At 42.7% G+C, this 69,404-nt stretch overlaps 1 protein-coding gene across 1 annotated transcript; it reads left to right on the top strand.

Annotated features, from left to right (window-relative positions):
* Nucleotides 1-11,061: 11,061 nt before the first annotated feature.
* AKAP17A (A-kinase anchoring protein 17A) lies at nucleotides 11,062-23,287 on the top strand. Its single transcript, XM_083172539.1, has 5 exons — nucleotides 11,062-11,199; nucleotides 13,273-14,047; nucleotides 15,399-15,547; nucleotides 17,832-18,072; nucleotides 22,105-23,287. Exons 2-5 carry the CDS (start codon nucleotides 13,286-13,288, stop codon nucleotides 22,948-22,950), a joined length of 1,998 nt encoding a protein of 665 aa, XP_083028665.1. The 5' UTR covers nucleotides 11,062-11,199; nucleotides 13,273-13,285; the 3' UTR covers nucleotides 22,951-23,287.
* Nucleotides 23,288-69,404: the final 46,117 nt, after the last annotated feature.

Genomic DNA, 69,404 nt, shown 5'->3' with positions numbered 1-69,404 from the left:
CCGCGTCCCCTCGCCACGCTTCGGGCTCGATGGCTCGCTGCACTCGCCACACTTTCTATTCTCAACTCTACGCCGACGTGGATAGTGGGGGTATGAAAAGGTCGTAGGACTCGTACCGCCGCCCCTCACGGGCTCGCTGCGCTCGCCACGCTTCGGGTTCACGTTGATCGTGGGGTGGCGTTAACAATTGTGGGGGCCATTTCACACTTCAGGGTGCCTATTTGGCCTCTGTGGGCCATTTAACATTGTTTCCTATAAAAAAAATCGGGTCAATTGAGGCATTGAACAGGAAAATCGGGTAAATTTTTTACTAACGATGCCCACGATCAAAATCGTGGGCGCCGTTCTAAGTAAAGAGTACCCTAAATTTATATGATGATATATAATATTCTAAAATTATATGATGCTAAGAATATATGTGCCCAGCAATAAAAGAACAAATAAATGCTGAAAAACACAATAAAAATAGCTTAGCTCTGTATAAAATATTGCCTACACGGTCATATAATCATAAAAAACGGGAACATAAAATAGAGTTAAAAAGATATGGAAAATCGCTTAGCTGAGTGAGGAGACAGGATTAAAAGCTGCCCAACATGTTTCGTCTTAACAGACTTCCTCAGGGGGTGTGGACAAACTGGTTGGAGCTGATATTTATGGTTTGAGACAAGCTTACATCACTTCCTGTCAATCAATTTAACAATCTAGCAGCGGGTGGGTACATAATGATATTTGGGTGGCAGATCTCTATATAATCGATAAATGTACATAGTGGTCTGTCTTAAACATATAATAGTACTGATGTAATGGTAAGGTAAATGCGTTAATTGTCTCTAAATTAGTTCAATTAGCATTCGTGGGTCTGGAACAGCGGGGCGGGACGTCATATCCGCCCCACTTCCGCCCCACATCCGCCGTCACCCGGGAGACCAGTGCGCCTGCGTGTTTCTTCTTTATTGCAGTTAGCCGCGTCTGTCTTCTGACAGGTTTCCGGCTTCTCTGAGCGGCTTGTATTGATCACGTGCTGGCTCCTGTTTCGCCGCAGCGGTGTTAGGCTGTTGTTATGGCGACATCTTGTGGTTTGGGCAGATTATGGCAGTTCTCTCATGTGCATCCACTTTATATGAATTCTCATTCATAAATATACGCAATTTGAGCCATTGACATAGGAAGAAGAGGAGATACTTTTAATACATAATTAATCCAAGTAGAAACTGGATAGCAGGCATACTAGTTACAATTTAGGATAATATAGATGCATTTAGTGAAAAATAATAAATCGAAATCTCACATTCCAAGAATACGATATTTCTATTGGTTATGGTCTATGCTATTAGGGAGGGAATGCCTCCATGTCTAAGTGGGATGTTAATATGACCATGCCATAGTGGCATATTAGATGCCTATTTTAGTCAATGCGACATTGCAATAAGTATGTCCTAGTGAGGTATATTCCATGATTGCCTCCATAGATGTGTCCTTGCTCAACCTTAAGGTACAGCACCTGGTCTTCTTTGGAGGTGCCCCTTCCAAGTACTGGCCAGGCCTAACACTGCTTAGCTTCCAAGATCGGGCGTGGTTGGGCGTCCCAGTGTAGTATGGCTGTATAGTGGTGGAATATTATGGGCACTGGAGGGTCATGTAATTTTCCTCTCGATCTATCACATTAGTGCATGATTGTTTACAGGTATTCTCAGCATAACGAACCTTTTGGTACAATAGGAGTAGTCCTCACTATATCTGTGTCTAGATTTGTTTTTTTTTCCAATTTCACAAGAAGGGTGCTATTTCATAATTGTCGTTAAATCCTTCAGGGTTGAGTGTGTTCAGTTAAAAAATCCAGAACATTTCTCTACGAGAGAGCAGGTTGGACAGATCCCCCCCTCGTTCTCCAAGTGTTACATGTTCTATTCCTTTGTAAACCAATTTCTCCGGGTCGGAGTTGTGATGTTCCAAGAAATGTTGTGAAATTATGTGAGTTTGGACCCTGTTCTTTATGTTTCTCACATGTTCTTGAATCCTGGTCTTCAATGTTCTTTTGGTCTTTCTGATATATTGGGTGCCACAGGGGCATTCCAACATGTATATTACTGAGGTGGTCATACAGTTGATAAACTGTTTAATTTTGTAGTCTTTCGTCTTTTCTTTGTTTTGGAATGTTCTTCTGTTTGGATGAAGCAGTTTACAAATATTGCAGTGGCCGCACTTGAAACTCCCTACACATTTGGGCATCATATTCGAAGAGGTGTTTTCTTCTCTTAGCATGCTTGGTGCCAACATATCCTTTAGGTTTTGTGATTTTCGGTATACCACCTGTGGATGAGTAGGTAGGTGCTCCATGAGGATGCCCCAGTGTTTCCTAAGGGCCGTTTTGATGTTTTTCTCATGGCAGTTGTATGTAGTGACAAACTTAATTTCTTGTTTTTTCTGTTCTCTTCTGTTGTATTGTAAGATGGAATTTTGATCAAGTTCTTGTGCCCTTTGTTTGGCATCAGTAAGAATGTGCTCTGGATAACCCTTTTCTCTGAACCTATCTGTATAGATGTTAAGTTGTGTGTTCCTCTCCGTCTCTGTTTTGCAATTACGTGTTATCCTGTGGAACTGTGAGAATGGTATGTTATCTTTCCATTTCTTAAGATGGCTGCTTGTGTAATGTACATAGCTGTTTGTGTCCACTTTCTTGATGTAATTCTTTGTGCTGACTGATTCCCCATTCTTCATCAGGACCAAATCCAGAAACTCCACCTGTTCGCTACTGACGTTAGAGGTAAAGGCTAAATTCAGGTTGTTATTGCTAATATATCTAAGAAATTCATTAAAATAGGTTTGGGTCCCATTCCAAACGATTAAAATGTCATCTATGTACCGTTTAAAAAGAATAATATTGTCCTTAAATTGGTGATCATTGTAAATAAATTTCCTTTCCCAGTGGCCCATCAGCGATTTGGCAAAGCTGGGGGCAAAGATAGTGCCCATGGCTGTGCCGCAGATTTGTAAATAAAAACTGTCCAGGAATTTAAAATAATTATGTTTGAGAATAAATCTCATGACCTCACAGATGAACTGAATGTTGATGTCAGTTAGTGAGGAGTCTTCCTTCAGAAATTCATGACAAGCGTTATGAAAATTCAAAATAATGAATTGAATCATACTTGCCTACCTGACCCTTTCAATGAGGGAGAAAAATGCTCTGTTCCCTGGTAATGTATGATTGCCATCACCTGTGGTGAGCTAGGTAATTGATACGAAAGGTGTTTCACCACAGGTGATGGCAATCATACATTACCAGGGAAGTCCAGGAACAGATCTGATCGCAGTACAAATTTTTTTGAAAATTGGGCAAAACCATGTGCACTTCAGGTGGGGCAGATGTAACATGTGCTGAGAGAGTTAGATTTGTGTGAGTTATTTTGTTTCTGTGCAGGGTAAATACTGGCTGCATTATTTTTACACTGCAATTTATATTTCAGTTTCAACACACCCGACCCAAATGTAACTCTCTCTACACATGTTACATTTGCCCCACCTGCAGTGCACATGGGTTTGCCTATTTTCCAAACAAATTTGTACTGCAATCAGATCTGAATAATGGCCATGGAGGGGGTCAGGTAGGCAACTCTGAATTGAATGGTAATTCTGGAACATAAATGTTAAATGTTAGTATGTCAAAAGTATATGTATACCATCTATGTGTTATGTGATATATTGGTAATATATATTGTACTAAAATGTATGTTTTAAAAATTAATAAAAATTAAAACCATTAAAAAAAAAGCCACTGCATCGTGGCACTTTGTATGCAGATTTAGAGACAGCTGCACACAGAAACACAAAGTTAATTAGCATGATCTCCTAGTGCATCATAGTCACATTGCATTGCACCTAATACCCCTTTCACACTCGCAATTTTATCCCAGGTTTTTGAATGAGCATCAACCCAGGATTTAGCTCAGTGTGAAAGGGTCTTGATGAGCATCCCGGGATTTCTACCCAGGTCCTGACCTGGGTAGTTTCTGGAAACGACCCGGGATGCGGTCAGAGTGAATGGTCCCGTACCCTGGATTGGGTACACAGGACTTTTAAAAAGCTTCTAATTGGAGCTTTCTTGGGCTCACAAATGCTGATGTCATCTTTCAGAGCCCTGGGGTCCATTTCTAATGACATGCATATGTATTTGCAGGGATTTCCCAGGATCAGTGTGAATGGGGCTGTCCCGGGTCGATCCCACGTCTTAGTGCAGTGTAAAAGGGTACATTCCCAGGTAGTGTCCAGGAAGCATCCGGGAACACCCGGCTCTGCGAGTGTGAAAGGGGTATTAGATGCATTTTCATTGAAAAAGACGCAAAAAAGTCTTACTGAACTTTGTGTGCCAAGAGGGACTGTTTTGCGTGACTGCAGCAAAGATAAATGAGGACACAACTGTATAAAGGGTAAAATAGTTTAAGGATTGTGGAAAAGGAGAGTAATTTAAATTAAATCCTGGTGGAGAGTGTAGCAACTTGCACAATAGTGGTCATTCTGGTAGACTCGCAAAGCTGCGAATTACAGCTTTGCGAGTCAACTAAACGCCCGTATAAAAGGCCACCCTCTCACTCGACGATTTTACCCGCAGGCATGCAAATAGATGTTTAGCATAAACACCCATTCACGGCCTTCCCTGCAGGGCCGCAATCATTCAACGGTTGCCGACCGTTGACTCATTACAACTGGCCACCCAAATATAAGTCAGTGGGGATTGACTTATATTTGCGGCTATTTCCCCGAAGACAGGACGGGTGGCTGACGTCATGTGACGTCAGCCGCCCGCGTCATGGCTGAATTACCAGGGGTATGCCCAGCATTTTTATTTGAACACCCATGAAACGCTGGGCGTTCTCATGCTCCCTCGCAGCCACCGCTCCCGCGCTCCCATTAAGCCAGACATACAAACAACATAATTGTAGAACATCAGTTCTGCCTTCTTCCACTCACATCATATTTTTGTGACTCACCAAGATATGACATGCACATCGTATACAATTGTTTGTTTGTTTTTTTCATCTAAAGCAGCTTATCAACACTGAAACTCCACCCCAGTTTTTATTGCTGCCTAAAGGAATATAACCCATATCTCATGTTGTAGCAGTGAACAGAGGGTCACATGACATACACAATCATACAACCCCCAGCGCACTAAAGGGCACATATGGCTATGTAATATTGCAATGAGGTAAAGATGACCATCCGGTGGTGTAACAATAGTATCCAACAGTAGCGTGGTGGCTTGGGGGCAAGGGACGCTCACACGCAGGGCTCGTAAAAGTGGCTCTACTGGGCGTATTCGGTGTAAGTGACACTACTGGGGAGCACTATACTGTATGTGTAAGTGTCACTACTGTGTGCATTATGTGTAAAAGTGGCACTTCTAGGGATATTATGTTTAAGTAGCACTATTGGGGACAATATGTGTAAGCGACACTACTGGGGGCATTGGCCCTTATTCTGTTCACTCGCAAAGGCAAATTCCTTCTCAAATGGACAAAACCATGTGCACTGCAGATGTAACATGTGCAGAGAAATTTAGATTTGGGTGGGTTATTTTGTTTCTGTGCAGGGAAAATAATGACTACTTTATTTTTACACTGCAATTTAGATCTCACTTTGAAGTAAAACCCCACCCAAATCTATTTCTCTCTGCACAAGTTACATCTGCCCCACCTGCCGTGTACATGGTTTTGTCCATTTGAGAAGGAATTTGCCTTTGCAGGTAAACCAGAATAAGGGCCATTATGCGTAAGCTGCAATACTGGGAACATTATGCTTAAACTGTACTACTGGAGGCATTATTATACAGTACATGCATGTTGTTATTATGGGGGTTATTCTAGTTCACTGTTTCTGACAAAAGCCTTCTTAGATGGACAAAACCATGTGCACTGCAGGTGTGGCAGATGTAAAATGTGCAGAGAGAATTAGATTTGGGTGAGTTATTTTGTTTCTGTGCAGGGTAAATACTGGCTGCTTTATTTTTACACTGCAATATAGATCTCACTTTGAAGTAAAATCTCACCCAAATCTAATTCTCTCTGCACAAGTACCATCTGCTCCACCTGCAGTGCACATGGTTTTGTCCATCTAAGAAGGATTTTGTCAGAAACAGTGAACTAGAATAACCCCCATAATGTGTAATGGACATTACAGCATGTGGCATATTGCCTAATGGGCATTACAATATGTGGCATATAGTGTGAGGCAGGGGCGGATCGGGATGGAAAACCAGCCCGGGAAATCTGGGAAAGCAGCCCTACAAAAAGGGTGGAGACAATAAAGGGGGTGGAGTCTTTTGAGGGCCATGAGAGAGGCGGAACAGGAGCAGGCATAACGGGTATTACAGTGAGTGGCATAATGTGTAAGAGAAGATGAAAAATGTAACAAAATGTAAGGAGTATGAATCTTGATTTTTTTTTCCTGCTCCCTGTCGTGGCCAATGTCTGGATGTGAAGGTTGCAAAATTGGGGTACAGTATATGGTAGTCTTTTCCTGCAAGGTCACATCCCTTGCAGCAATGCCTCACCTACAGCATACACAAATTATTTATTGAATGACAGGGTGTATAAAACTACAGGAGATAGGAGGATAACAGAGTTTTGTGGGGTCCAATACTGATTAAAAAGCCCCATACCCAGTGGATACAGAGATGTAGCCTGACATCCTGATGCCCAATGTAAAGGTTTTACAATCCTGTAAAATTTCTACATACTACAGTATAGCTTAATGGTTTCCAGGCTTTGTTGAATTTTTTTAATATGACCCATGCCTCAAAGGAAGGTTGAAGTCCCCTGCTCTAGGAGGACCACAGTTCAAGGTCTCCTAAACGAAGAGCACTCCCACTAAATGCTGCCAACAGCAGCATGCAGCGCTACATCTGCACTTAAAAGAAAACTAATTACTACTTTCAAGCACAGATTTAAGTATGAAAACCTACAGGTAAAATGCTGCTTTTTCTGCTTTGAAAAGGCTGTGGTTAGAAAAAAAAGAAACAAACATTCAATTACAAATAAAAAAAAACATTTTTTCTATAAGCAAACCATTTTTTTTTCTAAAAAACAAAATAAACAAGTTATAATTGTGTGGGTAATGCATTAATTTACTTAGGCATGCCATAATATCTCTTGAGCTACATCCTCCAACATTTCTCCAACAAAAATGGTACAGATTAAGAAAGGGGGCCTAGCCATGGGGAAAGAAGGCAACGACAATCGTAAAGGGTCGGAATACTAAGGGGGTTATTCTAGTCCATTCTTTCTGACAAAATCCTTCTTAGATGGACAAAACCATGTGCACTGCGGGTGGGGCAGATGTAACTTGTGCAGAGAAATTTAGATTTGGGTGGGTTATTTTGTTTCTGTGCAGGGAAAATAATGACTACTTTATTTTTACACTGCAATTTAGATCTCACTTTGAAGTAAAATCCCACCCAAATCTATTTCTCTCTGCACAAGTTACATCTGCCCCACCTGCCGTGCACATGGTTTTGTCCATTTGAGAAGGAATTTGCCTTTGCAGGTGAACCAGAATAAGGGCCGTTATCCGTAAGCTGCCATACTGGGAACATTATGCTAAAACTGTACTACTGGAGGCATTATTATACAGTACATGCATGTTGTTATTATGGGGGTTATTCTAGTTCACTGTTTCTGACAAAATCCTTCTTAGATGGACAAAACCATTTGCACTGCGGGTGGGGCAGATGTAACTTGTGCAGAGAGAATTAGATTTGGGTGGGGTTTTTCTTCAAAGTGAGATCTATATTGAAGTGTAAAAATATTCAGTCAGTATTTTTCCTGCACAGAAACAAAATAACTCACCCAAATCTAATTCTCTCTGCACATGTTACATCTGCCCCCCTGCAGTGCACATGGTTTTGTCCATCTAAGAAGGATTTTGTCAGAAAGAATGAACTAGAATAAACCCCTAAGTGTGTGTCTGGCTGCGCTGATTGTTTAACACTACTCCATTAACCGGATCCAAGGAGGGAGCCATCATTACTGAGCACCACTGTTGTAGAAATCCAACTGACTGCTAATTAGAGAATTTGCAAAACAGGCAATTATCAAACTGCCCATGCGTACAGTATGTATCGCAAATGTGAAAGGGTAGCGACAGAAAAGGAGTATGGATGGTAAACGGAATACACTTGCAGTTTGACTGACAGAAATCACATTTTTGGGGTGTTTTGAACCAATTGCATACCCTCCCAACTATACCTTTTTGGCTGGTACTGCATCAGTTTTTATGGCCAGTACCGGCCAAAAATGGTTTGTACAGGGTTCCTGGGTCCCCCTTTGTGAGTTTGTGCTGATTTCTGCACTTCAGATGTTGGAGGGTATGCAATCACAGGGGTGCCCAGGCGTTTTTGTGGAGGGTGTGTGACGTAGCAATGGCAATCCTGGATTCGGAATTTAAAAAAAATGCTGAATCCTAGGATCCTGGGATTGGCCTCCCAAATTTAAAAAAAAATGCCTTGACCCCTAAAGCGGCTGCGCTGCACATTTAATTACATATGACGGGTCAAGGGGCAGGGCTTGAGGGGGGTGCGGCCAAAAAGCGGGTGGACGATGACAGTGGATGGGTGGCAGTGGCGTTGCATGCGCAGCGTGACCTCTGACTGTCCCGCTGTACAGAGCCACACACCGGGTTTGGGAACAGCCTGTGCATGAGCAGTCTACTCCATAAATTACTGGGATTGAAATCCCAGCAATTATGGGGCCAGATCCCGGGATTGGCCACCCTAGTGTGATGCACAGTTGCCTACCCTCCTGCAGGAGAATCCCTGAAATAACAGCAATCTCTCTCTCACCCTCATTAGTCTAGCAATCTCCCCCATGTCACCTAGCCCACATTACACTGTTACATTTTTGGGGAAAAAAGGAATAAGATATAGATTAATTTACATTGAATCATTACCAACATTTCCCAGCACTTTAGCAAGTATAGTAACTCTAACTAACTGCTTTGGGGCTCATCTACATTTGGATATAAGTAATTTTAAAAGATTCCTCTCAGATGTAGCAGTGCACACCCACGCTTCTAGGTGCCATGTTCACAATCTCTTTTCACAATCTCACCATATATGGTACTAGACACGCCCTTTAAGTGGAGCATGACACGCCCCCTCAATGAGGAGCTTTTAGGGTTACCACCTCATCCCTTTAATTCCGGACACATATTAATTACACAGGTTCTGTGGCTGGTTGACTTCAAGACTCCATTTCACCTGGTTTCAAACTGCCACAGAACCTGTGAACCTATGTGTCCGGAATTAAAGGGATGAGGTGGTAACCCTAGGCACTTTGCAAAAATGCTACTAACAACTGTAATCTCCCTGAAACTAGTTTTCAAAAGAAGGCAAGTATGGTGTGATGTAAGCTATGACCACTTCCACTCTGTCTCAATCGCAGGAAGCCTCAGGGGGGTATTCAATGGGTGTCGTGCTCCAGCAGCCATCTCCCGACGAGGGAGATGGCTGCGGGGCCCTATTCAATGCTCTCTTCCCCGACAGCATTGAACAGGGGTTCTCGGCAGAACGAGCCCGACATCACAAGCTGTCGGGCTCGTTCTGCCAAGAAAAGCCGGAAATAGGCGAGCTCCCGGCCGGAGCTCGTCTATTTCCGTCCTCAACTCGCGGCCACGCCCCCTTCTCGCCGCTCGGCGGCCGGGACATTGAATCCCGACTGCCGAGCTCCAGGGGAGAGGACACAGATGGCAAAATCTTTTCGATGGTTCAGGAACTGCGTATTGATCCATTTGCAATTCTGCAACAGGTGTGTTAAATATATGGGCTCGATGTATGAAAGTGTGCGAAGGTGTATCAGTGCACGTTATGTGCATTAATACCGCTTTTCCCCCATGTAAGAAGGAGCCGGGTACTGTATGCTAAATTGCAGGGACGCCCTTGTCCATATCGGCGCTGCTATCTAAATGATAGCAGGCGGATGTGGAGGGCAAATATATGAATGGTCAGCAATGCTGACTGTTCCACCCCCTGCCGCTATCCACTTTAACAGCTGCTGGGTGGCGATGCCCTATCCGCACAACAGGGATAGCGCTGTCCCTGCTGCCAGGACCGGCCTGCACTGGAGATCTCGTGTCAGTATCTAGATCTCACGCATTTCCAGTGCAGCCGGCCGGAAGGAAGGAGACAGCGCATCAGTGCGAGCTGATGCGTTGTCTCTTTAAGGGGAAATCACCGGATGGGGGAAGTTTGCACCTCCCCGATTCGGCAGTCAAGATGATGTTAATACATCTTGTGATGTCCCTACCTGCTTCGCCTCATTAATGAGGTGAAGCAGGAAGTGTTGCGCCGTTATAATACATCTGTCCCTGTGTCTGGGTGGCGTCTTTCGTGTCGCAGTCCACTGCGAATTCTCACATAAGTGCATGGTTGCCTACCTGACCTCTTCATGAGGGAGAAAATGTTCTGTTCCTGGACTTCCCTTGTAATGTATGATTGCCACCACCTGTGGTGAGCTAGTTAATTGCTGAGAAAGGTGTTTCACCGCAGGTGATGTTAATTATACATTACCTGGTAAGTTCAGGAATAGAGCATTTTCTCCTTCATGGAGAGGGTCAGGTAGGCAACCATGCATAGTGGTCAGGTCTGAATTAAGGCCTACCTGACCCGCTCCATGAGGGAGAAAATGCTCTGTTCCTGGACTTCCCTGGTAATGTATGATTGCCATCACCTGTGGTGAAACATCTTTATAAATTAACTTGTTTGAAACAGGTGATGGCAATCAGATATTAAGAGGGAAGTGCAGGAGATGACCAATATGTCCCTCCTGGAAAGGGTCATGTTGGGAGGTATGATATTACAGTTTCACTGCTTTAGTTAAACTTCTCATGAGGGACATATGACATCTATTGCCTATGCATTGAATTTGAAACAACCTTATATGCAGCATGCACGCTCGGCTTTTGCCCTCACACAACATGGCAATTCTTATTGCACGTGCTACGTCACCACGTTACCTTTGTTTACAATCACCCTTTGGAAGTACTAAATCGCTATGGAAACTACGTTTAGAGGGCAGAAACAAGGCTTCTTACCCGGAAGTGATTACCGATACTGTAGCTCCGCCTCCATCCCACAGTGCACAGCGGCTCGTTTCCTTTCCCGACCGTATGTGTCGGCGAGTTGTCTAATCACCGGTTACGGAGGTAGGTGTACGACAGCGGCAGTAGTGTATAATAGAAGCAGTCTTCGCTACGAGGCGTTGTCCGCTTATATGGAATATTCTGCTGGCTGTAAACTGTGCCGCTTCTTGCCCGGGCTCCAGACCTGCTCATTCATACACACATGCAGCACAGTGAGAATCAGTCATATTATGGTCGTGTGTATGTATGTACAGTAGACAGGTGCCGGGCACTACAAGTATGCTTGGTGATCCCATGGCACACTGCTGCCTGTTTGTGTGTCCTTACCTGGTGCTTTTTGTTTCCTATACTGTGGTGTACTCAGTGGTTAGCAGAGAGTGTTTAGGCATCTGCTGTAGAAGCCCTCCTCCATCATCATTAGCAACAGCCCTCGCTACATTCCCAACAATACCCCTATCACACCGCACCTCAGACCGGGGTTGCTGCAGGGTCAAGATGCAGTGCGAAAGCACTAAACGTTATAATTCAACCGGGGTTACATGAAGGGTTACACCCGGGTCACCCTCTGTATAATAATACCCCTTTCACACCAGAAATGCAGAGACAAACCCGGGAATTAAATTCCAGGGACAAGCAGGGACATTCCCGGGTTGGGACCCATTCACACATGCTTTTGAAGCAGGGACAACCCGGGTCGGCACCTTTCACACTGAACTCGGGATGACCCTGCATTTCTATGAGAAAAGCATTGAAAATGGCCTTTTTTAGGCTCACATTAGATTATTAATAATAAAGACTTAAAACATTTGTAGTGTTTCAGCCTTTGTTTACTTGTATAAAACAAATTAAAAGGCATATGAAAGCATCTTCCCCGCTAATGATTAATAGCTCTCTCACCACCTCATGTGTCCAAGACATGGCACACATTGCAGGCTTTCAGGGGTTAAAATGAACTTCTGGGGTCTGTGGTGCCACAGAACATGCACACTGTCTCCCTGCATGCTGTATGCTGTCTCTGGGCGTGTCTGTGAGTGTCTACTACAACAGGACTAGCACTAGCAGAGGCAACACGGGAAGCAGGGACATGTCCCTGCACCTTTCACACCAGCCAGTAACCCTGGAAAGACCGGGAGCAACCCTGCTACCTAGCAGGGTTGAATTGCCGGCAAATTAACCCGGGAATTTGTCCCTGGAACCTTTTACACCAGAGCTAGTCCCGGGTTGTTCCCGGACCCAACCCGGGAATTTAGGCTGGTGTGAAAGGGGTATTAGGCGACCTTGGTTTAGTATGAAAGTGCCGGATCTGGGATTAGCATTACAATATGGAAGCCTACAAGGGACCCAGAAGCCACAGCAAGCACAGCCAAGGGGGGTATATTTAGAAGGTGCCACATCCAATAGAAAAAAAGAGCTGTCTACTTGGTTTGCTGAGATCAGCACGGCTCCTCCATAAGGACAGGACTCATTTTAGCACTTAAGCAAACAAAATAGTTGACCTTTTTCTGTCAGTGAGGCATTGATATGCTGTGCTTCTGTGAGTGATTATATTTTACACTATTTGGGGGCTAATGCTGTAGCTTTGTGATGATGTTTTGGAAACATTTTGGAAGTACAGTAGTTATGCTGCAGTCGATAAGAAATAATACAGTCATTTGATCTAGTGCAGGGGTGGCCAAACTGGTCCTCAAGATCTACCAACGGTCCACCTTTTCCAAATCACCTAGCTGGTGCACAGCTGTAGTCATTACTAACTCACATTTGCAAACCTGCTGCATTCATTCCTACTATAGATCCACAGGCTGCCTTAAAAAACATGAACTGTTGGTAGATCTTGAGGACAGGTTTGGCCACCCCTGATCTAGTGTGTCGAATCATTTTGCTGTGATTCCTGTCATTAGAAAACGCATATATATCTATTGTGCATTTCTCTCCTGACGACGGAGCCACCGAGCTCAGAAGTGTGTGTGTGTATGTATAATTTAGGTCATCATGCACATTTGCTTGATGACCTATTTGCAGTTGTGGTGGCATACACATGTCAATCCTACAGTGTGTTTGTGCTTTTCTTCATTCTTGCAAAAATTAACCCATTGTTACTATAATATGACCATTCATACTGTATTTTGTTTTAAATAGGACCTGTAATACTATGGCAGCCGCTACCATAGTGCATGACACATCTGAAGCAGTTGAACTATGTCCGATATATGGGCTGTATCTGAAGCCCATATTAAAGATGATCATCAGTGTTGCCCTTCCTCAACTGAAGCAACCAGGAAAATCCATATCTAATTGGGAAGTAATGGAGCGTCTTAAAGGAATGGTAAATAATCACCAGTTTTCTACTTTACGGATCTCCAAAAGCACCATGGACTTCATACGCTTTGAAGGTGAAGTAGAGAACAAGAGTTTGGTTAAGGCTTTTATAGTTTCTCTAGATGGTAAGAGCATAAAGCTAAGTGGCTTTTCCGATATTTTAAAAGTCAGAGCAGCAGAGTATAAAATCGATTTTCCCACGAGACATGATTGGGACTGCTTTTTCCGCGATGCTGAAGGCATGAATGAAAATCTCCCCGGAGAGAGACCGGACACAATACATTTAGAAGGCCTTCCTTGCAAATGGTTTGCGTCAAAAGACTCTGGCTCTGAGAAGCCAAGTGAAGAAGTCCTTGTGAAGGTCTTCAGCGTATTTGGGGAGATTAGGAATGTGGACATCCCTATGCTTGATCCTTATAGAGAAGAAATGACTGGTAGGAACTTCCACACATTCAGTTTCGGTGGCCACTTGAACTTCGAAGCTTATGTGCAATACAAAGAGTATGTTGGCTTTGTGAAGGCCATGAATGCACTGCGCGGCATGAAGCTAATGCACAAAGGAGAGGATGGCAAAGCTGTGGCCTGCAACATCAAGGTGAGTTCTGTAGGGCGTTGAACATACCATAGGTAATGACTTGTTTATACCATTGCACTATTGTGCTTTGTTGGTGTTCCATTTCCCATAGGATTATGACATCTGTTGTACTAGGATCCCAAGAGGTGCAATCTTAGCTCATTTAGGATCTATAAATAAGTTACTTCCTGGAGCTGTTGAAGATGCTTAATGATTGCTTTGTATTTTATCTGTAATTTCACAATTTCAAATGAGTAGTATTTATATCGAAGACCAAGTATTTGTATTAAGTTCTAAAGCAATTATACATGTTTTTTGTATAGTTTTATTTAGTTGAACGTTTTCTAAATAGAATGTGAATTTTATAATTATCCAAAATGTTAAAATAGTATTCAGATTAAAATTTATATTTTTATATTTAAAATCTAAATCTGCTTTAAATAACAAAAAATTAGGTCTAAGCTACGTATGAATATGTACTTCTTTTAGATAACAATGAGACTGATTCTGGTCCACTCGCAAAAGCAAATGATCTCTTATGAACAAAACCATGTGCACTGCAGGTGGGGCAGATGTAATGTGCAGAGAGAGTTAGATTTGGGTGGCGTTTGTACTTCAAACTGATATCTATATTGCAGTGTAAAAATAAAGCAACCAGTGTTTACCCTGCACAGAAACAAAATAACTCAACCAAATCTAGCTCTCTCTCTGCATATGTTGCATCCACCCCACCTGCAGTGCACATGGTTTTGTCCATTGGAGAGAGAGAATCTGCTTTTGCAAGTGAACCAGAATCGGGCCCAATATGCAAAAGCCTGAGAGGTGAAAACTGTTCTGGATTTTCTGCAAGTCTGCCCATATGTTTAAAGGGCAGTCATTTTTAAAAGACTTTATAAAAAAAGTGGCAGTCATTTACCTGGGAAAACCAAGGTGTATGGGTCATAGGGTCAACTCAATGAAGGTCAACATACATTAGGTCGACACCTGAAATAGGTCGACATGGTCTTCCTATAAACATTGATTTGTTAATAGGAAGGATGACAGTCAAAAGGTAAATCTAGTGACCATATCCCAACCCAAGCCAGAGATTTGTGCACTGAATGGCATGATATTGAAGTACTGCTTTGAGCATAATATGCAAAAAAGAGACATTTTACGCACAAACTCTGCATGCACTCAAGCCAGTGTACCTTCAAGTATGCCTTTGGCGTCTGAAAGGAAATATACAGGGAACGTTCCACACACTTAGGGCCCTGGTGACATTTGAACCCATATATCCCGAAGTCATAGTAGTTTCAATAAAAGTGCTAGCAGAGCTTCATATCTGAAAGATAAAATGTTAACTTTTGACTGGAATTATTTTATTTCAAAGGTCTCTTTTGATTCCACTAAGCATTTGAGCGAGGGGTCTATTAAGAAGAGACAGCTCGAGCGTCAGAAACTCCAAGAACTGGAGCAGCGACGAGAGGAGCAAAAGAGAAAAGAGAAGGAAGCTGAGGAAAGACAAAAAGAGGATGAACGGTAAGTTGATCTCGGGTTAATTTTATATTTAGTTTTTATGTGATTAAGGTAAAACTAAGGGCAACTTTTCATAGCACACTTTGGTGTAATCTAGCAGATCTGTTTAGCTTGTGTTACGTATCCCAAAAGGATTCCAACAGCCAAAATAACAGCAGCATCTTGTCTGTCAAAATATCAACACATTCTAGTAATTCCCATATCCCCAACCTCCTCAATCCCCAGCCTAACCCTAATACCAGCAGAATGTGTCGGGATACTGCAGTCAGTATTTTGATTGCCACTAATATTGTTCAGCAGTGAGGGAGGATAATAGTGTGGCCTGGCATTCCACTTAGGCAGTGCTTTTTAAATGTAATCCTCAAACTACCCTAATGGTCCAGGGTTTAAGGCTATCCATATTTAAACACAAGAGAATAAACTAGTAACTCAATACTTTTCATTTAACCATCTTTTAGGAGTAGATGGTTTATTTATTTACAGTTTCTTATATAGCGGAGCTGATTTCGTTGCACTTTACAATTGTAGAGAGTGATAGAACAAACTGGGTACAACAGACAGACTTGGAGGTAGGAGGACCCTGCTGCAAGCTTACAATCTATAGGGATATAGGAGGGAAACACAAGGACAGGCACCACTAATAGCATAGCAGTCCCACCAAGTTGCAAGTCCAGAAGGGAAGCTATATAATACATAAGTGCCTCAGAGGGTTATGTGTGTGGTACTTAAATATGATAGGCTTGCCTGAAGAGGTGAGTTTTCAGGGAACACTTGAAGGTTTGGAGGCTAGTGGAGAGTCTTATTGTGCAGGAAACGGCATTCCATAGGGTGGGAGCAGCCCGATGAAATTCCTGTAATAGTGAATGGGAGCTGGATATATGTGCAGAAGGCAGAGGTAGATCTTGTGCAGAGCGGAGTGGTCCAGATGTGAGAGATTTTGTGATAAGTAGAGAGATATATGCGGGTGCAGTATGGTTAATAGTTTTATATGCGAGTAGAAGTCTTTTATATTTAATACAGTAAAATAGCAGACAATAAGCGTCTTGCTAGGAAGGTCAGCCTAGCAGCAGCATTTAAAATGTATTACAGTGGCGTGAGTCTGTTCTTGGGAAGACCAGTTAGGAGACTATTGCAATAATCAATGTGGGATATAATGAGTGCATGGATAAGAGATTTAGTAGTGTCTTGTGTGAGAGAGGGTCATACAGTATTTTGGATATGTTTTTTAGATGCATGTAACGTGATTTGGAGACCAGATTAAAGGATTTATTAACAGTTTTTTATATAGTGCATACATATTCTGCAGTGAATATAGGAACATTCACATCAGTCCCTGCCCCAGTGGAGCTTACAATCTATATTCCCTACCGCATGTACACGCACACAGACATTCTAGGGTTAATTTTTGTTGGAAGCTAATTAACCTACCTGTATATTTTTGGATTGTGGGAGGAAACCAGAGTACCCGGAGGAAATCCTTTATCATACGTGCAGCCTGGTCGACCTCCAACTACGATGCACAGGGGGCCGCCATTTGGGGCAATTTCTCGGGTACTTGTGTAGTTTCATGGTGCCAGCTTCGCTACGCTCGCCATGCTATCTAAAATCAACTCCATGCCAACATGGATAGTGGGGGTATGAACTATCCATGTTGGCATGGAGTTAAGTTAGTTTATTTTAGATAGTTGTGGCGAGCGTAGAAGCCGGAAGTAGCACGGCGCCATGAAACTACACAAGTACCATTTCTCGTCCCCATCCGCTGGAATCTGGTGAAATTGGGGCCCAAATCGCATAGTGTATGGGGGCCTGAAGTTGTTTAAAATTGAATTGACCCCTTAGCAGTCATAAAACATTCAAAAAACATATTCATAATATAGAAGGTGAAGTATTGCACTTTTTATTTTTTAATATAATATTAGGAAAAATTTATTTGACACTTTATATGTAAATTTTCTTTTGTGTCTGCAGTGTTTTTTAGGGGTTTACACATCTATGAATGTAGTGTGTGTGTGTGTGTGTGTGTGGAGGGGGGGGGAGGAGTTCATAGATAATTCTCATTCTGTGTATTTGATTGAAGTGCAATGATTTGACATGGTGCGTGTTTTTTTTTTTTTTTTTTTTCAGCTTTTCCTAACCGGTCACCTTGTAATATATCAATGTATCCTCACAGGACTTATCCATAACCTGTTACTATTACCATTTTCCAGCCATTATAATTGTGATGCTTTATATGATTTAGTAATTATATTTATGTAACCTTGATTTTTTTTGTAATTTTTTTTCAAAGTAAACAAAAAGAACTAGAAGAGATTGAGAAAGAGAAGAAACGCAAAGAAAAAATTAAACGGAAAGAAGAGAAGCAGCGGGAACGTGAAGCTCGCAAGAACAAGAAGAAACTGCAAAAACTGCAGGCAGAGGAGCAAAAGAGGTTACAGGAGAAAATCCGATTTGAAGAGAGAAAGTTATTACTGTCTCAGAGGAATCTGCAGTCCATCAGGTTAATTGTAGAGCTTCTAAGTAAAGTGAAGGTGAGACAATACTTTCTGTTTTGTATAACGCCATCACTGGTCATTTTTATTTACTTGAGAACAATTATTCATGAGTCTGTCCAATACTGTGTATAAATCTGCTGATTTAATATAGTTTTTCTAATAATTTGTACACACCAAAAGTTTGGACTTTTTTCAAATTTTAGGTACTTGTGGAGTATCACGGCTCCCACGACCTGCATCGTATGCAGATCGTATGCTAAAAATCGCATAGCATCGCATGTGGCATACGATGCGATGCGATGTTTTACCGATTTTTGACCATTTTTGCTCAAAAATCGTATGCCATCGAATGGCATCGTATGCCATATGTAGTGGCATACGATGTTTTACAGATTTTTGACCATTTTTGCTCAAAAATCGTATGCCATCGAATGGCATCGTATGCCATATGTAGTGGCATACGATGCGATACGATGTTTTACCGATTTTTGAGCATTTTTGCTCAAAAATCGTATGCCATGGCATAGCATCGTATGCCATATGTAGTGGCATACGATTGCATACGATGCGATACGATGTTTTACCGATTTTTGAGCATTTTAGCTCAAAAATCTTATGCGATGGCATCCGATTTTGCATTGAAATGCATCAGAATGCATTGAAATGTGTATTAAACTTGTGAAATGCCCCCAAATGCCATTTTTCATAGTGCACCACCCCCACTATCAACGTCAACCCGAAGCGTGGCGAGCGCAGCGGTACGCGTCCTACGACCTTTTCATACCCCCACTATCCACGTCGGCGTGGAGTTGAGAATAGAATAGTGTGGCGAGCGGACGCGGATACCTGTGAAGCCCGCGAGGGGACGCGTATAGCTGTGAAGGTATCCGCGTCCCCTCGCGGGGCTCGCTGCGCTCGCCACGCTTCGGGCTCGCCACACTATTCTATTCTCAACTCCACGCCGACGTGGATAGTGGGGGTATGAAAAGGTCGTAGGACGCGTACTGCCGCCCCTCGCGGGCTCGCTGCGCTCGCCACGCTTCGGGTTGACGTTGATAGTGGGGGTGATGCACTATGAAAAATGGCATTTGGGGGCATTTCACAAGTTTAATACACATTTCAATGCATTCTGATGCATTTCAATGCAAAATCGGATGCCATCGTATGGCATCCGATGCAATCGCATAAGATTTTTGAGCTAAAATGCTCAAAAATCGGTAAGACATCGTATCGCATCGTATGCCACTACATATGGCATACGATGCCATGCGATTGCATACGATTTTTGAGCAAAAATGCTCAAAAATCGGTAAAACATCGTATCGCATGCCATCGTATGCCACTACATATGCCATGCGATGGCATACGATTTTTTAGCAAAAATGGTCAAAAATCGGTAAACCATCGTATCGCATCGTATGCCACTACATATGGCATACAATGCCATACGATGGGAGCCGTGATACTCCACAAGTACCAAATTTTATAAGTGCTATATTAATAAATTAACTAGATTAATTTATGTAAATGTAAGGCTGGCACCAATGAATGCCCAATCTCTTGAGGTCCAAGGAGAACAAGTGGGCTTCCCAACATAGCCTAAAGAAAATTGAATTGAAAACAATGGTGGTGGGAAGGTTACTTTTATAAATAAGAATGGTACTTTTTTCCTAGCACGGCGCCCAATCTTTTGATCGTAGTACATCTTATACAATCGCATCGCATGCAATATAGCAGCTTGCGATGCAATGTGATTTTTAATTGTACAAGCACCCTGATGGGTCCTCCGACCTTTTCACTCCCCCACTATCCACGTCGGCATGGAGTTGATTTTAGATAGTGTGGCGTGCGTAGTACTTTACATGTATTCCGCGACCCCTCGCGGGGCTCGCCACACTTTGGGCTCGTATTCCACTATCTGAAAACACACTATCTGAAAACAACTCCACGCTCGCGTGGATAGTGGGGGTATGAAAAGGTTGGAGGACGCGTACCGCCGCCCCTCACGGGCTCAATGCGCTCGCCACTCTTCGTGTTAGCGTTGATAAATTATTTAAAAACACAGTTTAAAAGTAATACATGAATTTGAATACTTGCTTAAACATGAAATGCATTTGCCATCACCTGGCTGAGTTTATATAGTAAATGTGCTTGATGCACGCAGCTGTGGCTTTCCCTAATGTCAGGCTCCATCTGTGGTTCTGTGCATGTGTTAAACCAATTCCTGTGTGGTTAAAGTGCAATCCAATCTGGTAAACTGAGTGTTTTTACATTGCATCTGTGATTCGTAAAAGTTCCAGTACTCTATGGCATCAGGTGTCTTGTGCTGTATGGGGTATGGGCACCCAGTAAGTCAAAACACATTTGTATATAATTGGTTGTGGGTGGAAGTAAAGCATGAGGAACTTTAATCTGATAAAAGACTGTAATTCTAATAGTTTACAGAAATAGAATAGTTCAGTGGTTCCCAACCCTGGTCCTCAAGTACCCCCAACAGTGCACATTTTCCAGGTCTCCACACAGAATCACAGGCAAAATAAATTAGCTCCACCTGTGGATCTTTTAAAATTTGACTGAATGAGTGCACCTGCCGGGTGACCTGGAAAACGTACACTGTTGGGGGTACTTGAGGACCAGGGTTGGGAACCACTGGTTTGGTTAATCAGAATGGTATTCTCTGTGTTAGCCATTTGTCCCAGGGCATACAATTAATTTAAATCAATCTAGTAAAATCTTCTTGTTGAGAATGCAGTAGCAGACCAGGTTGCGCAGACAGTTGGATTGATGCGTAACTTACGTTCTATGTACCTGGTCTTTTCTAATATATACGAGAGAGAGAATCCCAGTAAGCAGCAGTCAAACAGCCTAATAATATAAGGGGTTATGGTATATTAAATCTACAATATCTAGGTTTACAGTCATTTGGTCGACCACGATTGGTCGACATGAGTTTTTCATGTTTTTTGTGTCTGTCGACATAGGTTGGTATGTACACTGTCTAAGTGTATCGCATCGCTACGCTCGCCATGCTTCGGGCACGGTTCCTCGCTGCGCTAAGCACACTATTATATTCTCCCTCCATGCCGTAGTGGATGGTAGGGTATAAAATACTGCCTGTCGGCTCAAAAAAATTATAATTAAAAACTCGTGTCGACCTTTTGATCATGACCAGTGGTAGCCAACCCTAGCCCTTGAGCTACCAACAGTTCACATTTTCCAGACTACCTGGCTGCTGCACTTATTAATCACTGACACATTTTAAAAGATCCACAGATGGAGCCAATTTAGCTCACTTGTGATTCTGTGAGGAGACCTGCAAAACATGCACTGTTGGTAGCTCTCGAGGACTAGGGTTGGCTACCCCAGCCATAGACGCTGTAGATCTAATGACTACATACTGTGCAATAGATGCTGACTTCAGATTTAGGGGTAGATTTATTAAGCTCAGTGAAGTTATAAAATGTCTGGTTTTTATCACCGTCCAGTGAGCTCCTACCTGTCATTTTTCAAACCAAGCCTGTAACTTCACAGGCAGGAGCTGATTGGCCAGTGATAAAAAACAGACATTTTATCACTTCACCAAGCTTAATGAATCTGCCCCTTAGTTCTTTAATAAAAAAAAAAGATAGGTCAGTGGTTTCCAAACTGTGTGCCGTGTCACCCTGGGGTGCTTTGAGACCCTTACAGGGGTGCCTCAGGTTGGTGTCCAGGACCAATTAAAATTAATTACAATCAACGTAATAGGCAAAACCAGTGCTTGTGGCTGCCAATCATAAAATGTGTACAGAATAGAAACATATAGTCCCCTACTACATAATTAAACCTTAAGATGAGTTATACGCACAATTTATTTAATTTTTCATCCTTAACCTTTTGGCCTATGGGTGCTGTGGATAAAATTCTGAAACTCTAGGACACCATGATTCTAAAAAGTTTGGGAACCCATGATATATGTTGATGGCTCATAATGAATTTTGTTTTTGTAGTACCCTCATTTGCTACATGAATTTTATACATAGCCCTTCATGCTTGCTTAAACAGTATTTTATGTTTTTTTTTTTTTTTAAGGCTGTGAAGATTCGGGAACAAGAGGAAAAGGAAGCCGATAGACTTCGCCTCCTCCAGTTAGAAGAGAGAAGAAAACAGCAGGAGGCAGAACTTAAGCGTGTTGAGGAGGAGAAGCAGCGTACTTTGAGCCTACACCGTAAAGAGAGAGAGTTGAGAGAAAAGCTGGTGAGTAGCCTGCTCAACAGAAACTTGTGCTCTGCACCTCCGATCAAAGCGGATCCTAAACCACAGCTGTGCTACTCCATCCAACACAGCGAAAACTTCCCTTGTGAAGCTTCAGTGAACTATGTCACCTCTACCTCAATGCAAACATTAGAGTATGAGGCACTTGCACCTCACATTCACTATGCAAATTCAGCAATTCTTCACAAGGAAAATGGTTTCTGTTTGGAAGACTCCTCGCTCCAGAAGTATAAGCAAATTACTAGCATTATCCCAGGAAAACCCCTATACTCTCTTACCAGCATTCTTGGCAATACTGTCTTGCATCACAATACAATGGATAATGATCCATGTTTGGGAGAAGTTGAAACTCTCCCAAACGAAGCTGAACTTGATTGTACTGTTGGGCAGCCTATAAGTAGGAAACACCCTGGCACTCAGGACAAAGAACACAAGCCTAAGACCAAACACAAAAGGGACTCTAGTAGAGAGACGGATGACCGCAAAAAAGTAAAGAAGTCACACAAGAAGCATTCCTCTAGAGATCACAGCCCCCGCAGAAGAAGAAGCAATAGCTCCGGAAGTAGCAAACGTAAAGGTCGAGAACTGAAGAACAAGAGCAGTCATAAAGACAAGTATCATCAAAGATCACATAGCCGAGAGCGGAATTCTTGGAGTAGCTGAAGACGCCATATTTTCTGCAGCATATTTTAAAGTGGATAAGACTTTGCATTCAGTCTACTGCGCAAGCTGTACATACAATGTTCTAGATTATTGAATGGTCCAATTCAGTTCCATTCAATTTGAACAAGAATAGTTCAATTACATTTTTGTAAAAACCTAACAAAATGGTTATTTCCTAGTGGCTTCTGTTTTAGGGACCATATAGGTTTGCAAAAAAAAAAGTTTCAGGTCTAAAGTAATAAAGTATTTATTTTTAAAATTGATTTTAACCATTTATTGTCTGGTCTGTTGTATTGCTTAGCACGTAACATGCCATTAAATGGTGCATCACAGAATATTTTTATTGTGTGAGATAGCTGTGTTTTCTTGGTTTGCAAGTATTATGAATTTGCTTTGGTCTGAGATGATGGTTTGTAGATGTAGGGGGATATTCAATCGCCGTCGAGCATCTCCCGTGGGGGAGATGCTCGACGGGCCCTATTCAATGCTGTCTTCCCCGACAGCATTGAACAGGGTTTCCTGGCAGAACGAGCCTGACATCTGTAGCTGCCGAGAACAGCCGGGAAGTGACGAGCTGCCGGCTGCATCTCGTCACTTCCCGGCCGCAACTCGCGGCCACGCCCCCTTCTCGTCCCGCTGCAGGCGGGACATTGAATACCGCCTGCATGTTCTCGGTCGAGCTGACCGAGAACGGGACTGGGTCACGGCAGGCGAGCAAGCTCGTCTGCCGTGACCCGAAGATTGAATACCCCCCCGTAGTATAGAGTAACATAAAACACAGTAATTAAAGTTTAGAGGCAACTTTAATTACCGCAGTGTTAACCATGCAGGAAAAACTCTGGATTTAATGCTGTTTAATTTTTCCACATTTACCTTGCAGTGTAAACGCACAGTTAATCCATAGATTACGTATTTAGTGCCAGAATCTATGGGTTTTCCTACACATTTCCTACACATTAAGTCCCAGGGGGTGCAATCCTCATGAATTGCACCCTATGTGGCTTAATGTGTAGGGTAGAGAGCCTTGGTTAAATGGCTCCAAGCTTAGAATTCATTGTGGGATAAAACCTGAGGCTAATTGAAGCTGTTTCTAAAGGTGCATATGTCAGCCGATATATCAGCTGTTCGATTGAACAGCTGATATATATATCTGCACCATTGGCCAGTGTGTGTGTGAGCGATATATCTGTGAGCTGCATCATTCTCAGATATATTGTGTCTTCTCTGCAACACAGCCGATGCCTGATATATCTAGAGAGAGAGCGCATCGTGCTGTGTGTATGGACGATCCGTTGACCGCCCGTACAGGCGCACCGGGAGCTGCCGGTGATTGTTCATTTGCATGCGCCCGCCCACTTGTGATGTCAGTCCCGAGGGATCGGGTAGTGTGAATGAAGTAAATACTGCCCGATCAGTCTGTAGATATATCTGCCGATTAATTGATCTGCAGCTATATCTACCAGTGTGTACCCAGTTTTAGTGTCTGCTTGCTTTAGTGTACACTTTTGAAGCCTGTACAATGCATTTTTGTGGGCTCATGGCACAAGGTGCCTCAGTTATGATGTTAGCTCTTTGTAGGACAGATGTACTAAGCCATGAAGTAATAAAATGGAGAGTGATAAACCACCAACCAATCAGCTCCTCCTGTAATTTTTCAAACCAAGCCTGTGGCATGGCAGGTAGGAGCTGATTGGTTCTCCATTTTATCACTTTTAGAGCTTAGTACATCTCCACCTGTGTGAGAGTAGGTTGAATGTTGTTTCAGTTCTCACAATGATTGTTTCAACGTGTGAAGGTCACATGTACGATTTTATAAATTAGACCTTTGTTTTATACTGTTAAAACTTGAAATGAGTAAAGCTATTAAACAAACCTAATTTTAGTGACCCCCCCCCCCTTCCATATTTTGTAACATTTATTTTTAGCCAGGTAAGTCATACCCAGCCAATGACTGGTGATTGCTAATGGTTATGGAGTTATAGTGTAATACACAGGGGTATTGAATCACTAATATTAAAAAATCTTACAATACACTTGACTTTTCATGAAATCTACTATTTACTGTATTTTGTCTATATTGCCAGTAGAGGGTGGTAGTGGTTTACTATTTAAAATGGTAAAGTAGCAGTAAAATGATAGTAACATTGAAAGACATGAAAACAGAAAACATTTTTTGGGTACAACTTGCCCTTGCCCTGGTGGAGTGATATAATCAAGAAGCATCTGCATATCTGAGCAATGATGCTTGGATACTATCACCATGTTGACATTAACATTACACTGATAAGAAAAAAAACACATATACTAACAATATAATCTTAGCTACAAAAGAACAAATATTAGATCACAACAGACTTGAATACTAAACCACAACAGACTTAGAAAGAATTAACAAACCACATTATAGAATAAATTTTCATTTAAATACTGAAAGATAAAAATTCTCATTGAGTCCTTTTGGAGCAATCACATCTAGCCTATGAATCCAACGAGACTCAAGTTGAAGTAGTTTTTTTGCACGGTCTCCACCTCTAATTGACGGTGGGGCGCAATTTATCATCCTATACCTTAAACAACTTAATGAAAGCCGATATTCTACAAAAAAACGTGTGACTGGTTGGTCGCTATGACCGCAACTCAGTGCTTGTTTTATCGCACTATGGTGTAACCCCATTCGCTCCTTACATTTTCTTTCAGATTTGCCAATGTAATTAAAATTACATGGGCAGATTATTTGGTAAACAACAAAAGATTTGCATGTAAAGTGATATTGAATATGATATTTTTTACCATTATAAGGGCGAGTGAATACGTCACCAGTCAGTAAGGGTGTGCAATAGTGCTTTCTTGTGTGTTTTTACACATATGCATTTTATAATTACAATCTAATGTTTACACTGTCCATTTTTCCTCCTCCCACTTTCTGACCAAACCTGACATGTTCCTACTGTAGACTGAGGGATTTTGGGGAAGGCATGTAGTGTAGGGCTTTTGGGGGATTAAATTATTGAGAAAGTTAGTTTTCTTTAATTTATTAAAATATGCCCTAGTATAAAGATAAGGGATTTGAATTAATTGCGCTTGTGCAGTGGCCACATGAAGATGGGAAGGTTTAAGCCCCCCCCCCACCCCCCTGAGAAAGAGAGATAAATGGCAGCATGTAAGTTCTTTTGCATGACCACCACTTCCATGGTTTCTTTCCCATCTCACCCAGTGGGCTTTTCAGATTTTTTGCACCACCGCCCATAGAGGACATCCATGCTGTCTTCACCCAATGGGTGGCAGCCTTTCAGTTATTTTACTTGGCTGCCACCCATCCGGGACTGCATTGGTTGGCTGCTGTGATGTTTAAAAAAAAAAAAAAAAAATGTGGCTGCAGCAAACCAATCAGGGGGGCTCTTTGTGTCATTGCTCTGTTCATTTGTACTTTCTAATATTAGCCAGAGCAAGGCCAGGGAGGTAGTCAGATTGGGTAGGAGAAGTGAGAAAGATCTTTTGCATGGGTGGTGGCCATGCAACAGAAAGGCCCCATCCACTGGGTGAAGATGCTGTGGAAGCAACAGAAAACACCAGCAGAAGCCCCTAGAGAGGTGGCAGCCATGCAAAAGAGCTGAAAGGCCACCACCCACCAGTTGAAGAGACGGAAAGGAATGTGTAAATGCATGCTTTCTGGAGTAATGTGTTTAAATGGCACTACTGAGTGGCATAATTTGAATAATAGAGACGTAACATTAACTGATACTAATTTGTGACATACAGTAGTCCCTAATAAAAGATAAAGTGCTACATGGGAAAGGGGCCTTGTGCAACTGGCATCCTTTATTTTGCTAGGAAGCAGAAGTTAATTTTTATTGGATTTTCAAAATAATTCCAAGATAAAAAGAAGAAAATTCAAGATAGATGACAAATGACATTAGAGTCTTGGGCAGAATACAATAGTAATACAAAATTACAAAATATATAAAAGAAACAACAGTCTTTCTTCGAGGCACCAATATGAAATATCAGTGTCAATGGAAAAAAAAAATCAGAAAAGTCTGAAAGACCTACCTATATTAATTAATATAGTAAGAATTATGTTAAAGAAACTATAAACTACACACGGGGGCGACAAGGGAAAAAAGGGGGAGGAGAGAAAGGGGGAATGATCATGAGGGGTACAGATTAGAACTGAATGGTCTAGCAATAAGAACAATAAGTCAAGTAAGATTAGAATCAGTGTAGGTATCATGTCAATTGATAGGATGGATCTAAGAGTTAATTACCAGCCGCCACCTGTTGCAGCAAGTTCCAAGAGGTATTTTCAAATAATCTCATGATATGGGTTTGGGACTGGTCATCAAAGGTATTGATGAAATAGTCCCACTTTTTATAAAATTTCTCTACGCCTGTCTCGACTCTTTCCTTCTAAATTTAACATAATAACAATAATTGGCTTTTAAAAAAAAAAAGCAATGAAATTCCATAAACATAAAACATCACAGTTTTACATGTCCAATTAAGGCTTCTAAAGCTATGTACACACAGTGCTATTCTGGCTATTCATTTTAACTATATAGTCAATATTGAATTTGAATGGAGACTTAGTCACATTGGATACCAATGCGCACCCCATTTAGTCTGTATTGAATAGAAAAATAGACTGTGCAGGCAATCTCTCCTGTACAAATCTATCTAAAGTACAGTAAAGTGCATTTCGCCAAAATCGAAAATTTTAAAATCGTCCATTAGCCAGAATCGAAACGTGTGTACAGACCATTAGACATAATCTGAAATTTCGCAAAACTTCTGAATTTTTTTTACCACTAAAACTAAAGAAAGCATTGAAATTATGATTATTAAGGCTCATGCCTTAATTGAAATGTTCCTTGTGTAATAGATATATTATACCATCACACTCTGTGGTTAACTGGAGATTGGTTTTACTCACACAATGGTGGAGCTGCTTATTACTACACAATCGTAGTCTGATGGTCTGAGCAGTTCACCCATCCCACTCTGTCACCCCAACAATCCCACTGGGTTACAAAATCCTTCTCTCTCCATACATCCATCTCATTCAGCATACACATTCAGCTCCCACCAACATCTTGTTTAACTGCTTAAACTATAATATTCTATTGTCTATGCATCTACACTTCTTCCCCTATATGCTTTATTGCTATGGTCTTCCAAAATCCCTACTGCTGTGCGTTCTCCCATTTGAGATTTTCTGTATTTCCTCATCTACACCAATCTGTTTTTCCAAGTGATATGTGGTAAGGTAAATGAAGTACATATTGACTATTATCAGAGCAACATTTATACACAAATACTGTATATGAACCTGAGAGTTCATGTGGACATTAAACAAATAGTGCTGTGATGTGCCAAAAAAGTTAGACAGGCTTGGCAGTGCCTCACCTATCATAGACTTTTTACTCCAAAATCTTAACTATAAAAATTATTGCAATGATACAAAGGAAATATTAATATTTTCTTTGTATTTTTCTTATTTTTACAGTCTTTAGACTAGTATACTAGAGTATGAGAGGAAAGGTTCTGCCTTACCTCTCATGACTGGCCTTTCCCCATCCATGCCACCCTGTCTTCCCTCATTTGTTTTGCTGCTTTCTTCCATCCCATCCGTGTTGCTCTGTTCCCCCATCCACATTGCTCTCCACCCCATCTATGCCACTGTTTTCTATCCACATATGTCACCTTGTCTCCCCTCCAATCCATGCTGTTTACTCTTTTCCCTGTCCATGCCTTTCTGCCCTCCAATCCACATCACACTCACATCTTACCTCAGACCTTCAATTGCATAGAATGCTGGAGAAGAAATAAATGTTCTTGAGATTTTACCAAGCCTATTCTTACCCCGGCCCACACAGTTCACATTTTCTAGGTCACCCGACAGGTGCACTCATTACTGACACACATTTTAAATGATCACAGATGGAGCTAAATATTTCACTTGATTCTGTGAAGGGACCTGCAAAACAAGCACTGTGTGGGGGTCCTGAGGACTGACATTGAGAACCTGTGTAATCGATGATCTTTGATTATATGTATATACAAAGGGTAAAGTGCATATCACATTTGTCAAATATTGAGTAACTGGTAAGTTTTCAGGTTTTCTCAGAATGGAGGATACTTTATATCAGAAACAGAACGAATCCACACATCTGGAATATAAGCAGGGCAATTAGAAAATAAAAGGGGTAAATACACTGTATCCGTGAAGAGTATAAAGGGAGCTAAGCGAGTTTGAATGACAGGGTTATTGTCTTTACATACCGAATACATGCAGTGCTAGAATATATTGACAAGCAAAAGCACTTCAATTGGAGGTACAAACTCAGAGGATTCTCATTGGTCTGTAAAGGTACTAATATTTTTACTTTAAGTAGTGATATTAACAATACTATAGAAAGAGGATAAAACTAAGAGGTATAATAAATAGGTTGCAGATTATTAGATAGATTAGTGTCTAGATAGTCAGTAGGGGAAAAAGAGGCGGCAAAATTGGTAAGAAAAATTATGAAAAGAAAAAACGACAAATAAAAAGACAGACCAAAAGAAATAGGGTCACCGAACAAAAGTTTCCTGAAATGGTAAAGATCTTTAACTTGAGCGACCACCTTCTATTGGAAAAGGAGCGATCAGTCCTGGAAAAAGGCTTGAAATTTTGCCCATCAATTGCAGCCAACTCCTTTGATATTTTTGTGGATGTACAAAAATTCTTACGTAAATTGACATTAAAAAAGTTTTTTTCTGGTGAAAACGGAAGAAACATCGGATGATATGTCTTTGATATCACCGTTTAAGCCTAAATCCACATTTTTCCCCGCACACCTTAAAGGTTGTTTCTTGGAGTCTTTTAGCTCCCTTGTGATGGAGGACATACAAAAGTTGAATCCTAAAAAGATCACCCATAATCTTTCCATTAAAGAAAAAAAGGGCCTAAAGAATTTGATGGAGGATAAAAATTTAGTTATAAAACCTTCAGATAAGGGGGGGGGGTCGTTCTAATGAATAAAAAGAATTATGAGGATGAGATTTTAAAGCAATTATCGGATAAAAATACTTATAAGATCATTAGAATTAATCCTACTCAAAAAATCAATAAATCGCTTAAGGAATTAATCGATAAATTCTTAAAAAAGGGAACTATTTCAGAAACAGAGTCAAAATTTCTGTATGTAGAGGAGCCCTTAATTCCAACCATTTATGTGTTACCAAAAACACATAAAGACCCCCTTAACCCCCCAGGTAGGCCCATCATTTCTGGTGTCGATTCCCCAACATCCAATTTATCCCAATTTATTGATCACCATCTACAAGGTTTGTTACTAAAAAACCCTTCCCATTTGAAGGATACCTCTGATGTGTTAAATTTCCTTGAAACTGTAGATTGGCATGAAGACTGTCTATTAATTACAGCTGATGTGTCAACTCTGTACACAATAATTGATCATCAGCAGGGCATAGAGGCAGCCAAAAAAGCTCTCTCGGAATCAAACTTGGAGGCCAATCTCCAAGAATTTCTAAGTAAAGGAATTGAATTTATACTTTATAATAACTATTTCTTATTCAAGGAGGAGTTCTATCTACAGAGGAGAGGCACCGCCATGGGCACCAGGTTCGCCCCAAGTTATGCCAACATCTTTATGGGTGTGTGGGAGACCGATTACATCTGGTCCCACCACCCATATAGGGCGAACCTGGTGACATGGCGGCGCTAGATTGATGATATTCTCTTCTTGTGGAAGGGGGATAAAACCACCCTAGATTCATTTTGTGAATACCTTAACACAAATGACCGTGGCATCAAACTAACATTTGATATTAGTGCCAGCAATGTAAATTTTCTCGATTTCTCGAATTTCATCGAAGATGGAAAAATTAGGACAAGGAATTACATTAAACCGACGGATTCCAGGTCCTATATCAATAAGAACAGTTGCCAACAACGACAATGGCTTAATACTGTTCCAAAAAATCAATTCCGCAGATTGCGGAGAAATTGCACAGATCCTAAGATTTATTTGGAGCAAGCAGAAGAAATGAAATTAAGCTTCATTAATAGTGGTTATGACAGCACAATTTTGGATCAAACCATTGCAGAGGTGGAAAAGTTAGAAAGAAAACAATTATTAATGAGCAAAAATAAGGATCAAAACAAAAATAGTGAAATAGATAAGTTTAAATGGTCCTTTACGACCGATTTTACATCTCAACATCAGGAGGCGAAGAAGATTTTTTAAAAACACTGGGGTCTCCTAAAAAAGGATCCAGTAATAGGAGACAAAATTCCAAAAGAACCCAGTTTGATTTTTAGACGTGCCCCAAACCTTAAAAACAAATTGGTACAAAGCTTATGCCCCACTTCCCCCAAAAAAGCACTAGTATCCTCAAAAGGTTTTTACAGATGTGGGGAATGTGTGGGATGTAAAAACATCCCAAATACATTTGGAATGAAAATTGAAAATATCACAATTAATGGCAAACCTTATAAAATTAAAGACTTCGTGACTTGTCACTCCTCAAATGTAATATATGCGGTAGAATGTACATGCTCAAAATTCTACATTGGTAGAACTACCCGCCCCATTAAGGTCAGGCTTGGGGAACATTTGAGAAATGTCCGGAAGGGATTAGAAGTGCATGCCTTGTCAGCACATTTTAAAACTTGCCATCAATGTGATATTAAATGTATCACAAAATTTAAGAGGATATAAGAGGAGGGGATTTTACAAAAAAGTTAGCATAAAGTGAGATGTCCTTGATTTTTAACTATAAAACTCTTATACCTAATGGTTTGAACAAGGACTTCGAAACCAAATGGTTTTTATAATTTTATATTATTTTTTATATTAAAGTTTGTATTTTATATAGTCTATACTTTGTATCTCTTGAACTGATTGCCGTTTTTGTATTTGAGGAATCCACCAATCAAAGAGTTCCATAGTGCGTAAGCATTATACCATATCAACACCTCCCATTCCGTGACAAACAAAGGCAGAGAATGTAGGAGAATACGAGTGGAACGCAAACAATCTCAGAGACTTCCGGGATACAAGCCGGAGATCGGGACATGGACCGCAAACGTCATATCCGTTTCCGGCAATATACAGGAAGCGGGAAGTTCCACATCGCTACGGCACTTTTTGAGACACAAGTCGGAGATCGTGACATGGACCGCAAACGTCATATCCGTTTCCGGTAACATACAGGAAGCGGGAAGCTTCACTACGCTACTGCATGGACAATCTTAATTTGAATCAGCTGGCGAGTGAGCGTACCGCAAACTAAGGATATGGAATAGGGATGTTTTAGATGATTTTGTTAGGCTGTTTAGAGGTTAGTTAGTCTATGTCTGGAAATAGGCTTTTTCTTTTGGTCCCCCGGAAGGGGGTATATATACCGGTGCTACAACACTGGTTCAGTCACATGCCTTGAAGAAGATACATTTAGTATCGAAACCGGTCGGCCAGTGACGCAGGAACACGGGGAGGACTTCAGGGAACTCTTCTATGACGATCAGCATTCGGGGACGCCTGTTGTTACATCTATTATGCTTTGTTGTCTACATTTCCATCTGTAGACCTAAAGTCATGGTGAGAGTCCTCTGTTAATGTCCATCGATGTTACCTGGTTTTAGATTTGCTTATTAAAACGTACTGCACCATAATTTGTTTATCTCATCCTTTGGAGTGTATTTCCATCAAATTGGGTATACGAGAGGAAGAGAATCCTGTGGTAGAGCTGAAAACTCCCCCCAAATCAAGCGCTATTGTCTGCCTTAAAAACGTAGACATGCCTTTTTGGTACGAGTTTATCATCTTACTATCCACATGTGACACCTCAATTGTAACAATATTACACTATTGTATGTTTTCTCCTTTATTTTTGGGTTATTGCACCTAACCTGAGAGAGAAAAATTCCTATTATAAGCGCTCTGGGAACACCAGACATCCATTGGTATTGTATTTGTGTGTGGAGTGGTCCTTCACTGTCTGTGTACCCTAAGCAGCTTTAAACTAGCGCACGATCTATTGGTTTTACCTGTTGTTTTTCAGATAGTCAGTAGGTCTACTCCAAAATGTCGACATGCAATAGGTTGACAGGGTCAAAATGTAGACACATGAAAAGGTTGACAAGGTTTTCTTTTTTTGTGTGTGTCATTGTCGACACGGTTGACATAGACTTTCAATTACTGTAATGCGTACCTTCGCATTGCTCATTGCACTCGCCATGCTTCGGGCACACTATTATGTTCTCCCCCCATGTCAACATGGATGGTGAAGTAAGAAGAAGCCAGTTTAAAAAAACTCATGCCAGCCCGACAGCCGTGACCCAACATTGAATACCCCCCTAAGTGTGCATGTGCAAATCCCCTGTTCAAATGCCTTCGGCGATTATCACACCCTCTGAGGCATTCACCTCCAGCATGGGAAGGAAAGGGGTGGACAGGGGGCTGGATCAGGGGAATGGCCAGCATTTTATGGGCGCCCCTGAGAAGTGTGTATTGACTTACATTTCAGAATGAAGTATTCAGAATTCATTCGACAGTCAGCGACCATCAAATGATTTTGCCTCCGTTCGGCCACATGCGAGTGGATGTGTAAGCGTACACACAGAGCCGACCCTAGCCTAAATGACGCCCTAGGCAAGATTTTGGCTGGTGCCCCCTAGCACCGCCACTAGTTCCGCCTCTGACCCTGCCCCCTTTTCCCAGCATCATCAACCCTCATCATAGCAGTCATCATTTTGGTGCTCCTACCCGCAATTTTTTAAATAGAAACAGTGCACACATTCGGTGCGCAGCCCAAACAGGAGTGTGTTCTTGCTGGGAAGGGGCATGGCCACCCAATAGTACCCCCAATTCAAATTATGCCACACAGTAGTGCCACTTTATTCACATTATATTATGCGATGGTGTCCCTTATTCACATTACATCACACAGTAGTACCACTTTACCTTATGTACATTACTCCTCACATTATTCACATTATACCCTTAGAAAAAAATCCTGAGAAAATATTGTATTTTAAGCACCTCCATGGCCACACTGCAACCCAGCACAAAGCAGTGTGTGCTGGGCAGAGGAGAAGAGCTGCAGCTGCTGCTGTCACTTAAGGGGAGGTGGCCCGGGGCCCCCACTGGGCCCTTCCATCAGACTTTGGCCTGGGTAATTTGTACCCCCTACCCCTTTCTCTCGGCACCCCTGATAATACCACACAGTAATGCCCCTTACACATGACACACATTATTAATGTCCTTATAACCATAATGCCCCTTACACATTATGCAAACCTTTATTAATGCCCTTCATACACATAATGACACACATAATGCCCCTTACACATATGTTGCACATTATTGATGCCCTTATACACATGACACACATAATGCCCATTACACATATGTTGCACATTAATAATGCCCTTATATACATGACACACATAATGCCTGTTACACATATGTCGCACATTATTAATGCATTTATACATGACACACATAATGCCCCTTACACATATGCCGAACACTATTGCACAACCAACCCACCCGCAGAGAGCATTCACACAGCCGCTAACACTGTGACCTCTGCCTCTGCTTCGATACAGATGTTTCTTCATACATCTTGCCTCATTAGGCCATGCAGCTCCTGGCCAGTTCTGCTAACGTTGGGTGTCTTTTTTGCTGAAAATTCGTCTTATTTGCATTGTTATGTGACCAGGACACACAAGGAGCTTCCGATGATTAAAATGATATGCGGCATGCCTAATTTCTGTGTGTGACTGTGGCTGTACCTGCATATGGAATGCTGTGTTACAGTGATTTTCATGAATACACTATTTCATATGCAGATACAGCCTCACTCGCACACAGAATATAGGCATGCTGCATATCATTTTAATCAGCAGAAGCTGCTGATGCCCCTAGGCATTCCAAATGCCCTAGGCAATTGCCTAGTTTGCCTATGCGTAAGTCCGGCTCTGCGTACACATTCCCTCGCATGCGGAGATTTGCGTGGCTGGGGGGTGGCATGTTTTGCCTGTTCTCTAGGCTGTGAACATACGTAGAATAGTGAACAGGTCTGAATCAGTCCTTTTATTTTCAAAGGCTGCAACGTGCTGAATTGTAAATGTTAAATTGAAGTTCAAGTTCCTGTCACATTATAATAAGACATTTAATTAAATAACACTCTTCTCAGTATAAACTAATTTACTGTTTGACTTTAATTCATCATGTGAACACTTTGTGCAAGTCTTTTTATCACATTGCTTGGATTAAGTTTACCAATTTGTTTCTATGTTGATGTTAAACAAGACAAATAATGTGCCCCATTTTAATATTCAGCGTGAAATATGATTACAGTCGGCTCTGATCTAGTTCAAATGTCTAGTATTTTTGTGGAGTGGGAATATCTGTGCCATTATGCAGAAATAATCTCATTCTGCGGCAGCTTGGTGGGTCAAATAACATGAATCGCAACATTTTAGCCCCGCCGACTGCTGTGCAATGCCTGAAATAACAGCATTGCATGGTGGGGGCATGTCTAAAATGTAGCGATTGCTCTGGCCATGCCCCTAAGCAACTATCCCCAGCCATGGCTCTGCCCCCACCCACCCCTTTTCGCTCCCGGCGGCCCAGTCCCCCTGCCTCACTGAGCCCTCTCCCGGAGAGGGCAGCCAGAAAGTAGGCAAGTATGGTTTTTCAGCCTCATTCGATGCCGATTTGATCCCTATGCGTGCTCCCGTTTAGTGTAAATCGCACAGTGTAATAAACTGTGCAGGCCTGATGTAACGTGCAGAGAGCTATATGTAGGAAATCTAAATACAATGAAGCAGAAAAAGTAGTGCAAATTTGGGAAGTGGCTAGTATGTTGATGGCCATAATGTCAACATTCATAATTTTTTGTCAGTACAGTGTCAACATTGTTGAAATGTTGACAGCTAATCTTTAGACATCTGCATAATTAAATTTTATAAAATGGTTAGGTTTAAAGTTGGGGTTACAATTAGGGTTAAGGACATACTTAGTGCTTTAATTGCAGTTAATGACATAATCCACAACATTTTTACAAAAAGAAATTGGCTTGCACTGACTTTTAGTTGCCTAAGCCTAAATGAATGAACCAACTTTTTTATTGATATCGGTATAAAATACCTCACATAAATTTGTTGGTGGTGCTCCCTAGAGTTATGGATAACCATATATTGTAAAAAGAAAAAAGATAACTCTCTTTTAAGGGGCACTAACTTGTTTACTTGAATTAATAAATGTATTTAATGTGTGTTAATAAGTGATCCAATGCGCTATCATGCACGTATGTCCCTGGACACCCAGGCACAAAAAAGAGGAAGGAAAAACACAGTATAGACAAAAAGAGAGGAAAATAGCGTGTCACAATTAAATATGATTATGAAAAGTGCCAATGCATTCCCTTACAGGGGACTAATCCGAGCTCGCACTAGTGAGCCCAAGACTGAGCGCCCTCCTTCACTTGTTCATATATGGCAGGGCTACAGTTATATAGTGATTTAACATGAAATCAGTGTAATGTCCTGTGGAAGTGTGCACTCTATATAGCCGGCATAATTGCCGGCTATTAGAGTTAGCTGTATTAGCGGTGACCATTCTCCGTTCTCACTACGCTATCATTGGTCGATGTGCATTGGTTTCCTCCCCTCTAACCTATCCTCCATTTGATAGGTTGATGGAGCGTCCCTGTGCGTGCTCCCATGGTAACGCGCCGCGCTTTTACCTTCTTACACAGGGGAAATCCTATCTATGACTAGGTCACCCCTGTATAAACTACGTGACCCAGAATCCTCTGCGCCACTAAAATTGCGTGCTCCCATGGAGACACGCCGCGCTTCTACCACCGTACGGGGGAAAAAATCCTATCTATGACATTGTCATCTCTTCTCTTCACTAAAAATGCGTGCTCCCATGGAGACACGCCGCGCTTCTACCATCATTCTTCATGAACTACGTGACCCAGAATCCTTAGCGCCACTTAATGAGATGATCGGGATTTGTTCCGCTATTTCTTGGGCTATGTTTATGCCTTCTATTGACCATTACTCAAAAATCAAGAAGGGATGTAAGGATATCTAAGTGCGTTAGCTCTTCTGTCTGTACACCTAATCTTGTTACGTACTTGGTGCTAACTCAGTTATGTCTCTGTCTGTTCCCACATGTTACGATTGTATTAAGGCTGCAATGTAGTCACCACTGTCGTCTGCTAGTGGTGTCGACCTTCATACATGGCAACTGCTGATTCCAGAATTATTTTAGGAAGAGATGGGAGGAGAAAGAGAATGAGAAGAAGAAGAAAGAGAAAGAGAAAGAAGGAGGGTATTGTGGAAGATAGAAACAGAGAGAGTGATGGATATAGTATATATATGTATGGAGAAATGTACACTGTTCATATTGATACAATTAATTGCCAGGACTCCTGGCTGTTGTTACCATCTATTGTTATTTGAAGACAAGTATCTTAGTCCTATCTCCATTCCATACTTGTGAGTTTTTTTTTATCTAAGACATATATACCTGTAAAAGTATTGTGTGATCTTAAAGTGCCAGTGACTAAAATTATATCTCTCTGAGCATAGAGGGTTTTTAGAAAAAGTTGGACATTTATTTAAGTGGGTCCAATTAGAAATAAAGTGATAAGTGAAATCTGTCTTCTATCATTTTTGATTGTTGTATGTGCCTGTAACTAAGTTACTAATCTGTGCAATACAGTATAAAACGTATAATAATAAATCTATAGTAATAGGTGAGTTTTAATCGTGTCTCTTACTATTAATGTGTTATATATTTGTTGCTAACTAATGTGTGTCAATAATTAAAAAGTGCTGAAAAGACAAAACCAAAACAAAAGTAAATTAAAGTGAAAGGTGAAATAACGGTCCTATGTGAGTCTCACAATAATGATTTAAATGTGGAGTTGGAGTGACGTGACGGCACTCACGCCGGGGTTCAGAGAAAGCGTTCCGCTCGAGGATATTGCCGGAAATGACGTTACGGCAATCATCGCCGCGTATGGAACACAGGGAGATCTTCTCTAAAAGCTTTGTTTATGCGCAGGAAACCGGAGACATGTAATGACACCCGGCCTCCTGCTGCGTCAGGGCGCCGTGGTTGTCAAGGTTACCCTGGTTGCTGGAAACAGTAACAGGAAGTCCCGCTGTCGCAGCAGGGGACTATGGGACATGTAGTCTTTTGATCTATTAATTAGAAGTCCAGCTGAGACGCGGTAAGGACTCACTATATTAAGGGCTCCAATACAGGGAAACAGTACACCTTGAAAAAGTCCTCTGAGGAGGAAGAAACGCGTTGGTGGTGGACTGTATTTGGACTCCAGGAGAGACAGTGGATCCCGGTGATTTTGCAGCACAAGTGCCCAGCTGTATTGCCTGTGTGAGAGACACTCTAAATGCATTTGGAGCTGATCTGTCAGTTCCCACAGGATCCGGTAATATTGCAATCCCTGTGTTTGTTGGATACCCATACTACGGATGTTTTAGTATTGTTTTAATTCATTATTGTGTTTTATGTGTATTGCCATTAAATGATGTGTGTTTGAATACATACTTCACTATTGCATACCATTTCTTATTTCTCCATATGTGCCGAGTGGAGTTGAAAGAGAAAATCCAGTTATATTCCAAGCGCCGGATAAGTGCCTTTCTTAATTTTTGTTCACATGGTGTTTTAGTTGGTGAAGGTCCCTGAGAAACCTTTGGTAGAAAGGTCACTTGATTGTGCAGCTGGATGCGCATTATATCTATTCTTCGCATTTTTGTTTACAATGGGATTGATGTATCTAGCTCCAGGCCTTCACATTAAAATAGGTCCCTCATCATAACACCACATGGTTGGCAATAAATCATAAGTATTAAAATTGCATTTCCCTTTTACACATTTATGCAGAGCTTGTACTGTTGTTTATTTAGGGAAACACTGGGGCTTATAATGTATGGGTTCTGCATGCGTAAATGGAAGCGGTACATCTGTCAGAACAGACTTAGGTCTACAGTCATTAGGTCGGTCCCGGAAGGTCGACTGTCCCCAAGGTCGACAGGGTTAAAGGTCGACATGGCTCAAGGTCAACATGACTTAAGGTCGACATGGGTCAAGGTCGACATGGTTTTAGGTCGACAGTCATTAGGTCGACATGAGGTTTTCACTGATTTTTTACCCGCATGTCGACACAGTCGACATGGACACAGTTGAAGTCGAACCGCAGCCCCTCGCATCGCTCGCTACGCTCGCCATGCTTCGGGCACGGTGCCTCGCTGCGCTCCGCACACTTTTTTATTCTCCCACCACGCCCTAGTGGATGGTAGGGCATGAAATACCACCTGTCGGCACATGTCGGCTCAAAAAACAGTGAAAAACTCATGTCGACCTAATGACTGTTGAACTAAAACCATGTCGACCTTGGCCCATGTCGACCTTAAGTCATGTCGACCTTGAGCCATGTCGACCTTTAACCCTGTCGACCTTGGGGACAGTCGACCTTCCGGGGTCGACCTAATGACTGTCGACCTAAGTCTGGTCTGACAGATGACCGTTTCGCCCGTAAATGGCATTGACCTTCCCTCCTTCACTTTTCATTTTAGACCATTGAACATTTTCAGCTCCTGGACCATTAGGTCCTTAATCTCACCCTGGTCACAGTTCAGGATGACAGGGATGATATGCAGATTGCACCTGGAATTTAGCTAAACTTTTTTTTATAGTAATAGTGCACCAAGCCAGAATACTGTGGTCAGGTAATTGCATACGTCCCAACTGTCGCGATTTTCGCAGGATCATCCTACTTTTTGGAACGGTCCCATGTACCTTTTGGGGCTGGCAGTGTCCCACAGTGGAGGAAGGGCAGTTGGGAGTCCGGACTGCCCGGCACTGATCTGCTGAGCACATGTGCACTTCGTCTATTCCCAGAGGCAGAGGGGCTGAGGGCATGGCCAGCAGTTCAAAGAGCCGTTGGCCATGCCCCCAAAATGGCAAAAACAGCGTGTGGCCTCATGGGGGAGCCGCAAGCATATGCCATGTGCCCTTGCAGCTAAGCCATGCCCCCAAATTTCAAGTAGGGGTCCCAAATGAACTTTTTCACAAGTTGGGTGGTATGTAATTTTATTTAGTTTTAACAATTTAAATTACATATATTTGAATGTTAACTGTTTTTTTTGGCAATGGTGATGGGGTAACAGTTTCACTTTTATACTAAATTCTAGACATCTGACTTTTTTAAGAAGTTGCAAAATAAAGAGATTCTCAAGATGTTGCACTGGATGAAATTTTTGCACAATTTCTGTAACATTTGATAGTTTCTCACCACATCACTACTGATTTCCTTATGTGTTCACATTGTGCCTAAAATGTACCAACACCCTTCCTGTTTCAGAGGTGTGGACCTGTCAGAATTTCCGAAGTAGCAACTTTTTTTTTTTCCGCATCCCTTATTTGCTGAATAAACTCTTTCTGATCTATATTTCTAAGCCGTTACAATAGTGTTTCAGCCTTGTGCTCACAGAGAAACAATTACATTTTCTTCAACTGGATACACATTGGTCAATATACAGTGTAGGATGTTCAATAAAACTGACGATATATCAGGGGTACATCAGCAGGTGTGTACCCTTGATATTTCCTTGAACTAAAATGTTCACAAACATACTGCATCTTCTCCGCATCACAGCTGAGAGCCTATATATATCTGCAGATATATTGGCACATGGTGCTATCTGTACACATGCTGAAGAGGACACAAGGATATGATATCTCAACTATGCGGGCACATGTAAATGCCTGGCTAGTAGCGTGTACCCAGAATCATACTCATTATTAAGCAGAGCACAGGTTCTTAAAGTCGGTGCTCAGGACCCCACACAGTGCATGCTTTGCAGGTCTCCCCACATAATTAAGTGAAATAATTAGCTCCATCTGTGGATCTTTCAACATGTGTCAGTCAGTAATGAGTGCACCTGTCGGGTGACCTGGAAAACGTGAACTGTGTGGCGTCCTGAGGACCGAGTTTAAGAACCACTGAAATAAAGAATAGCCATGGAACTAATTACAGCACATAGACTTTAGTATGTAACAATTGCATGGTGTTACAATGGAGCAGTGGTTCTCAAACTCGGTCCCACACAGTTCACATTTTCCGGGTCACCCGGCAGGTGCACAGATGCATTAATCTCTCATTGACACATTTTAAAAGATCCACAGGTGGAGCTAATTATTTTGCTTCGATTCTGTGAGGAGACCTGCAAAACATGCAATGTGTGGGATGCCAAGGACTGACTTTGAGAACCTGTGGAGAGGAAGGAAGGACATTTTCATTATTCATACTAATAAATATGGGTTCAGTAGCGCCTGACAATACATATGTAGATGAGTGGGTGTGGGGGGAACAAATTATAGTACAATGCAATTTAGGACAAGTACATGGTAAATAAAGACAGTTCCATCAGGGGACCGGATATGGATGCAATTATCAGGGTGGATATATTCTAAGATAACCACATGAGGGGAGAGGGCCCTGCTTGTGAGAGCTTACATTCGACAGGAAGGGGCAGACTGAGGTGAAAGCGAAGGGTTAGAAGTGAGCATAAACAGAAGGTAAGGATGAGAACTGGTTAGATTTAATGAAGAAATGGGTCTTGAGTGCCCCTTTAAAGTTTTGTAGGGAGGGCAAGAGAATTACAGAGATAAGGAGCACAACAGCCAGTAGTCATGACTATAGCACAAACTACAGTTATGCTTTTACTTCCACAAGACCAAATGAGACCATTCCTATACAGGAGTAATTAGCTGCAATAATAAGCAATGTGTTCGTATGACCGCTGCACTGTATACATCAGTATCCTGAGGACTATGCAACAGGTAGCCAGTATTCAGAAATAAATGGCAGATAGCAGCTCACAAGTTCTATCGCACAATGCTAAGTTTTAGTGGCGTAACTAGGGTGCAGGAGATGCAGCTGCTATGGGGTCCAAGCTGTTTCTAGGGCCCGTATCTCCCCATGCACCCAGACCTGACTGCACCCAAAGATCAGTGCTCCCTGTTCCTCCGCCAGAGAGAGCAGCTTCTGCGACAGCCCCCTCACCCCAGCCTGGCCCCACATTATGCCACATAATATGAGCCAAAATTCACGTTATGCCACAGAATGAGCCAAAATTCACATTATGCCACACAGAATAAGAACAATTCACATTATGCCACACAAAATAAGAACAATTCACATTATGCCATACAGAGTGAGCCCTTATTCCCATGGAGTGAACCAAAAATCACATCTTGCCACATGGAATAAACCAAAATCCCCATGAAAAAGACAAAATTCATATTATATCGTAAAGTATAAGCCAAAAGTCAAATTATATCACAGGGTATGAGTCAAACTTCACATTATGCCACACAGTATAATACAAAATTGACATTATGCCACACAGTATAAGCCAAACTTCAGGGTCAGAGAGAGTGACAGCAGGGATATAGGGAAAGAGAGAATGACAGCAGAGATATAGGGACAAGGAGAGTAAAAGCAGGGATAGGGAGAGTGACAGCAGGGTCACAAGGACAGAGAGAGTGACAGCATGGACAGAGGGAGTGACAGAAAGACAAGGAGAGTGACAGCAGGGTCCCGGTGATGTTACTGAAAAAAAATTGTTCCGTGTGTAAGCACAATGTCCTCCACCAGCAGAACCACCAATATTGCTAACTATATTGTTCACAATATCGGTCAGTTACATCACCCGCCCCCCCCTGCTCCATATATGCAGCCTCTGACAAAACTGTCAGATTGAGCTGCATGTACTACCGACACAAATGGGAGTTATTAAAGACCCACAACATCGCAAACAATATTGACCATACACAATAGACAATATTCACGCAATATCGGTAACTGTATCAATATCATCCATATCGTTACCTATTAATCGTCCAGTATGTACCAAGGGGAATTGTAGGGACAATGTGTGTGTGTGTATGTGGGGGGGGGGGGGGGCTTTACAAGAGTTTGCTAAGTTTAGTATAACTTAAGTAACTATTCTAACTAGAGAAAACTAAACAAGTTTACTGTTAAAGAGTTAATTTTAGCAAATTGATAATAAAAAGCCCAACTGACTAAAAAAAATACTAAGAAAACATACTCATTCTGGTCAATTACGGGGTTATTATAAAAACTATTATTGCCAAGCAGAAGATCTGTCACTCTTACTTTCTTTCTCAGCAAAGTGCACGCTGGTTTTCACTGCAAAACTCATGAACCACAAAGACAAATGGTTTTATTGCAACCACAAATATTGCACATACTGTAGGTCTACAGTTCATTTGTTCTGTGAACTCTGTTTCTTATAGCATAGGATGTTTTCGCTACCCCACAATATTAAGGTACCATATATTTTGTTCTGCTTTTTTCCACTTCTGCTTCGATCGATGTACAATGAGCCTAATTCTGTAAGCGCTGTCAATTCCCAAAATCAATCATTAGTGATTTTCAGCAATCTTGGCAGTACCCCTGGACTGATACCGCACACATGGCAGCACCCCCGGAAATATACGGCACACTTGGCAGCACCCCTGGAATTATACAGCACACTTGGCAGCACCCCTGGAATTATACGGCATACATGGCAGCACCCCTGGAGCATGTGTATTAAAAGAAGAAGGGCCAAGGTGGCTGTGCATTAGAATGTCATATAAAAAAAATAATGTGTAATCTATCTGTGCCTTTTGTTAATAATAAACTATAACAAATGAAAAGGGGAGAAACAAGGGGAAGGAAAAAAGGAGGGCAGAACAAAATAGATAGCTGCAAATACCGGAGGGGATGCGGCCGGAGACTTCCGGTTTCATCTTCCACAATGTGTTCCACTATGTGTTCCACTTCCGGTGGGCCGCATGTGTATACAGCTAGAAGATCCATAAAGGGTGGACGTGTTTCAGTGCTGGACATTTCCTGGCTCTGTGTTTCAAGTGCATTCCAGCTGTATAACGCATAGTAGATATACATATACTATAGTGGAAATTATTTATTTTTGATCTAATGGGTGGATAACCCTTTTTTTTTTTTTTTTTTACAAAATGAAGGTACACAGTATGGATAATTGAGCATACAAGTGGGATGTATAAAGGTGCCTTCACAAATTTTTGCGTTTAAACATTTCAGGAGTATAAAACATATTACAGGCTAACTTACGTTATGGGGGGGAGGGGAGGGAGCGAAAGAAGGGGGGGAATATGGGGGGAGAGAGAGAGCAGGGTGAAGGAGAAAAAGATGGGTCTGAGGATGGGGGGGGGGGGTCTCAAGGTCTCCCGCTGTCGGGAGAGGAGGTCGCTTGTGGGGAATCTAGTTGCCAGATGTTGAGAGGGGGGGGGGGGGGAATTCCACACATCGTGGGGACAGTCGTGTAGATAATAGGTTATTTTCTCCATGTGGGCTATATACCATATATAGTTGGTTAAGATTGGTTAAGAGTGCCTGTGGGGGTGTGACCGGGGATTTCCATTGTTTGGCAATGACTAGTTTTGCTGCGGCTAGGATATGTGATAGTAATTTATTCAGGGGGGGTCGATGTCTTGGAACGGGCGGGCTAGTAAGAAAGACCATGGATCTAGGGGAAGAGAGAGGCCTGATATAGACTTCATAAGGGAACGGACTTCTTCCCAGAAGGGGACTATCCCTGGACATGACCACCATATATGAATGAGCGTGCCCCTTTGTCTGCAATTGCGCCAGCAGTTCGGTGTAATCGTGGGGAACATCTTGGAGAGTTTTTCTGGGGTAAGGTACCATTTATAATATAGTTTATATGTAGTCTCCTTGATGCTTGTAGATATTGAGCATTTTGCAATACTCTCGTGGACATCCTCCCAACATTTCCCATCTGGTGGGGCACCCAAGTCTCGTTCCCATTCTGATTCATGGCGGATATGTGTAGGGGCAGTTGTGTCTATTAGTAGGTTATATATCTGAGAGATCATGCCCTTAGAGAGAGGGTTCGATGCACATAGTCTCTCAAAGGGGGTCATGTCACGTAGCGTCTCCGTTTGTGGAAGTGATGAGAGATAATGTCGGATTTGAAAGAATTCAAACAGAGGGGGTGCCAGTGAGGAAAATTTGTCCTTTATTTCCTCCAGGGATAGCCATGAGTTTTGGGTCGACAGGTCAGAGATAAAGCGAATCTTAGATTTAGGCCACTGCGCGAAGGATGAAGGAGAGGTTCCAGGGGGAAAAGCATGGTTGTCCCAGATGGGGGTAAGGAGAGACGGGCAGGAGGATAGTTTATATTTGTAGAGGGCATTGTCCCACAGTGAGAGGTGAAATTTAAGTGAGGGTAGGGTGCCGACGAGGGCCGGTCTATGGGATTTTGAAAGGCTCCAAAGAGAGGTGATTTGGCTCAGATGTGAAGCCAGGTAATAGTATTTAACATCGGGGAGGCCTCTGCCGCCTCTCGATCTGGGCAATTTAAGGGAGCTAAAAGCTATTCTCGGTGGTTTATTGTTCCATATGAATCTGTAGAGCGAGGTTTGGATATTTGTAAGGGTTTGGGTGGGGACTTTGATTGGTAGAGTTTGGAAGAGATAAAGGAGTTGTGGTAGGATAGTCATCTTGGTAGCTGATATCCTCCCAAACCACACGAGATGATATATGATTTCCACGTTTTGAGTTCCTGTTTGATCTTGTTCAGAAGGGGGGGGGGAATTTTCTTTATATAGGAATTCGTATTTAGAGGTTATATATATGCCAAAATATTTCATTTGCCATTTAAATTGGTAGGAGGATAATAGAGAGGCTTTTATTAGGGGGGGGGGTATGTAATAGCATGGCTTCGGATTTAGTAAAGTTTATTTTATATCCCGAAAGGGTGCCATATTCGTTGATGATTTCGTAGAGGGCTGGGAGTGAGGTCTGGGGCTGGGTTAGGGATAGTAGTACATCGTCGGCGAATAGTGATATTTTATATTGATGGGTGCCCACTTCCACCCCCCTGACCCTCTCGGAGAGTCTTATCCTAGCCGCCAAAGGTTCAATCACCATGGCAAAGACTAGGGGCGAAAGAGGGCATCCTTGTCTGGTACCATTGGAAAGTGAAAAGGGGTCAGAAAGGGTTCCGTTAGTGAGGATACGGGCGGACGGGGCTGTATATAGTGCAGAGACCGCGCTAAGAAATTCCACAGATAGTCCATATGCTCGGAGGGTCTGGAATAGGAAAGGCCATGAGATGCGATCAAACGCCTTCTCGGCGTCTAGGGAGAGGACAAGAGAGGGAGTGTGTCTGTTATTAAGGATCTGGACGAGATCGATTGCCCTCCTCGTGTTGTCCCTGGCCTGGCGGCCTGGGATGAAGCCTACTTGGTCATAGTGGATCAGGCCAGGGAGAACAGCACTAAGGCGAGAGGCAAGGATCCTAGCATAGATCTTAATATCTATAATTAGCAAAGAAATAGGCCTGTAGCTGGCACATTCAGAAGGATCTTTTCCCTCTTTATGGATTACTATTATCCTGGCCTCCAGCATCGTTTTAGGAAAGTGAGATCCGTGTAGGACAGCATTAAACACCCTTTTTATATGGGGGGTCAGGATGTGTGCGAATTTCTTGTAATAGGCAGCCGAGAAGCCATCTGGACCGGGTGCCTTTGATGGCTTTTGCTCTCCCAGGGCCTTCAATATCTCCTCGTCTGTAATGTCCTGGTTCAGTTGTGCTGAGGATTGCTCAGATAGCTTAGGGAGTTTAGCTTTTTGGAGAAATTCTGATATTGTCTCGGTCGTGGGGGTTGGGTTTGTTGAGTCATTTTGCAGGTTATAGAGGTTATGGTAAAAGTTTTGGAACTCCTGATTAATGGTGTTGGGGGAGTGGGATAAGATGCCGTTTTTAGTTTTTTTGCAGCAAGGATGTTATTTCACGAGCGTTGGGATCTGAGTCTTGAGGCTAGTAGTTTAGTATAAGTATATAGTAGTAGTAGTATAAGGTGGCCTCTTAAAACTGCTTTATGGGCCTCCCATAATGTTAAGGGAGACATATCTGGGAGGTCATTAAGTTTAAAGTATTCAAGTAGCTGGTCTCTGATCTGGGAGGAGAGCTCGGCGTTGTGTAGGAGGGAGTCGTTCATCCTCCAGGTCGATGTGGAAGGGCGGGAGGTTAGTGTGGTTATTGTTGTGGAGATGGGGCAATGGTCTGACCAGATCATAGGGTGAATTTGGGCTTCTTGTATTTTGGGCGTCAGATCTCTGCTAAGTAAAATCATGTCAATACGTGAGTAGGTTTTGTGTACAGATGAATAGAATGTGTAGTCCTTAGTTGTGGGGTTCAGTATGCGAAAGGAGTCGAATAGGAGATGGCGTTTAAGGAGGGAGTGTAGAGCTAAGGTTGCCGAGGAGGGGGCTCCTGGGTCGGGAGGTGAGGAGGAGGTGGTGCGGTCTAGCACTCTATCAAGCACTTCGTTAAAATCTCCTGCTACTATGACTGATCCCTTGGCAAACGTGGAATGAAGGGAATCAATTTCCTTGAAAAAAGAGGCTTGTTGTTGGTTAGGGGCATATATATTTACTAAGGTACATTCTGCCCCGTTAAGTTTACCTACTAATATCAGCCATCTCCCTCTCTTGTCCATGTGCAAATTTAAAAGGTTGAATGTTAGATGTGAGGCCAATAATATGGCCACACCGCGTTTTTTTTGTTTAGAGTCACACGCATGGAAAGAGAGAGGATAGGCTTTGGATTTTAGTTCAGGGTGGGAGGGATTTTTGAAGTGGGTCTCTTGGAGAAAGACTATGTCGCTTTTGGATTGCGTTTTGTAGGGGTGTTCAGTCCCTTTACATTTTGGGAGTACACTTTAAGGGCCATGGAGAAGAGTGTGAGGAAACGCCACGTGGGCCCCCCTGAAAGTCCCCCCGGAAGGGCCACAACATAATACAGGCAATAGGAGGTAGGGTATGGTTGTTTGGCTTTTAGTAGTTGGACATCGACCTTGAGGGTAAGGGAGAGACGAGAGCAAGAAAGGGGCAAATAGAAGGAAGGGACAGGGGAGTTGGAGACCAGAGAAAGGGGAGTCTGGTCGAGTTTGCCAGTCAGGGGGGATAAGGAAACGTCACAAAGTGACAGAGACCGGGCCTGGGTATAAAACCAAAGGTAAGGAGCGTGGTCTGGATTTAGGGTGGGCATATGGCGTCAATAATACGGTCCCAGTCCACGGGGGAGCTAAGTCTACATGTAGGAGATAGATATATAAAGGGGGTGAAAGTGATATTTCCTGCTAGTTTTGTAGGGAAACAAAAAAAAAAAAAAAACCAGAACAGCATAACAATAATCAAACTTACATAGAATTAATAAGTACGATAAGGTCCTCCCACTCTCTTTTTTAGAAAAGGAAAAAGGTTTGAGCAAGGGCGGGTATCTCCGCGCCTCCCAGGTAGGGGAAGGAGGGGGGATAGGCGCCCGAGAGTTATAGTTGTATGCTGATAAAACTTTGAAGGGGGTGGATAAGTGTATATGGTCAGCATAGAGAGAAGGGTCTAGAGCCTGTACAAAATACATAGAACAACTTCAACCGAACAATGATATGTAATGGTGATATCAAGTGGAGTTAACTACATTCAAAAAACATTGGGTATATAAGCGAGTCCACATATCACCTGGGTACTGGGGGGTAGTGCCAAGACAGTTCTTCAATGGAGCCTCAGGGTGGATGGTTGGCTGGGGTCGCCTTTCTAGCGGAGGGTACCTTAGACCAGTTACGATTCAGGGTACACCTTGGAGTTGTTAGTTGGTCTTGGTTGGGGGAGTCCTGGGACCTTGCGCTCGCGTCGTCAGGTGGGGGAGGCGCTTTCAGGCCCAAGTTATCCAGGAGGTGGTGAGCTTCTTCTAGGTTCTTCGCCACGTGGAAGCGGTTCTGGTGCCAGACTAAGATACGGAAAGGGAAGCCCCATCTGTAGCGGATTTTGTTCTCTCTTAGTATAGATGTGATAGGCCTGAAGTCTTTTCTTTTGAGTAGAGTGGTGGGAGCGACATCCTGGAATATTTGGAGGGTGTGACCTTGGAAAGAGACTGATGGAAGTTTTCTGGCCTCACGGAGGATATCTTCCTTTGCTGTAAAGTAATGGCATCTGAGGATGACATCTCTGGGCTGCGAGGTCTCTTGTGAGCGAGGGCGAAGGGCTCGATGAGCTCTGTCGAGTAGGAGGTGGTCCTCTGGGGTGGATGGGGATAGATGCGAGAATAGCTTTTTGAGGTAGTCGTCTAGCAGTGTTACCTCCACTTCTTCAGGGATGCCTCTAATGCGGAGGTTATTACGTCTCGCTCTGTTGTCCTGATCTTCTTGGTAGTCTAGGAGGGACTGGACCTCTTGTTTTAGAGTACGGATCTCCTCATCTTGATCGTTGTGAGAGGAGATCACTTCATCCATTTTTGTCTCTAGTTGATCAGTTCTGTCTCCGAGATCATTGAGATCGGAAAGTTGACAGCTTTATGTACTTCAGCTTGAATCGCCTGGACTGATCTTCTTGTCTCCTGTATCTCATGAAAAAGAGAGCGTATGTCTTTTCTGGTGAGCGGAGCATTGTCGGAATCTTCCGAGTCAGAGTTTTCTTGGTGTGAAGAAATGGGGTCTTGTGAAGATTTTTTTGTGGAGAATGCAAATTTTTTGAGGCTTTGAGAGAGTTCTGGGTCAGCGGGTTTTTTATTACCTTTCGGCATCCTGAGATAGGTAATTATATCGGAAGGTCAGAGTTCGGTTGAAAGGTGGGATGTGGAACTCTGTAGCAGGAAAGGGCAGTTACATTGAGCTTAGGATCATATAGATGCGAAGTGCTCCCCTAGACTCGGGAGAGTGGTGAAGATTACATCCTTATATAGAGCCGGGAGATATCGGTCAGGGCTATAGGATGTAAGCTATTAAGCGATGAGCCTTGTATTCCTGATATTCTTGTGTACAAAAATGGGAGATGTTATGATGGGGGGAGTTCTTTTGTGGGACGGTACTTCAGGGGAATTATCTTCTCCACTGAGGCAGAGGAGTGGAGGGTGGAGGGTAATCGAAAGTGATTCAGTGTCTCGGTTGGTAGCTGGAGGTGAGGTATAGTCTTATTCCCCTGGTAGCTTGCACTTAATAGGTCGGGTGGATGGAGAGTTTTAGATATAGGTGGAGTGGGTAGGAGACACAGACATGCACAGCTAGGGACTACCAAACTCCACAGTATGTGAGGTGGAGTGTCTCTTCTCAGTCTTATTTTCAGCTCTGGGCTATCAGTACGCACTTTTCAGATATGGTAGGGGTGCAGAGAGACAGATATATATAAGATATAAAATGGTTTTGACTGTAATAGGAGTTTTCCAGGTGTTGTTGTGGAGGGGGGGAGCATATAGTTAGGGGAATCACAAAAAGATGGCTGCCGTCTCTGCAGCGTTACAAGGGTGTACAGTGAGACTGTGTGCAAAGCATGGAAGGTTATAGAGGAGGATCAGGGGGAAGGGGGACCTTTCTGGCTGGTGGCCTGATGGTGGTGTAGGCTGGGTACCTGGTGTATTGTGGCTGTCCCCTGCCCCTGTCACCGGGCCTCCCTTCCGTCAGGGGACGTGCTCCGGGTTCCAGGGCCCGCCGCGCCGCGAGCCGCCGTCAGCTGTGTTGAGCCCGGCTTCGCAGTGTGGTAGCAGCCGGCTCCAGTAGCGGCGGGAGGTCTCCACGGGCAGTGTCCGTCTCCAGGTGCACAGGTGAGAGTCCGCACAGCGTCTCCGTCTGAGTGGGGCGGAAATTTAGGTCCCGGCTCCCGTTTCGAAGTAGGCCGCAACCCGCAGGAGCACTTAGAAGTGCTCCCCGGCTCTGCGGCTCGGTCCCCTTAGCACCGGACCTCTTGTGGGTGAGAGAGGGGTGTTTGTATCTATCAGGGGGGGGGGTAGCGAGCGGTAAAGGGCTATGGATTGTGGGGTTTTTCGGGGAGCTCGCAGTAATGGCGTCCTGTCTCTCCGGCATCCAGACCACACCCTGGATAACCCTTATTAATAATCTAAATTTGTGGGTGCAATAAACTATTTATAATGTTAAATATACTCCAGGTGTGTAACCACGTTGATCTTTTATGTACAAAATCACAAATTGCTAAATATTGAAATGACAATTTTACAAAAATATACAGATACAATTAACATAACATAAAAAATGAAGAAAGAGGAATCAGAAGAATATAGATTGTGTATTATAGAAAAATGAAATGTCAATATTCTCATTATAGGAAGGCTCAATATTTTCATTAAGGCCATAAAGTGATAGAGATTTGAAAGTGTAGATCCAAAAAATTTCTCTTTTTGAAAGAGTTTATTCTTTATTACTTCCTCTAGGTTTGTGTAGAATATGTTCCAGAATGATAAAGGAAAAATTGTTCCTTTCTACAATAGAACTGTGCTTTTTTTTATAATGTCTAGGGAACCTATGACAACTGAGTTTATGTTTAATGTTTCTCATGTGCTCTTGTATCCTCAATTTAAGTTGATGTTTTGTTTTTCTGATATAGGCTAAACCATAACCTCATGTAATCCTATATATTACAAACGTTGTATTTCAGTTTGTTGGATGATTCAGTTTGTAAGTTATATTATCCACTGGTCTCCAAATAAATGTGTTCCTTTCCATAAAATGGCAGCAGAAACATTTACTGCAAGAAATGTACCTGATTTGATCATTCAAAAAATTCCTCCTTGTATCATCCTTACTGTTTTTAAAGTGACCCAGAGCAATTAAGCTTTTTAAATTAGTAGCTTTTGAAATATCAAAGTTGGTTTGGAAGGCAAAGATAGCCCATGGACGGGTCATTTAAAAGGATACCCCCAATGTTTTTCTAGGGTTTTTCTAATCATAAAATTTTCACTATTAAATTTGGTGATAAAAGGTCTTCCATTTTTTTTATCTTTCTTGGGCTTCTTGGTTTCTGTAAGCATAGTATCCCTATGTAGTATAGCAGCTTAGAACCTTTCTTCTTTCAGTTTACTGCGGTTGTAAACCCTTTGAACAAATCTACCTAGGAGAATCTTTGACTGTTCTTGAAAATCATCATCTTTGGTGCAGTTTCTCCATAGTTTCTTCTTAATTGTGAATATGAGACTCATTCCTTCATTCCTTCCATCTTGGGAGATGGCAACTATTGTAAGCAATTAAATTATTAGTATAAACTTCTTTGAAGAAGGTTTTGGTAACAATTTCTCTCCTTGTACACCAATCAGTGTTAGATCTAAGTAGTCAATCTTCTCTTTAAACATGTTGTGTGTGAACTTCAAGTTGAAATCAATAACCTGCATATACTTAGGATATGAATTCCTGGGTGCTTTTTTCATTGCCTAAAAAAAAAAAAAAATTAGACCGTATATGTATCTCCCATAGAATGGAATGTATGGTTCAAACCTTGAATCATATATAAAGCTCCTTCAACAGTTCAATCAGCTGATTGGCATAGGATGGGGCAAATTTTGTCCCCATCACAGTACCATTTTGCTGGAGATAAAATTTCCCTTGGATTTCAAAATAGTTATGGGTAAGGATGAAATTGATACTTTAATGATGAACTCAATTTCGGATGCAGTACGATCGGGGTCCCTAGAAATCATTTTTTCATTGCTTTCATCAGTGGCATAAGTTCGTCCCAGTTGCCCGGAGGCAAGCTGTATATATGGTGCCCCCCCATATACACCCACACAATCTTATATAAAATATATATAAAATGTATCTTATGATATATATATATATATATATATATAGTATGTTATGTTTTACATCCTTGCTGGCGGGTCGCCAGAACGTACGCGCTGGCGACCCGCCAGCAGCCTCGCCAGCGAGGGGACTGAGACGCGCGTGCGTCTCACGCGCACGCGCGTCTCAGTCTCCGTCGCTAGCGCGACGGAAACCCTGTCCGGCTCCGCCTCAGGGAGACGGACAGGGTTAGGGGGGGTGCGGGCAGGCGGCGGGGACCCCGGGTTACCGCCGGCAAGCCGGCGGGGACCCGGGGGAACGGATGGAAGCGCCGTCGGAAGGGGACGCGCACGCCGCTCGTGCGCGCGCGTCCCCTTCTCACCATCGCCATGGCGCTGGCGGGGGATGGCGGCTGGCGACGCCAGCGCCATCCCCTGCAAAGATGGGACCTGACCCATCTGTATATATATATATATATATATATATATATATATATATATATATAGAGAGAGAGAGAGAGAGAGAGAGAAAATACATATTTCAGAACTCAGCCACAGATGCTATATTAATGGCTTTCAATTAATGAAATTAAACTCACAGGGGAGGAGAGGTGCCCCCTTGGGAGCAGGAGCCCGGCAGCAGATGACTCCATTGCCTCCCAGAGTTCTGCCTCTGGCTTTCATCCCTTTATCATGAGTTATGGAAGTGTAGAGTGCCTGTACATCTATTGTGAGCCAAAAGAGATTCTCTTCCCAGAAAAAAGTTTTTAATTTTTGGAGAGCACTAGTGGAGTTTTTAAGGTGAGAATGATTCTTTTAAAATGTATGGTTGGAGTAATAGGTCAATGAAGTCAATGAAGTGAAACAAATTTGAGGTAAGAGATTGTATTGTGGAGATTCCTTTTTCTTATGAACTTTAGGTATATGATAGAAAATGGGGAAATGGGGGTGCTTAACATAGAGGTAATCAAATTCTTCTTTCAGAATCAGAGTTTTTTCCAATGCGTCCATCAATAAAGTGTATAATTCTTCTTGTTAGTAGGATCTGTAGTTAGTTGTATATATGTGATTACATTTTCCAATATGACAGCAGCTTCTTTCAGGAAAGCCTCTGTTGTGTGAATAACCACAGCACCCCCCTTATCCATATTTTTAATGATAAGACTCTGATCTTTTTTGAGTCTTCAAGGATTGTTTCTCTTGAGAATTTAAGTTATAATCATACCTATTGTTAACACTTAATGGGTGACATTTATTAGAGGTCGATGGTGGGTTTTTGGCGATTTTTATCGCAAAAACTGCCGTTTTTTTCATTTTTTTCCCAAATCGATTTTTTAATGGGTGGCGATTTGCGGCATAAATCTCACTTTTTGCCGCGAAATCGCACTTTCTTAAAGTGCGATTTTTTTTAACTCCGGAATTCGCATCCAGATGTTTTCCCCATTGAAAAAGATACAAATCGCATTTTTAATGAGATTCGAATTTGGAAATCGCCAACAAAAATGGTCTAAAGTGCCCAAAAAAAATAGACCTGATCCTGACTGGCGATTTTGTCAGAAACATGGCGATTTTGTCAGAACCATGCACAGATCATTGTGATCTGTGTATGGTTCTTTGGTAAAATATGTGTAAAAGTAAAAAAAAAAAATGGTGTGAGGTCCCCCCTCCTGTAAATAACCAGCCCCGGGCTCATTGAGCCAGACCTGGTTCCAAAAATACGGGGGACAAAAAGCGTAGGGGTCCCCCGTATTTCTGAAACCAGCCCCGGACTCTTGGACCGGTCCTGGTTCCAAAAATACGGGGGACAAAAAATCTGGGGGTCCCCAGTATTTTGAAACCAGCACCGGGCTCCAACAGCCCGTAGTGTCATGCCACAGCCGGGGGACACTTTTTACACAAGGTCCCCCGGCCGTTCCATGAGCACCGTGGCTGGTCAGCCTTGGACGGGGTACCTGGAGGTCCCCCCCCCCCCAGGCTTCACCCGTCCAGGGCTGAAGCCCGGGGCTGTCACCGGCGTCCCTGGCCATTGGACGCCGGCCTGATAGTGTTAAATTCACATTCCTAACATTACTTAATACAGGAGAACTACAAGTTCCAGCAGACCTCCCCCGCAGGCTGGGACTTGGGGAACCACAAGTCCCAGCATGCGGGGCATTAATGGGCCAGCTGGGACCTGTAGTCCACCTGTAAAAAGAATGTTAAAATAAAGCACACACACAGAAAAGTAGAACTTTAATATACATCCACACACACCTCACTTTTACACCGCTATACATACCAATCCAGGATCCAGCGCTGGTCTCTCTGCAGCAGAGCCGGACAGCCCGCACTGACAGCGGGCTGACCGGCTTCCTCCGATGCAGCTAACAGCTTCAGGACTGAGCTATGCGTCTCCATGGAGACGCATCGGCCAATCACGCTCTCAGCCTGTGTCGCGCTGGGACAGCGCGGCAGAAGCTGTTAGCTGCATTGGAGGAAGCCGGTCAGCCCACTGTCATTGCGGGCTGTCCGGCTCTGCTGCAGAGAGACCAGCGCTGGATCCTGGATCGGTATGTATAGCGGTGTAAAAGTGAGGTGTGTGTGGATGTGTATTAAAGTTCTACTTTTCTGTGTGTGTGCTTTATTTTAACATTCTTTTTACAGGTGGACTACAGGTCCCAGCAGGCCCATTAATGCCCCGCATGCTGGGACTTGTGGTTCCCCAAGTCCCAGCCTGCGGGGGAGGTCTGCTGGAACTTGTAGTTCTCCTGTATTAAGTAATGTTAGGAATGTGATTTTAACACTATCAGGCCGGCGTCCAATGGCCAGGGACGCCGGTGACAGCCCCGGGCTTCAGCCCTGGAGGGTGAATCCTGGGGGGGGGGCCCTTTATTGGGGGGGTCCCCACTCCTCCAGGTACCCCGTCCAAGGCTGACCAGCCACGGTGCTCATGGTACGGCCGGGGGACCTTGTGTAAAAAGTGTCCCCCGGCTGTGGCATGACACTGCGGGCTGTTGGAGCCCGGTGCTGGTTTCAAAATACGGGGGACCCCCAGATTTTTTGTCCCCCATATTTTTGGAACCAGGACCGGTCCAAGAGTCCGGGGCTGGTTTCAGAAATACGGGGGACCCCTACGCTTTTTATCCCCCGTATTTTTGGAACCAGGTCCGGCTCAATGAGCCCGGGGCTGGTTATGTACAGGAGGGGGGACCTCACACCATTTTTTTTTTTTTTACAATTAGAAAATCGCAGATTTTAAAAAAATCGCACCTTTTCATGACTAAAAAATCGCACTTTCCATCCCAAAAATCGCCCTACATCGCACTTTCTTGCACTTTTCATGCCGGAATACACACCTAATTAAATATTCGATTTGTGGAAAAAAATGCGATTTTAAAAAACGGCGATACAGGGCGATTTGTGCAAAAATCGCATTTTCGGTAAAATGGTAAACACAATAAATCTCGCCCATCATCTACTTAAAATTCTTACTCATCGGTTCGTCAAATTTCGATGTAACTCCCTCTCAATTCTACCGGAAAATATTTGGAGGGTAAAGCTATTTGTGGTACTTTTCTTAAAACACCCATATCCCTAATGCTGTTTTTCAAAAAATGCCTCTGCAGTGTCAAACCTCTAATGAATTTAATTTAGTAATATAGTCAAATTTAGTAATATAGTTGTCAGGTGGCAAATTTTAGTTCTTTATTTAGTAGCAAGGTCTGTGCTGGGAGTAGTTGTTTCGTATGGATGTTAATAATCCCTGTATCTGACTTAGTTGATGGAATGTCGCTTTGCAATGTTGGAGCTTCCTTCTGCCTGTTGGATTAACCTGTGGAGTGCTGACTCTTCTTCTGCTTTGCAGAATGCTGGCATATATATATATATATATATATATATATATATATATATATATATATATAATGTGGGTCTCAGAACGGCACTCAATTAATTGGAAAGAGTAGGTAGTAACGGTGCAAGGTCCATATAAATTAAGATACAGCACTTACCCAACCTCAATAGGAAAGGACCAGACCAGCACTCAGTTTAAGGTGAAAAAAAGTTTGTAATCAATGAAAGTACAACATAGTCATGTGTAGACAGCAGGGCTGACCCGACAGCCGTTTCAACCGGAACCCAGTCCGGTTTTCTTCAGGGGTGGTCCTTTCCTATTGAAGTTGGGTAAGTGCTGTATATATATATATATATATATATATATATATACTGAACAGGGGTCTGGCACTTCCCACCGTCGCTGGCTCCACTTAAATGACTTGGCCTGTGTGCCCGTCTGCCCGGGGAGGTACCTCCGGTGTATGGATACAGGTAATGTAAAGACGTCACTCCAGGCACTAGTAAGGGGTAATCTTTACTGCTGGTCAACGGCATTTCGGGCCGGAGCCTGTCATCAGGACAATAACCTTACTAGTGCCTGGAGTGACGTCTTTACATTATATATATATATATATATATATATATACACATATAACAATTGTATCCGGCACTCCCTGATGCTGATGTGTGGAGCTGCCCTGGTGCCCTCCTATGAGCAGGATACCTCCTGCACTGGTATGTAGGAACCAGAGATGGGCGGCACTTAGGTGAAGGTGAAGGTGAAAAAAAACAAAGTAGGTTTATTTGTGCATACAGGCAACGTTTCGGGGCTGCGCCCCTTTCTCAAGCCAAAAACAACAAGCCTGTGTGGACCAATAGATTTTTTGTTATTACTCATGGGATTTATTTTACACAAAAATATTTTTTTGTTTGACAACGCCTTTTATTTACAGTTACAAGGGACTGCGATGGGGTCCAATATGGCACTTTCGTATGCAAACCTTTTTACGTAAGATTTTGAGAAGACTCATATCATATCCAGAGTACACAAGATTTATTGCGATTTATTTACATTTCATAGATGATCTATTCATAGTGTGGACTGGGTCTCAGGTGGTACTGGGTGGCTATACACTACAGTCTATGGCACCATTAGGATTGAATGAGGAACTCAATCTAGCTGTATTTTTGTAGATTGGACCCAACTGTCTATTATTGTCCACTTATGACGTTGTACATATTTGTGTAATGTTTGATGACTAGGACTGTAGCTGCTTCACCTTTATCTTTAACCTTTTTGTCTTGTGTAGTTATGATAATTGTTTGTTTATGTGTGTGTCATGGTTGCCAGGACTATATATTACGTACATGCTATTTTCGTGTCTATGGAGAGAGATAAATGGCGCTATTTGATGCTCCATGCATATACCACAAAGTTCTGAGGTGTTATATACATTCACGGCTATTGGCATAGTTACTATTTAGTGCGCTGCTTGTGTACAACACAAGCCGAGCTTTCATGGCAACGTGTGACACACTTCCGGCATCGGGTAACCTTTCTGTATTCCCTGCACGCACGGCAGATGAACATTGGTTCCGCCTGAGGAGGAGACTTCCGGGACGCCGATGCCAGGTGGCTGTGTGTGCGGGATGACGGAGGAGAACTCCGGTGTGCGGGTTGAGTGCTAATGATGTACAGGTTAGATTGCATTACTTAAGGTTACCTTGATTCTGTATCAGGTTGATGCCCTTTGAGAAAGGTGGATGAACACTGAAACGGCCGGCAGGACTATACTGTGGATTTGAAGTGTCTGCTGTCTTCAGCTACTGCCACTATGATGAGTATATGAATCATTTCACATGTCTCATTAAAAGGATTTTTTGCATATTATCTGCATGGGTGTGCTGGCCCAGTCTTTCTTTGGAATGGTATCTGCCTATCCAGTGATTGATATACAATATTGGATTCATGCCTTGCACCCCAGTTGTTGCTTTACTATGAGAGTGCGTCTGCCCTATATATATATATATATATATATATATATATATATATATATATATATATATGATACAGAAGTACCAACACACTCGCCATTCCTACGAATGGGGTGCAAACAGCACCCACTTCCCAGGATTTTTAATTAACCTCTGTTACTGTGATCATAGCTTTCTCATGCACCCTAGATAAGCTCATTTACCTGAAACCTGTGACAGCTGCCCCTTTAATACTAATTCAGGTGCTGTGTTTGGGATTGTCTCACCTTTAAAAGCCATAAGGTACTTGGCAGTTGAGCTTTAACCCAAGAAAATGTTCATTTTAGCTATGATGTGTAAGCAATTGCCAGGTTCCTAAGAAAACAGTTGTTAGTGTAGGATTTGCAGTGAAATGGGGTCCCTTGGCGATGGGCTGCAAGCTTAAATGCATTGATCAATTAATGAACTAAAACCCCATTATTTATTTCATTGAATATTTGAATGTTAAGTAGAGTTAGTTTGTTGTAGTGAGTGATGTGCCCCGTGTTTGCATTTATTAGAGTGTGTGGTCACAGGCCACTGCACCCCATCCTGGGAAGTGGGTGCTGTTTGCACCCCATTCGTAGGAAGGGCGAGTGTGTTGGTACTTCTGTATCCAGTTGTTAGTGTAGGACTTGCAGTGAAATGTCCCTTGGCGATGGGCTGCAAGCTTTAATGCAGAGAGAGAGAGAGAGAGAGAGAGAGAACACAGACTCTAGTTTCGTGCCACAGAACTTTGGATATTTTAGTTGGGCTGCCTGCCTTACAAATTCCCCAGTTGGATGGGGGATGGATAGGATGTGGGAAAAAAATGTAAAATGGCGCCTTTTAAGGTGACCTTACGGATTAGGTCAAACAAGCCTTGAAGTAATCCTTAAACTTTCTAAAGTAAATAAAGTCTATGAATTTTCCAACGTTTATTAAAAGTCTCTTTTTCCACTCGGTATTGGTGGTTCAGACCATTAAAAGGTTCAGATATTTCAAGAGTGAAAGTAACACTTTACTATATAAAAAGCTCACACATGTAAGTTAAGAACAGCAAGTATGCAGTCAGAATCAATATATTAACCCAGGCAGAAGCAATCTGTCATCCACAATGTGATTCAAGCACCATGCATGTGGCTAGACTCGCGGCCAGGTCCAGATGGATCAGGGGACATTAGCAGCATCAGGAGAACAACGTCAGCGTCAACCAAGGTCCGCTCCCACGCGTTTCGACAGCTCGTGACTTCGTCAGGAGGCGTGTCATATGATAATTATGGCAAGGTTTATATACGGTCTGGTATGAAGTTCACATGAACACACAATAATTGATTTAAAGAGACAGAATATCTCCTATACATTACAAGCTTAAAATACAATCATTTACTGTATAATAAATATAATCAATTAAATTGATAAAAAGCGCAAAGACATATCAAAAACATTTAATTAGTTACTTTCATCAACTAACATAAATTTTTTTGGGAATATATATAAAAAAATAAGGTACTCTTTACCTAGCACGGCGCCCATCGCGGGCATCGCGGGTACATTTATGTCTGGCCGCGACGCGACCGACGCGATGCCCGCGATTTCCCATTGAAACCCATGTTAAACATGGAAATCGCGTCGGTCGCGGCCGGCCATAAATGTACCCGCGATGCCCGCGACGCCATAGGAATCAATGTTAAAAGGCCCGATGGACACGATTTTACTGTTAAATGCCTCAATGGACCCGATGTGGCCATAGGAAACAATGTTAAATGGGCCTTAGAGCCCAAATAGTTACCCTGAACTCTGAAATGGCCCCCCCAATTGTTTACGCCACCCCACGATCAACGTCAACCCGAAGCGTGGCGAGCGCAGCGAGCCCGCGAGGGGCGGCGGTACGCGTCCTCCGACCTTTTCATACCCCCACTATCCACGTCGGCGTGGAGTTGAGAATAGAATAGTGTGGCGAGCGCAGCGAGCCACCGAGCCCGAAGCGTGGCGAGCGGACGCGGATACCTTCACAGCTATACGCGTCCCCTCGCGGGCTTCACAGGTGTCCATGGCGACGCGGACACCTGTGAAGCCCGCGAAGGGACGCGTTTACCTGTGAAGATATCCGCGTCCCCTCGCGGGGCTCGCTGCGCTCACCACGCTTCGGGCTCGGTGGCTCGCTGCGCTCGCCACACTATTCTATTCTCAACTCCACGCCGACGTGGATAGTGGGGGTATGAAAAGGTCGGAGGACGCGTACCGCCGCCCCTCGCGGGCTCGCTGCGCTCGCCACGCTTCGGGTTGACGTTGATCGTGGGGTGGCGTAAACAATTGGGGGGGCCATTTCAGAGTTCAGGGTAACTATTTGGGCTCTAAGGCCCATTTAACATTGTTTCCTATGGTAAAATCGGGTCCATTCAGCCATTTAACATGAAAATCGTGTCCATCGGGCCTTTTAACATTGATTCCTATGGCAAATCGTGGGCATCGCGTCGCGGCCATCGTGTGCACATTTATGGCCAGCCGCGACCGACGCGATGTCCATGTTTAACATGGTTTTCAATGGGGAAATCGTGGACATCGCGTCGGTCGCGTCGCGGCCGGGCATCTTTAGCCCGCATACGACGCGACCGACGCGATTTTTTACCTCACGATGCCCACGATCAAGATCGTGGGCGCCGTGCTAGGTAAAGAGTACCAAAAATTGCAAGGAATGAACGATGAATATAAACACAGTGCTACACACCATAGGTCTCCACCTCAAGACTATGGGCGGGATGTATTAAAATACATCGCCGCCCTTCGCCGCCCCCCCCCTGCCGCGATGCGGTGTGGTGACGGAGGCCCCCTGCGATACCTGTACTCTGGTGTGTGGGGGGTCTCCGTCATCTCCCTGCCACCATGCTCTCCCCTAACGCCGGGGACAGCTAAGCATGCTGTCCCCGGCGCCTCCTCCTCCCCCCTGCAGCCGGAAGGATGTCCGGCTGCTTCACTAGGGGGAGGAGGGGTTTACCTTCCGGGGTCCAGGAGGACCCTTCAGGAAGGTGAGCCAGAGGGGGGTCGGCGAGGCAGCGGGTTTGCGTTGGCGGCGGCGGCAGGCGGCGAAAAGAAGCCCATAGGCTTCTATAGGGTATTGCCACCCAAAGGTGGCGATACCCTGCCCTGCGGTATCATTTTTGATACATTGGAAAATGCGGTAAAACCGGAGTTTTACCGCATTTTCCATTTGATACATCTCGCCCTATAGCAAGAGCTAAGGGGTAAAAGCCCAACAACAAAGCTCACAAAAGAACGCTCATGACAATATACATACACATAGTGCACGCAGCATATATACAAACACACACACACGTGTAATAGGAGCTCTACCTGCTGTAATGTGTAAAAGGGACTCCACCTGGAGGGCTGATGCCATAAAAGTGCACAAATAGAATAAAAGTATTGCATACTGTTGGGGAACAACAAGTCCCAGCAAGCCTCTCCCACATGCAGGGACTTGGAGAATCACAAGTCCCAGCATGTGGGGCATTAATGGGCCCTTTTTAGTTACACAACCGAACGAATACCTAATAAAACACACACACACCATAATAAAATATACGTTTAATACAAACTACATACTGTACATACACACATAATTACCCATAGGATCCCCTGTAGAGCTGTCCTCTTCTCCAGTAGATTCCAAAGGGTACCTGTGAAAAGAAATCATACTCTCCATTCCATCCGTTGTAGATTACGTCTTCTTCGTTGTATGTACTGCAGTATCCGGGATGAAAAAAAAGTACACTGATCACTCAGTCTTCAACGTACTGAGGAGCCACAAGTGTGTTGACACTTTCTGCTCCTCCCTGAGAATGAGGAAAACCCCGGTGACCTTAGTCACCAGCTCCTCCATCAGCCAATCAGGAGTGGATTCCGTGGGTGCTCCACACCTGATTGGCTCTGCACGGCTCCATAGAAACCCATGTTATGAATTTTCTATACAAAATGCCAATGAATATAATTATTATAATGAATGTTTATACAATGGATGCTCTGTTTTTTCTTCTTTTCTTTTCTCTCTATGTCACCATTCTATTGATTTGTATTCATACATCACATTATATTATTTTATATTTTAATTTGTCTGTAGTAATTTTTTATATGTTATTGATATACACAGCATAGCATCGTGTCCCCTAGGCAACAGGGGCGGCCGCTGGTGGCATGTTAACCGGAAGTGACAGGAAGTCCCGACTCAGTGTCTGATGGAGCTATGGAGTCCTGATGCTTTGCTTCACTTTGCACAGGTCCTGTATTTAAGGTACTGTATGTACACATTGTTGTCTATTGTATATTGTTTTCCTGATGGCCGGTTTTTAATAAACAGACCCGAAATGTTGAAGAACCGTTGAGTGAGTTAAACTCTTATCAAGCCCGCTGAGTGCCTGGTTATGTGAATGGACTGTTTTTAATTATTCCAGGGCACCACAGCACTTCAGAGTTGATTGGGATTGCCGAATTCATGGAGCTGTGACTACACCGCTTTGCCTGAGGTTGGAGACACACAGCTGGAGCTCTTAGTGGAATGGTCTTTTATATACAGTATCATTGAAATCTAATTAAATCTTCATCTTTCTTTATCCATGAATTTGGTGTGAAAATAGTATCCACTATAAATCATGACTGATTTCATTCATCTTAAAAGTATCGCAAATTTGGTTATCCTATTTCAGCCCCTTTCTCTCTTATTTATCGATAGAACCCATTAATATGGGATCATTAGACAATCTTTTCTAAAAAAATTGTTACATATATATATATTAACATCACCCCTGATGAAGTCCTAATGGATGAAACGCCTAGGGTTATCAATATCTTTCTTCCACGTTTCATATTCTGAACATAAACGTTACTACTGTGATGAAATACTTATGAAACACTTTGTGTAAAATTGTTGAAGAAGACCATGCTTTGAATTTAATCTAATAAAACTACTGTTTTTATTATTGTCTATTTTTTATGTGTCAAGTAGACCATTGGTAACTTACATTTATGAGCACTTCTATGTTCTATATATATCTATCTATCCTGGGCCCTATCCAAAAAGCACAAAGCTAGTCCCTGAAGAAAAATGTATTCAAACATTGGACATATGGAGTAACGCCCTCTGTACTGTATGGAGCTGAGCCTTTAGGAGGGCACCCAGATACTATCTTCTTTCTTTGTGGAATCGATATATATTTATATCAGCTGATTGTCATTGTATCTTGTGGCTGTTATCCTGAGGATGGGGTATGTTTCCCCGAAAGCGCTCGATCGATATGACCAATACAGTTTGAAACTGTGTGTGAAAAGTGTGCCTCTTCTATTGGACTGATATATTTGGAAACTAGAGTGCACCGGACCTGGGTGAATTGGATTCATATATATATATATATATACTGCTCAAAAAAATAAAGTGAACACTAACATAACACATCCTAGATCTGAATTAATGAAATATTTTTATTAAATACTTTGTTCTTTACATAGTTGAATGTGCTGACAAGAAAATCACACAAAAATTATCAAAGGAAATCAAATTGATTAACCTATGGAGGTGTGGATACCCCTGGGCTTTGGGTACCGGGCTGATTAAAGTGTAAAAAATAGACAAAACCATTGGGTTTTGCTGTGGAACTATGAGTCCCAGCAAGCCTGGAACGCATACTGGGACTTGGAGAACCACAAGTCCCAGCATGCGGCCCATTAATGGGCTTGCCGAGACTCTTAGTTCCATAGCAAAACCAATAGTTAAATAAAAGCACACTCAAACATAAGAAAAATAAAACTTTAATACACACCGAGCCCATACATACTGATACTTACCTATCTTGAGCCCGTAGGTCCCCGTCCATCGGTCCCCGGGTCCGGTGTCCGACGAATTCCATAGGAGACCTGTGGAAGGAAATTATACTAACAGGACTCCTCTGGCATAGATCTGGTCCCCTTCTTTCCTGCAGTAGTCCAGCATACTTTGCAAAATAAAAAAAAAGGATCACCCGGCACCATCTCTACAGGGACAAGTGCTGAATGTTTACACAGTGCAGCCTGCAGAGCGCCGAGCGTAGGGGCTCGGCGCTCTGCAGGCTGCACTGTGCAGTGAGTGCTCCGAGCCCCGAGTCCCGAGAGAAGATTGTGCTGCACCGCCGACACCACTGCTGGTAAGTAATTGGGGTGGGGGAGGCAGGGTGCCGGCATGCGCAATGGGGGGTGCCGCTGGGGGCCCGGGCTGAAGGTCAGGGCCCGGGCCCTGAAGCCGCTAGACGGCCAATTGCATAATTTGGAGTGAGAAGCACTGAATGTAAACACAGTAGTGCAGATACTGAGAAGGATGTGTGGGTCAAAGTAAGACTGTGGACCAGGCAGGGATTTCCTGAAGACAAAGAAAAGAAGAGGGTTGGCTGAGCAAATAGTTAAGCAGAAGGACAGATTATGCCAGAAGACTCTAGGATACACATAGTTCAGAAGACTTTTTGCAATGACACCAAATGCTCTACGCAGGTCCTCTATGTGCCCAGATAGTGACTGCCTCTGGCTGTCAATAGGAAGGGCTGAACCAGAACCCTGACTGGTCAATGACACTGCTGTCTCTCAGCGCCATTCAGAAACCAAATCCCCCTTCTGTGTCCCTAGCCCGCTGTCCGGCTGCCTGTGACATTCACAGCTCCTGCCACCTGCCTTGGGACACCAGCATGGAGAGCTCTCACCACACGCGGATAGGTAAGTATCATGCCAGCCATGTGCCGCAGCAGCCTCCAGTGTTGCATCCACCTATTTGTCTATGCACGCACTCCATCTATTTATCCATCAATGCTCTTATACCGTGCTTTGTCCGTTTCTCTGTCCATCTATGCCACATATGGTGCTCTGTCCATTCGTCTGTCTATCTATGCCCCACTCTGTCTGACCATATGTTCATCTACAATGCATCTGGAAAGTATTAACAGCACTTCATTTTCCCCCATATTATTATGTTATAGGGTACTTGTTTCCTATCTGGGCGCCCAGGTTTTCTACGTACGGCACCGTAATGAAATCGGATCGCATCGCATCGGATTCGGTACTCGATGATGTACGATGGCATACGATGCTATCCGATCCGATCCGATTTTACATTGGAATCAATGTTAAATGGTCCCTGAGACCCGATTTTACATTGATTTCAATGTAATAACCCCGCAAACCCACGATTTGTATAGGAAACCCCCCCTGATGGTTTAAAATGCGCCTCCATTGTTAACGCCACCCCAGTATTGACGTCAACCCGAAGCATGGCGAGCGCAGCGGTACGCGTCCTCCGACTTTTTCATACCCCCACTATCCACGTCGGCGTGGAGTTGAGAATAGAATAGTATGGCGAGCGCAGCAAGCCCGAAGCATGGCGAGCGCAGCGAGCCCCGCGAGGGGACGCGGATACCTGTGAAGCCCGCGAGGGGACACGGATACCTGTGAAGTATCCGCGTCCCCTCGCGGGGCTCGCTGCGCTCGCCTCGCTGCGCTCGCCTCGCTGCGCTCGCCACACTATTCTATTCTTAACTCCACGCCAACGTGGATAGTGGAGGTATGAAAAAGTCGGAGGACGCGTACCGCCGCCCCTCGCGGGGCTCGCTGCGCTTGCCACGCTTCGGGTTGACGTCAATACTGTGTTTCTGTGCAGATATGACAAGGGGAGGGCTTTGAAGGGTTAATAAATACAGTAGTGTTACAGATGGCCCATCCTATGGGCCAACCATAAAATCGGGAACGAAATCGGATCGGATCGCATCGCATCGTTCAATATCGTGTATGTGCATTTGTGGTATCCGATGCGATGCGATCCGATTTTTATACGGAGAATAGCATGGTGCGCAATTAACTTAGCGGGCGCCCAGATAGGAAACAAGTACCTGTTATAGTCTTATTTCAAAATGGAATTAATTAAATATTTCCCTCAACATTCTCCACACAATACACCATAATGACAGCATGAATAATATTTTTTGGAGGTTTTTGCTAATTTATTAATAATAAAAAACTAAGAAATTACATGTACATACATATTCACAGACTTTGCCATGAAGCTCAAAATTGAGCAAAGATGCACTCTGTTTCCACTGATCATCCTTGAGTTGTTCCTACAGCTTAATTAGTGTCCACCTGTGATAAATTCAGTTGATTGGACATGATTTGGAAAGGTGCACATACACACCTGCCTATATAAGGTCCCAAGCTTGACAATGCATGTCACAAACCAAGCATGAAGACAAAGGAATAGTCTGTAGACCTCCAAGACAGGATTGTCTCAAGGCACATATCTGGGGATGGGTACAGAAAAATATCTGCTGCTTTTGAAGGTCCCAATGAGCACAGTGGTCTCCATCATCCATAAATGAAAGTGTCACGATTCAAGGTCTGAGAAACACTTACTTGCATTCCAGGCTCTAGGCTTGCTCAAAGACTGCAAAAAGAAGAAGATACCAGTGGGCGCCTCTTGCACACAAGTAAACAATTTATTAAGTAACTGTATCATACAAGCATTAAATTCATTAATTAATGGACACAAAATATACACAGAAAAATATAATAAAATTAAAATAAAAATAAATATGAAAATAAAAATACAAATAAAAATAAAAATAAAAATGCAAATAAAAATAAGAGTATCAGCATAAAATTATTAAAAAACATGTGCAATAATTGCAGCTGATAAGGTGCGGTATATAGTTACCAAGTCCTGGTAGGTTTGTTTTCTTTTCATATGCGCATATGAAGCCAGGTGTTAATGTCCCAATTTAGGGGTAAAATACCAGCGCTTCGTGGGGATGATAAAAAACTGTAGAATAACCCAACAGGGTATTTGTAATCCACAACGGGAAATTTCCAAACAGCTTTGTATTAGCAGAAGAGAAAAATTTTGATGCGCCAATGCGGTCGACACTTTTGTGTCGATGAAGACGACAGCCACAGGTCTTATATGTCGGCAGGTGATCTTACAGCGGATCCCAGTGAGGAAAATGGAAACGCCAAATGCCCTGCGTATTGTGTCAGATGGTAACACAGCAGCTGTACCGGCCAGACAGCCAAGCACAAGCCGCTAGACACTGACGCGGGCGGGGGCTGTTTGAAGTTGAAAGTCTCTTACGTTCCGTTAGAGACACGACCGCTGTGTGCCGCAGGGAGTTCGGTGGCTGTATAACCGTCTTCAGTAACACACCACTGCTGCGCCTATAGCAATTTACCGGGGACCGAGGTGGGGTGAATGGCGTGATGCTCAATACTTGAGAATTTCCTCCAGGTCCACGGGTTCAAATGGCGGCAGCAGGGCTCCTGTTCAAGACGCGTTTTGCCGCGCTACGGCAGCTTTTTCAATTGAGGATGGGAAGTACAGCTAGGTAGGCTGGTCTTATACCTGAATGTTGTGCACAGGTGTGTGTGGCCGGTTATCAGAGGCTACACAATTATTGGCTTCATTTCAGTGAAAGTCAGCTGAAGCAATCATTACAGCCTTTCTATATAGCTGTTTTCCACACAATAGCGATATACTCTTCTAGCACATGTATATATATAAAGTATATATAAAAAGTAAAAGAAAAAAAAAAAAAAAAGGAAAAGGCAAAAAGAAAAAAGAAAAAAATAATAATAATATAGACATACAAATAAAAATAAAAATAAAAATAAAGATAAAAATAATAATAATACAAATAAATCTTAGATACATAAACATATGTATGTGTTTCAGGGGCGCATATCACGCTTCCCATTATGTTCAAATGCGTCCATAAAGTACATACACTAAACAACTTTATTTAGATTCGAAAAAAGCTACACTGACAGACTGTTAGTGGAATAATTCATAAAATGGCAGGCACCCTTTTATAGTGGTGAGTTGTTTTATATCCAACTGTATTTATATTGCGTGTCGCAATCTTCCTTCTGTTCATTGGAGAAGGGGACTAGACAGAGCATTACTACAGCAGTAGTCTATTAGCCTATAAGTAATCGCTATTATGAATCAGCGGTCTCTTAAACATATCGACAACTAGGGATATAGCGATGGAGAAGATAAATTAAAATTAAAGAAAAGACTGAAAACTAAGGAAAAAAATCTAGACACCTCGCATGAGTGCTACATTAATAATTCAATATTGGTGACGCAGTGTACCAGTATAAATCACATCACAAGAGGACATGCATATATACAATAGTAGGATACGCACATATATGTGCGCAATCAACAGTAATAGTAGGATACATATATACAGAGGAAATATTTTCAATAATAAATACATAAATATTTGATGTAACAAACTACAAGGTGTGTACATATAAGTCTGCTTTGGCGTGGAGAGGCAGATATATACAAAAAAATATATGTATGGGGTACAATGCTTCATACTTGTAGTAATTCATTATATAGATGGTGGGGCACATAAACTCCATAATTGAAACAATCCTATTATATATGAATCCTAAATCCCCCCGACATAAAAATAGATCCTATAATATGATGGTACAATAAATGCCGGTGGGGTAGATATTAGTATACACACGAGAGAGAGACAAAGGAGAGAGCTCGAAAATCATTCATTCTTTAGATGGAACATTTTTAATTTTTAATTTTTATTTTGTTCGATATCTTTTTATATATATATAATATTTTCTTAGTACAGAGACCAATATGATATTTTAGTGTAATTTTATACAATTTTTTACAGTGTTTTGCAGTTAAACAATTTTTAACATTTTTTATCATTTTTTAACATTTTTTAACAATATTTAGAGAGAGAGGTAAGGGTTTCTTAAGGGATTTTTTTAAACGTATAATAAATTCTTAGAATTTTTTGATTTTATAGTTTCTTGATTTTTAGAAAGAATTTTTTATTTTTTGTTTTTTGTTAAATTATTTAAATAAATTCTAAATCTATAGTCTCATTCATACCGTGGGGTTTAAGAGTCTGTAACT

The sequence above is a fragment of the Crinia signifera genome, chromosome 2, assembly GCF_055691185.1.
Source record: "Crinia signifera chromosome 2, ASM5569118v1, whole genome shotgun sequence".
Classification (NCBI taxonomy): Eukaryota; Metazoa; Chordata; class Amphibia; order Anura; family Myobatrachidae; genus Crinia; species Crinia signifera.
Note: the sequence above shows the minus strand (reverse complement) of the source record. Positions and strands in the feature narration are given on the sequence as shown.

Coding starts and splice junctions, on each gene's coding strand:
- AKAP17A (XM_083172539.1), top strand. CDS start 13,286: ATGGCAGCCGCTACCATAGTGCATGACACATCTGAAGCAGTTGAACTA. Junction 14,048..15,398: donor CTGTGGCCTGCAACATCAAG/GTGAGTTCTGTA, acceptor TTTATTTCAAAG/GTCTCTTTTGATTCCACTAA. Junction 15,548..17,831: donor AGACAAAAAGAGGATGAACG/GTAAGTTGATCT, acceptor TTTTTTTCAAAG/TAAACAAAAAGAACTAGAAG.